This window comes from Raphanus sativus, chromosome 2 (assembly GCF_000801105.2).
Source record: "Raphanus sativus cultivar WK10039 chromosome 2, ASM80110v3, whole genome shotgun sequence".
Classification (NCBI taxonomy): Eukaryota; Viridiplantae; Streptophyta; class Magnoliopsida; order Brassicales; family Brassicaceae; genus Raphanus; species Raphanus sativus.
In genome coordinates this window covers 13,558,537-13,630,342 of record NC_079512.1, presented here as the reverse complement: position 1 = coordinate 13,630,342, position 71,806 = coordinate 13,558,537, and the positions used below count along the sequence as shown (strand labels likewise).

General features: G+C 44.9%; 3 protein-coding genes across 3 annotated transcripts; 1 reads left to right on the top strand and 2 right to left on the bottom strand.

The window, feature by feature from the left end:
• Positions 1 to 17,297: 17,297 nt before the first annotated feature.
• LOC130508553 (uncharacterized) lies at positions 17,298 to 18,794 on the bottom strand. Its single transcript, XM_057004118.1, has 2 exons — positions 18,164 to 18,794; positions 17,298 to 17,683 (listed from the first exon to the last, which is right to left on the bottom strand). Exons 1-2 carry the CDS (start codon positions 18,792 to 18,794, stop codon positions 17,298 to 17,300), a joined length of 1,017 nt encoding a protein of 338 aa, XP_056860098.1.
• Positions 18,795 to 34,238: 15,444 nt separating this feature from the next.
• Positions 34,239 to 35,521, bottom strand: LOC130508552 (uncharacterized). Its single transcript, XM_057004117.1, has 2 exons — positions 35,346 to 35,521; positions 34,239 to 35,118 (listed from the first exon to the last, which is right to left on the bottom strand). The coding sequence occupies exons 1-2, from the start codon at positions 35,519 to 35,521 to the stop codon at positions 34,239 to 34,241; spliced, it is 1,056 nt and encodes a 351-aa protein (XP_056860097.1).
• Positions 35,522 to 37,179: 1,658 nt separating this feature from the next.
• Positions 37,180 to 39,264, top strand: LOC108829340 (uncharacterized). Its single transcript, XM_018603001.1, has one exon. The coding sequence runs from the start codon at positions 37,180 to 37,182 to the stop codon at positions 39,262 to 39,264; it is 2,085 nt and encodes a 694-aa protein (XP_018458503.1).
• The last annotated feature ends 32,542 nt before the right edge of the window (positions 39,265 to 71,806 follow it).

Genomic DNA, 71,806 nt, shown 5'->3' with positions numbered 1-71,806 from the left:
CAGGTTGAGATGTAGAGTAAGGAGCCGATCTTCGAACAGCGACCAGGGTGTTCTCAGTAAGTGTGTGTGGTCCTAATCTACAGCTTGTATGGTTCAGAGATTTGTGGTAAGAGTATGGTTGCTGAGAATAAGCGAGTTCCCACGCTTTCAAATCTTTCTCCTGTTCTTTGTACTTGTCTTGTTCGGGGACAAACAAGGATCTAAGTCTGGGAGAATTGATATATGATGTTTTTCACATCATTGTATATATGTTTTCATTTGTTTCAAGTCACTAATTCGTGTCAGTCTAGTCCTTTTTGACCTTTTACAGGTCTGGAGTTAGTAGAAGAAAGAAGAGAAGGTGCCTGATGAAAAGAAGTCCTTTTGGAGCATTCCTGCGGAGAACACTCAAGAGAACAGTCCCGAGACTGTTCTCTCTCAAGCGGAACAAGCAGACGGAGTGATCCGGAGATTGTTCCAGACGAATATGAAACTCCTATTTTGGGAATTAAAGCCCTGTTTCCCTAATCTCTTTTCTTCTGATTGGCGCCTCCATATAAAAACGCCATCTATCATTTTATTATTTTCTACGCTAGTTTTTACAAGAAAACACTGAGTATTTGCGATCTGCAACTTCTAAGGGAGAAGAAATCCATCCTCTCATAGAGAAGATCATCTGAACCCTATTGTTTCATACTTTGTTCTTATGCAATTTTATTCAGGATTTATGTCTTTGTCTATTTGCATCATGATCGAGTAGTAACCTTGCTCGCCTAGGGTCTTTAGGGTGTTGAGACATTAGCTAAACATAGATAAGCGATCCATAATTGTTCTTCATTCATACTGTTCTTACTGCTTTCATTAACCTGATCACTTGATGTTAGATCACTAGTTCATCGCCTAGCTAACCGCTTAGGATGATAACTTGACATGTATTGAATGAGCTTAGTATCCCTAATCAGCGAAAGTAGATATTAGGGTGGTAAGTGAACTGATCGGACCTGTTCTCTAAAGCTTGCAATCGATCCTCATCCCAACGACAATTATGTGGTGAGATCGATCTGCAAAGCGATCACTGCCACGACAGTGGAGTGTTCCAGCTGAGTGATCCGAGTTTTAGAAAGCACTTCATCGCGCTTGAATAATTGTTTGACTCCAATTCAACACCCAATGAAATACCCTAGGCTAGCTCTTGTTTAATTGAATCAATCTCGTGCTTTATTTTGCTTGTTTACTATCGTCTCTTTCAACCAAAACCATATCTTCATCTTAGCTTGATTTCGGAACTCATAGAACTAGAGTGTAGACTGGTCCTCTGGATTTGAATCTCAAGTACTACAATTGCAACTGTTAACTTGGCAGTAGCAAGGATTCATTTTAGTGTATCAAACCCCAATAGGTCTCATCAAGGACTTTCCTCTGAAGATTGGAGCATGCACCATTCCCATAGACCTCACTGTTTTGGATATGATGACTAAGAGGAGAGTGCCATTGATCTTGGGTACACCCTTCCTTGCTACTGTGGGTGCTTGCATTGATTTTCCTAACAAGAGGGTGATCTTTCAAAATGTCAACAAAGCTGTCTCCTACCCAATTAAGTCTCCAATGAGGAATGTTGAGTATTGTGGAACCATCACTTGTGGAGAACCTTATATTGAGAAGATCAAGGATGAAGTGGTTGTTAGTAGAAAATAAGGTTTTGATGGAGAGTCCTCTAAAGAGATGTGTGTTGAGCACTTGGAACGTGCTAAAATGGAGGAGGTGAGTAGAGCCACAAAGGCTACTCATGACAAGAAGAAGATGATGAAAGAAATTCACCCTCCACCTCTTGATATGATGCCACACACTCTCACTCTTCACCCAATGAAGCTCAAGGATGGAGCTATTGAGTACAAGATCAAATGCAAGGGAAAGTCTACACCATTCTCAAGTGCAAAGGCCATCATCACTCCACAGTTCCAAGATGATCCCATCAAGCTTCAAGAGCTTCTCTCTCAAGTCCTCACCATCACTCTGGAAGGTGGGAATGATCCTCCTTCTCACTAGCCAAGGGAAAAGGTAGTCAAGCTAGTGACTTAAAACAAGCTCACTTGGGGGGAAGTCCCATGTTTATCCATTGTATATACTCTTGCTCTTTATTTATTTTAAGTTGTTTAATAAGTGTGATTGAGGTTTCCAGGTTGAGTATAGCACTAGAGGAGAGAAGAAAGGCGGTGAAGCACACAAGCCTTATGGTAGACATCCCGTAGCAGTCTCCTCTAGTCGCTATGAATCATGCCAGCTCCTTGCAAAAGCCCTAGACACCCACTGCCATACTCCAATCTCCACTTGAGGTATCACTCCAATCCTTCTTTGTACATACCATTTCCTTTATCATATTTTCGGTATCTCCTTCTCTCTTACTCACACAGAGACTGTGTGATTTAGGTGTGGGGGATGTTGGGCCCAAATATGACCCCCTAGCTAGTAATAGACAATAAGAAATGATAACGGGCCGCGAAAGGCTTATCATGAATTCAATCTTCAAAAACAGCTAAGTCAGATCCGGAGGCTGTGAGCTGGAGATGTTCATCAGAGAGGTCAAGGAAAAGAGGCAGCTCGTTGACAAGTAAACAGGCGCAGGACCCGGTCAAAGAGGTAGCTCGTGGACAAATAAATAGGCGCATGACCCGGTCAAAGGGGAGCTGTTACAAATCCCTCAAATCACGGAGGAGATCTCGGGAACCAGTTGGTAGCGACCAAAGGGGGCCTGAGGCTATTTAAAGAAGACATCAAACAATAATCAAGGGATCCGCATTCTCTACGATTCATACACATTAGCTCTTAAACACTATTATCTCTTTGTAATCTCAAAAACATTCCTTGTAAACAATTCTTATCAAGAATCAATAAAATCATTATTTCATCCTATAAAGTTCTTACGGGATTCAGCCCACGCTTTCTTCCCAAATAAACTTTAACCTGACCTAAAAATCAGGAGGTGAGTTTAATCCCTCACAATTGGCGCCGTCGGTGGGGAAGAAACAATGGAATCCCTTACTCCAACTTAAGGATGAATCCAGTCGATCAGACAACAAATTCATCTAACCGATGAACAGTATCCCGATGAGCAGTACTCGGATGAACAGTACTGGAAGAAAAATATCTCGATGAACAGTATCTCGGTGAACAGTATCTCGATGAACAGTATCTCGATGAATAGTATCTCGATGAACAGTATCCCGATGAACAGTATCCCGATGAACAGTATCCCGATGAACAGTACTCGGATGAACAGTATCTCGATGAACTGTATCTTGATGAACAGTATCTCGATGAACAGTATCTCGATGAACAGTGCTGGAGCAGCCAACACGAGAACCTCCAGTGGGATCGATCCAGGGCTCCCAGCCCTCGTTACCCCTCAGCACCAACCTGCTCCGAACCAGACAGAGGCTCAGCTCCCTGAGATCCGTCGCATGATGATGCAGCTGGTAGAAAAAGCTCAAGAAGGTGAGCGTACAATGCAACAGCTAGCCGCTCGGCAGCAACAATTCGAAGAGGTCACTAGATTTCTAACCGCAACAACCCAACCACCGCAACGTCATGGCTCGGGAGTGACCTTCCGAGATCGAATAACTGACCCCTCGTTCCCTCGAGGAGGTCTCGACTTTTCCCTTGATAACACTGGATCGGGAGAACAGGGACCAGCTTTCCAAACGCCTCATGCTAGGACAGCTCCCGTGTTCAGTCCACCCCTCACCAGTGCTATGGGAAGCAACATAGCATCGACTAGCTCTATTCCCGATCAGGTTACTGGTCAGAGCGCTCGCTTACCTCCTCCACCACCTATTCTTAGGTCAGGAGAAGGAGTATCCGACCCGTCCGGGGGCAGAACGTCAGCTCCGGTGTTTCGGGCCAGAAACCTAAACACGAATCCGGGCGAACATCAAAGGACGGATGCTGATCCTACAGCTCGCCCCACTAACCTAACTCGTCAAAATAACCCAATAGCCAGTGAGCAAATCAGCCCACCGAGCACTTGGAAAAATGATCGAACACGATTCCATCAGGGACCTGTTCGCCAGGTACATGTTCGTCAGGTACCTAACGATGACCCGACTGTCCTTCCTCTAGAGGGACCTGAGGCTATTCGTAGATATATGGAGCGGACTCACGCAGCTCTCCAAAAGCTGGATGCTCAAGTCCACAAGGCAACGAGCTCAGCTCCCGAGATCGAGAGCTTGATCGAGGAGACCAGTGGGACTCCATTCACTGACAGAATTACCGGCTCTTACATAAGAGATACCCGAAAAATTAGGATCCCCGAGTACGACGGGACCTCAGACCCGAAGGCCTACTTAAGAGTCTTCCGGTTAGCTATCGTGAAGGCTCACTTTACGAAAGAAGAATGCGAGGCAGGTTATTGCAGGACATTCGCCGAAAACCTGGTCGGAACAGCCCTTGAATGGTTCTCTGGTCTTGAGCCAAATTCGATAGACAGTTTCGACCAGTTAAGTAATGCCTTCATGAAGCAGTCGTCGACTCATATCCTAAAGCAAGCATCCGAGGCTGACCTCTGGAAAGTTAGACAAGGAGTGGGAGACTCGCTACGAGCCTACATCGAAAAATTAAGAGCAGTGAGAACTAAGCTCTCAAACCCCAACGATCAAGTTGCCATCGAGGCCCTTAGAAGAGGTCTCTAATATAAATCAGAATTCTGGTCGAAGCTGACGCTCAACCCTCCTCCAACTATCGATGATGCTCTTCATAAAGCCTCTAGATATGTTACCTTGGAAGAGGAAACAGCTGCACTAGATAAACTCCACAAGAAACCCCAGAATCACCCGAAAGGTGAAGCCTCGGATTGGAAAGGACCTCATAAAAAGGAGAACTTCCGAAACAGTCAGACCCAAGGAGAGCATTCTTATGCAGTCGAAGATGACAAAGAGGAAAAACTTGTCGCCGCGACAACTAAAGCTCCCTGGTTGAAAGGCTACGACGAAAGCAAACATTGCTCCTATCACGATCGGAAAGGACATTCAACTGAGGAGTCTTGGGATCTCCTACGACAATTGGCAGTCAAATTTGCAGCCGGAGAAATAAAAGGCGTGGACCTCAAAAAGCCACAGCCCTATCAAAAAAGAGGTCCCAGAGATACCTCTCCGAAACGCGAAAGGTCACCTGAGAAGGAGACAAATTCGCCACCCCAGCTCCCAAGAAGAGAGTTGATATGATCCTTGGAAAATTCCCACAGGAAAAGAGCCTACAAATCGAGGCCCTCCTGAGTAAACCGTCAACTCAATCGAGCCCCAACTCGAGGGTGGACTGTATCCTTGGAGGATCCGACATATGTCAAGACTCCGTTAATTCTATTAAGAATCACGTACGGAAGGCTGTGTCTAACACTGGACCTAAGCCTCCCAACCCCGAGTCCAATACTAAGATTTCCTTCTATAGAGATACGAGGTGCCTAAACTTATGATAGACAAAGGAAGCTCTGTTGACCTTATTCTCTACAACACCCTGAAAGGGATGGAAATAGACGACTACGAAATTATTGGCCAAAAAGCTAATCTCGTAGGATTTTCCAGAGAAACATCTACATCATTGGGAACTATCAAGCTCCCAATCATAGCTGGCGGAATAATGAAAATGACCAACTTAGTAGTCATCGACAGACCTTCCCCGTTCCATGCGATCCTAGGAAGACCCTGGATTCACAAGATGAAAGCAGTAGCCTCGACTTATCATCAATGTGTGAAATTCCCAACACCTAAATGGGTAACTACCGAACATGGTAGCCAGAAGATCTCCAGAATCTGTTACCTGGGAGGATTCGAAATCCTCAAAAAATCCTCCCAATAGCAATTACAGATCCAGGAGGGTCGCGAGATGCAACAAAATATTTGAGGTCCCCTTAGGAACCTTACCGAAAAAGTTTGCATCGACGATGCAAATCCTGAAAGACAGGTAAGCATCGGATCTGAGCTACCTATCGAGACCAAAAAGGAGCTCATTGACTTCTTAAAAAGCAACGTCAAAACCTTTGCATGGACCACCAGTGACATGAAAGGTATAGATCCGAACGTCACCACCCATAAACTAAGAGTAGACCTCACTTTCAAACCGATCAAACAAAAGTGTCGCAAGCTGGACCTCGAAAAGGCTCAAGCTGTTAATGACGAAATTGATCGACTTACGAAAACTGGGTCCATTCGAGAGGTGCACTACCCCGACTGGTTAGCTAACCCGGTAGTTGTAAAAAAGAAAAACGGGAAATGGAGAATCTGTGTAGATTTCACCGACCTAAACAAGGCTTGTCCTAAAGACAGCTTCCCGTTACCCCACATCGACCGCCTGGTTGAAGCAACAGCTGGCCATCGACTCCTATCCTTCATGGATGCCTTCTCAAGGTACAACCAAATCATGATGGATCCTGAGGATCAAGAAAAAACTGCATTCATAACCGAACGAGGAACCTATTGTTACAAGGTTATGCCATTCGGGTTAAAGAACGCATGAGCTACCTATCAGAGGCTAGTAAATAAGATGTTTGCTAGACAAACTCGGAAAAACCATGGAGGTCTATATTGACGATATGCTAGTCAAATCCTCAGCTGGAGAAGATCATATCTCCCACTTAAGGGAATGCTTCGATATCCTTAACAAGTACGATATGAAGCTCAATCCCACTAAATGTACCTTCGGGGTACCCTCAGGCGAGTTCCTAGGCTACCTCGTAACCGAAAGAGGCATTAAAGCCAACCCGAAACAGATAGCTACCTTTCTGGAAATGCCATCACCTAAGACAACCAGAGAGGTACAGAGATTGACTGGACGAATCGTAGCATTAAATCGATTCATATCCAGGTCCACCGATAAGTGCCTCCCATTCTACAAACTTCTAAAAAATAATAAGAAATTCTTATGGGACAAAAAGTGCGAGGAAGCTTTCAAACAATTGAAAGCTTACTTCTCCGAACCTCCGATCCTGGTTAAACCAGTATGGGAGAACCGCTATATCTTTACCTCGCCGTATCAACCGCTGCAGTTCGTGGTGTGCTGGTACGAGAAGAGCAAAACGAGCAAAGACATGTCTATTATACCAGCAATAGTCTGATAGACGCCGAAACTAGATACCCTACTATGGAAAAACTAGCTCTAGCTGTCGTAACAGCTGCCAGAAAATTGCGACCTTATTTCCAATCGCACTCAATCGTCGTAATGACTTCACAACCATTGCGAACAATTTTGCAAAGCCCTAGCCAATCATGACGATTAGCTAAATGGGCAATAGAGCTCAGTGAATACGATATCGAGTATAGACCTCGAGCAGCAGCAAAAGCTCAGGTCATTGCCGATTTCATAATCGAGCTAGCTTCCGAACAACTAGACTTGGAAACGGAAGCTCCGAAGTGGAGTCTGTACATTGACGAGCCTCGCCAAGACAAGGTTCCGGCATCGGTCTAAGGCTGACCTCCTCAGCTGGAGAAACCATCCAACAATCCTACAGGCTCGGATTCAGCACTTCTAATAACTAGGCTGAATACGAAGTATTAATTGCAGGATTAAAACTTGCCCTAAGCCTCGGAATTCGAGAGCTGAACGCTTATAGTGATTCACAGCTAGTAGCTAGTCAGTTCCACGGCGAGTATGAAACAAGGGACGAAAGAATGGGGGCATACCTAGAAGTTGTCTGGAACCCCATTAAGCAGTTCAACAGTGTTGGGGTCAAAATCTCGAGAGACTAATTGTTAATCGAGAAACCTTAAGAAAAAATTAAGTTCGAGATTCATCGTCTCGAAATCAACTGCTAGAAACATTTTCTACACAAGGAAAAAACCTACGGAAAACTAAAAATGCAAAGAACACGGACGCGCCGAAGGAACCGAGCAGCCAACACCGGACGTGGCCGTGGCCGCCGGGCGGCTAGCCCCGTGCTGGCCGTGGCCGCCGGCGGCTAGCGCCCGTGCCGGCCGTGGCCGCCGGGCGGCTAGCCCCGTGCTGGCCGTGGCCGCCGGCGGCTAGCGCCCGTGCTGGCCGTGGCCGCCGGGTGGCTAGCCCCGTGCTGGCCGTGGCCGCCGGCGGCTAGCGCCCGTGCTGGCCGTGGCCGCCGGGCGGCTAGCCCCGTGCTGGCCGTGGCCGGCGGCGGCTAGCCCCGTGCTGGCCGTGGCCGCCGGCGGCTAGCGCCCGTGCTGGCCGTGGCCGCCGGGCGGCTAGCCCCGTGCTGGCCGTGGCCGCCGGCGGCTAGCGCCCGTGCTGGCCGTGGCCGCCGGGCGGCTAGCCCCGTGCTGGCCGTGGCCACCGGCGGCTAGCGCCCGTGCTGGCCGTGGCCGCCGGGCGTCTAGCCCCGTGCTGGCCGTGGCCGCCGGCGGCTAGCGCCCGTGCTGGCCGTGGTCGCCGGGCGGCTAGCCCCGTGCTTGCTCGGGTCGTCGGACGGCTAGTCTTCGTGCATAAGTTCCAAGCCTCCGGGTCGCCAGAAATCCGTGTTTCGCGACTTTCCGAGTCCTTATAACTAAAACTTCTTTTTCTGTTCCGGGATTTCTGAAAACCCCTAAGACGTCAACGGATAGGAAGACTTCGTATAAAACGGTGATGGTTATCGTACAACACCATTTACCTCAGCAATGGATCGAAGATCTTCCGAAAGACTCGACATCCAAGTAGGAGCATCCTTTCAGAGAAATCGTAGAAAAACAGCGGAAGCCCGGAATGCGGCCCGAAAGGGACCAACTCCGATCGGACGACCAGTTTACGATTTTCTAAAGGGATAGATGCGACGGTTTACAATTATCTTCGCATGACAAGATATATGATAAACTTCCGAAAAGATAAATGTCAACTTTCCGAAAAGATAAATGTCAACTTTCCCGATAAACACGAAAGCCGACGAAAATGGAAAAAGTCCAGCCCACGGCAGACTCAGCCCACCAAGGATAGACCGTCATATGGGAGTATATAAGCAATGCTAGGAGCAGAGGAAGGGGGATCCGAAATCAGAAGAAAGAAACCACTCCAGAGCAACTTAGAACTTAGGCGCTTATTTCCTTTTTTAGCGAGCTGCGACTCAACTAGGTTAGATCTAGGTTTCGCGACTAGCGACGGTCGACAGCTCTTGAGGCTGAGATCTCGACCTATTGTCCAACGCTCTCCGCAGATTCGGAAATAAGAATTCTTTCTTTTTGCTCTCTTTATTTTACGCATTTATTCCCAAACTAGACTTGTATTAACTTTGTCGTGCGTGGCCCAGCAGATAGCCGGGATCCTCGGGGAAAACTAGGTCAACTTAGTTTTCCTACGTTTTAACTTAACTAAAATCGACAGTGCGAATTTCGGTTCCCACAAACAGATTTGAACTAACGAGGATCCCACGAGGAGAGAACTCCTCAGCAGACGCGCTGGCTGCTTTAGCGTCAACATCAGACCCCCTCGTAAAACGGATCATACCCGTAAAGGGAATCGAAAAGCCAAGTATCGACATAGCTACCAAGGCTGAGATCGATAGCAAGCCGAAAGAGCAAACGGAAGGTAGCTACCCCCAGACGGTAGCAACCCAAGTTCTTACAACCTACTGGTTCCCAAAAACCAGAATTCATAGCTTTAAAAAGCATACCTCCGGGGGAAAGATCCAGACCTCCGATTCACCTGTCTGCACAGCCAGGACCAGGAGTCGTTCTGCTTTTGAAAGCGCATCCGAAGAAACGACCCAGACTCTTGAGAACAACACCAGAACTGGAGATATTCCTCAGAATTCAGACTCCTTCGAGCCTAATCCGACCAATATCTCCGGGGGCAATAAAACATCAGGTCACGACACTCAGGGACCTGACAAGACACATCAGGTCACGACACTCTCAGGGACCTGAACAAGACCCGCCCTCATCTCTTCATGACAAAATCATTGGGAGAGAGGATTGGAGAATACCGATCATGCAGTACATCTTGGTAGGTAAGATCCCCCCCCAATAAGTGGGAGGCCCGAGAACTCAAAGCATTAAGCGCAAGATACTGCATAATCGAGCCAGCCCTCCATAAACAAAGCATTTCCGGACCTTACCTAAAATACGTCCATGGCCTCGATGCTATCAATCTTATGAAAGAAATGCACGACGGCTCCTGTGGAAACCACTATGGGGGCAGAGCTCTAGCTATCCGAATCAAAAGACAGGGCTATTTCTAGCCCACCATTATCGCTGACTGCGAGGTTTACTCCTCTTCATGTGATAAATGCCAAAGGCATGCACCGATCATACATCAGCCTGCGGAAAAACTATCCTCAATATCCGCTCCGAACCCGTTCATGAGGTGGTCCATGGACATCGTAGGACCACTCATAACGTCAGGAAGGGGAAGGCAGAAGCTACGCTTCCTCCTGGTCTTGACAGACTACTTCACGAAGTGGATAGAGGCTGAAGCTTTCCAACAGATAACTAGATTCGAAGTCGAAGGATTTGTGTGGAAAGACATTGTCTGCCGCCACGTCGTCCCGTATGAGATCGTAACCGACAACGGAGGACAGTTTATTTCTTGCGACTTCAAAGCATTTTGCGACAAGTGGAATATACGCCTTACCTTCTCAACACCTCGAGACCTCAAGGTACGGTCAGGCGGAGGCTGCTAATAAGTCAATATTAGCAAACCTCAAGAAACGCCTCGGAACCAACAAGAAAACCTGGTCTGAAAAGATACTTGAAGTACTTTGGGCATGTCGAACCATCCCGAGAAAGGCTACAGAGGAAACCTCTTTCTCTTTAGCCTACGGAATGGAAACTGTCGTTCCGGCGGAAACCTCCACTGGGAGCCTCCGTCGAGAGCTATGTACGTCTGATCCCGAAGCTAACGACCAGCTCTTATCAGACAGCCTCGATTTAATCGAGGAACGACGAGACCGAGCTTTGCTTCGGATTCAAAACTATTAGCAGGCAATGGCTCGACATTATAATTCCAAAGTCAGGTCTCGACAATTTGTTGTAGGTGACCTGGTACTTAGGAAGGTTTTCGAAGGAACCAAGGAACCCAATGCTGGGAAGTTAGGAACCAATTGGGAAGGTCCTTACCAGATTACCACGTGGTACGACCTAGCGTCTATAAGCTCCTGAAGGTGCAAACCGGAGTACCTGAAATCAGATCGTGGAATGCCACAAATCTGAAGAAATACTATCATTAGGTACTTAAATTCCTCGAATTACTTTAGGCTTGACCCCTTGACTGGGTACGTAGGCAATTGTGTTATGAGTGCAACCCCAATCTCATTTTAACACTCTTTCCACCATGACGAAAGGGGGCATATGTTTGAGAACATATAGCCCAAACAGCGATTGTATGATTATTGTGATACCATGTATCCTATTATCAATAAAGCAATTATCTTCGATAACTTGACCTTCGAACAAATTCAGGTCTCTACGAACCTGAACCCAAGGTCTTAAAATCCTTCGAATAAATTCAGATCTCAATGAACCTGAACCTAAGGTCTTAAAATCCTTCGAACAAATTCAGGTCTCCGTGAACCTGAACCTAAGGTCTTAAAACCCTTCGAATAAATTCAGGTCTCCGTGAACCTGAACCTAAGGTCTTAAAACCCTTCGAACAAATTCAGGTCTCCGTGAACCTGAACCTAAGGTCTTAAAACCCTTCGAACCAATTCATGTCTCCGTCAACCTAAACCTAAAATCCTCAGTAATCTCGAAGGTCTTAAAATCCTTCCAACAAACTCAGGTCTCCACGAGCCTGGACCTAAGGTCTTAAAATCCTTAGTAACCTCGAAGGTCTTAAAATCCTTCAGGCGAAATCAAACTTCGACAAACCTAAATCTAAGGTCTTAAAAATCCTTAGAAACCACTAAAGGTCTTAAAATCCTTATCAAATCCCAAAAGGTCTTAAAATCCTTATCAAATCTCAAAAGGTCTTAAAATCCTTATCAAATCTCAAAAGGTCTTAAAATCCTAAGCAAACTTCAATGGGTCTTAAAATCCCACAAACGAATTCAGGTTCCCATGAACCCCCTCCTAAGGTCTTCAGGGTAGCTCAGGTCCCTAAAAACCCGGAGCTAATCTCAATATTTCAGGAACTCCTTCTAAGGATCCTCATAATCGAATACACTCGAAATCTTCGAAACCTGATAAGTCATTAGACATTGTATATGATAATCACGATACATGTCCTAACCGAAACTTCCACTTGACAAAAGTCAATCTCATCCAAGAAACGATCAAACCAAGTCAAATGACTTAATACGAAAAACAAAACCGAAATTTGAATAAAAGGGTTTAAAAGCCTCCCCAGGCTAACGAGGGTTCAGAAGACCCTAAGGTTTAAAAGCCTCCTCAGGCTATAAGTCTGAAACGTAAACAAAGCCCATTGGGCAAAAGTCATGAAAAGCAACATTACAATTCAAAAAGAGCCGCAGCTCTTAGACATCATTATCACGGGAGCTCATCCCGACATCCTTGTCTCCCTCGACTGGATCACTTTCTTTGGCTGGATCTCCCTCATCTGCCTCCTTGTCATCGCCCATCTGGGACGTCTCGACTGGAGCTGAATCAGGGCCCACCAAACCTAAGTTTGACCATACTCTTCGGAAAAGGATAGATTAAACATGTTAATCTCGAAAGTACCTGAATTCTCTGAGAATTGAGGAATGGGAAGCTTGCTGGCCGAGAAGTCGGATACTTGCGCCTTTTCATACGCAATCGTAGCCATCAGATTAAGCAAATGAAATCTTCAATAAAGATAACTGTTGCTCGAGATCTCAACAAAAAGATTGATGCTCGGCGGCTGGGTCTAGCTTCCGAGATAAGGAATCTTATCTCGAAAGCTGGGGGCAACTGTTGGGCCCAAATATGACCCCCTAGCTAGTAATAGACAATAAGAAATGATAACGGGCCGCGAAAGGCCCATCATTAATTCAATCTTCAAAAACAGCTAAGTCAGATCCAGAGGCTGTGAGCTGGAGATGTTCATCAGAGAGGTCAAGGAAAAGAGGCAGCTCGTTGACAAGTAAACAGGCGCAGGACCCTGTCAAAGAGGTAGCTCGTGGACAAATAAATAGGCGCAGGACCCGGTCAAAGGGGAGCTGTTACAAATCCCTCAAGTCACGGAGGAGATCTCGGGAACCAGTTGGTAGCGACCAAAGGGGGCCTGAGGCTATTTAAAGAAGACATCAAACAAAAATCAAGGGATCCGCATTCTCTACGATTCATACACATTAGCTCTTAAACACTATTATCTCTTTGTAATCTCAAAAACATTCCTTGTAAACAATTCTTATCAAGAATCAATAAAATCATTCTTTCATCCTATAAAGTTCTTACGGGATTCAGCCCACGCTTTCTTCCCAAATAAACTTTAACCTGACCTAAAAATCAGGAGGTGAGTTTAATCCCTCACAGGAGAGGTACCAAGTATTTGATCATGTTTGCTTTGTTGATTATGCGTCTCGTGCATTGCATTGTACATTCAAAATGCATAGAAAAACCATAAAAAATAAAAATTTTGAAAAGTGCATATAGAATCATGTAGTTGCATCACTTGCATTCTTAGGATTGAGTCTAGATCATATATGTTGCATTCACTTGCATATGGAGCAGCTGTTGATAATGCCTTGTTAAGAACACTTGTTTGCACTGAATTTGACACCCTAGCTAAACATATTAAGTAGCTTAAGCATCTTTTGAAAGCCTTGCATGCTTCGTGCCTTGAAAACTCTTCCTGAAACATGTTTGCTTGCTTGATATTGGCATTGTTCTCGAAACCAGCTCCAACCTGAATCTTGAGTTAAATGAACTTAATCTCTCTTGCATACGGGCATTTGCATACTTGATCATGGATCTCATACACATTTGGGTTATCTTTTCCATTGAACCACTCTTTGTTAACCCAAATGGCACTCCCTTACCCTAAAACCCTTACCATTCTTTGAAGCCTACATTGATTTGCATGAGTGAGGCCTATTTTGATAGTTTGTCATGTGCAAAATCTTGAGAGTATTGGGAGCGACATGGATTTGTTCCCATCTCTTGCTAGCATAGGGTCATCATTTGAGCTAGCTTCTAGGATGGTGAGTGGGTGTATGTTTCTTAAAGGTTTAATGTTTTGGGTTTGGAGTGTGAGAAAGATGAGCAATAGAGTGTTATGAGAAAGAAAAGCCCTAAGAACCTAGAATAGAAAGAAAAGAAAGCTCTTGTTTGTATTGTTTGAGACCTTCTCCCTATATTAAAAAAGAACAAAAAAGAACAAAAAAAGAACAAAAAAAAAAGAAAAGAAAAAGAAGATTCAAAAAGATAGCGGGAAGGGAAAATAAAAAGAGTTTTGAGCTTAGAAAAGAGAATAACAGGTCCTTAGTGATTAAATCATAAGAAAAGAGAGTTGTTCATTAGGTGAGTGATGTGAGTGTTTGTTATTTTGGGGTATGGGATGAATGAAAGGGGTGTAGAATTTGTAATTACTTAGGAATGGGTAGAATGATTTGGATGAATCCATGTATGCATGAATTGCTCCTAGTCTTAGATAAATTTTGCATAATGATCAAGCTCCTTGATTCTTGAGTGATTACCACCTTAAAATGATGCATTGAACCCTCCTTTTTCATCCATATTAGACCATTTGATCACCTAGCCAAATGATTGAGATCATGTGCCCATTTGTGAGAATTCACCTTGTGTGTGTGTGTGAATCAATGTGAGGGCTGGTTAAGAAGACTTGTTGGTTGATGAGTATTGCATCTTGTGTAAGGGTATAAGAGCATTGATAGGCCTAGAGAAGCTAGAGTATAATAAGAGAGTTTGCTCATGCTATTTGCTATGTTTCTTTAGGATGTCAAGTTGAGTGATCTAAGTGTTTCTTTTGCTTATGTGCTCCCACCTTCAAACCTCTCTACATTAGTTTTTTGAAAGTTTACTTGTGGACAAGTAAAGGACTAGTGTGGGGGAGTTGATATCTTGTGTATTTACATGTTTTTAAGCTTCATTCTAGCCCTTATATTGTTCCTTTGCATGCATTTAGAGTGCATTTAGGTTGCATTGCATTACATTTGTCTCTATCAGATATTGGAGATGCTTGTTGGTGACTTTGGAGACATTTGAGGGGTTTTGAGTCAAAAGGGTGAAAGATGAACATGGATGAAGGCCTTAAAGATATCTTTTGAAGCTCAAATTCTGGGAAGACAACGTAAATTGAGTTAGATTTCTAATGGAGGTGGTTTCAAATCATTTGGATCTGTATTGAAGGAGTTATGATCAATCTAATGGAGGCATATCAACCCTGTAGCGACATCAGCATAGCGACCTCGCCTGGTCGTTAAGACGCAACCCGAGCCATCATAGCGACGTGCGTAGCAACTTAACAAGTCGCTATGATGGGAGAAGCCAGAACCCAAGAAATGACTAAGTGTCTGTAGCGACCTCTGCGTAGCGACATGATCACGTCGCTAGGAGGCCACCCGAGTGAGCGTAGCGACCACCATAGCGACTTGCAAAGTCGCTACAGATCCTGAAGAGTTGAAGAGTTCTGTAGCGACCTACCTGTAGCGGGAAGCAAGGTCGTTACGGGCGAAAAAGACTGCTTTTTATTGGGTTGACCAAAGATTGTTGGGTTGACCCATCTCGTTTTTAGACTTCTATAAATACCCTTTAGACCTAATTTTGAGGGATATCTTGTTTTCTCTCTAAACACATTGCTATTTTGGTGAAAGATTAAATCTTTAGCTTCTTTTCATCTCTATCTCTTGTGTTTATTGATCAATCTTGACCACTAAGTATGATTAACCTTCAATCATCCATGGGTTTTGGGTTATTCATGTCTATTAGTGAGTAGTTACCTTTTGGATTCATGGGCTAGGGTGATTAAGTGAAGATCTAGGGTGTTTAGTGTTAGATCTTTTGTTTCCTTGCTTGTCTACTACTCTTAATGCTAGATTTAAGTTGACCTCTTTAATCTAGAGCTCTAGACATTTCCCACGCACAAGGTGTTTGATGAAATGTCTGAACCAAGTAGAGCTTGCTCTAAACTTGCCTTACACAAAGACCATTGTGTTAATGGAGTTTAGATAGTTAATAGACTCATCCCTAATGATTGCTTAGATCTTTTAGGCTCAAAGACCTTTGATGTCTAGTTGATTAAAGCAAATAAGCATTCTTCTTGACCATAGAGCTTGCTTATTTCAGTGTTCTAGATTTAAGGAAGTATTTTGATTGAAAGTTTGCCACTCTTAGATTGGATCTTAATCACTTAAAGTCAAATGCCTAGCCCCATGAGTCCTATTGTCCTTGATTGATTGAAAGCTTGTTTCTTTACTGCATTTTAGCATAGTTCTAGTTCATATCATCATTCAAAACCTGATTGAACTTAGATTAAGCATGGATTTGTATTCTCAGTGCATTGAAATCACTTAGGATTGATTCGACATCTCATATACTACTTCATTTGATAGGGACCCTTGAAAAGTCCTTTTATCACCACTACCTATCTGTTATTCAGAAACCGCACTCTGCTCCCCGGAGGTATAGGCCACTCTCATGAATCTCAATGCTGCACTCTACCTTTCTGCAGAAAAAGTCACGCTCAGACTTACTGTGGTCTGGTGTGGGCCTGCCCCGCGGAGAGACTTCACACTAGACACACTACTTTCCACGTCTGGATAAGTCTTAAGTTTGGGTGCTAACCTGTTTTTTCGCACATTTGCTCCCTGCATATCAGCCGTCAGCATCTGATTACAGTACTTTGTAGTGTACATCATGCCCCCCGCATGTATTTAGCTCGTAGCGTCTTTAATGCAGGGTTTGGGTAGCACTAGTACGGTGGTCCCCACATAAATTTTGGTCTTATAGCCTTTACGCAGGGCCCGAGGTGCAGACAATGTAATAGGGTTGATCAGACCTGTTCTCTATATGTCGTACACCCATGTGAGTAGTCTCACTAGTATATAGGGTTTGCTAAGATCTAAGGTCCCTTAGGGCCTGACCTAGCTAGTATGCCCCTTTAAGTACATTGGAGTTCCTATTACCTCTTTAGCCGTAAATAATAATGTATTTTATAAGCTTAGTCCGGAGACGTTATCGCATACATAGGAGTAGGAAACCAGTGTACTTAAATATATCATAATAATAGTACTAGTATATAAAGCCTGATCCGGGGACCTTACTTTAGAAGTGATAGAATTTGAAGTGCAAGGCGTTCCAGCAGTTGGGTTGGACCTTACCGTCGCTGTCTTCCAGCTTATAGGCTCCTGCCCCTTGCACATCTATTACCTTATAGGGACCCTCCCATCCAGGAGCGAGTTTTCCGGCTGATTTGTCCCTTGTGTGGTCACAGACTCGCCTTAGGACCCAGTCCCCTTTCTAGAAGGTGCTGTATCTGACCTTCTTGTTATAGCTCTTGGCTACTTTCAACTGGTAGGATACGTTTATAAGGCGGGCCGCCTCTCTCTTTTCATCGAGTAGGTCTAGACTCAGGGACATTAGCTCGTTGTTCTCCTCCTCAGAGAGGAATTCAGAGACCGTGGTCCTTATGTGCACCTCCGTGGGTATTACCGCTTCAGCACAATAAACAAGTGAGAAGGAAGTCTCCTGGGTGGCCGTCTTCGGAGTGGTCCGATAGACCCAGAGTACTCTGTGCAGCTCTTCTGCCCATCGCCCATGGGCGTCTTCTAGGCACTTCTTGAGCATATTCACCACCGTCTTGTTAGTGGACTCGGCTTGACCGTTTGATTGGGGATGTCGTGGTGCTGAATAGGAGAGTTTGGTATTCCAGTCCTTAAAGAACTTTCGGAAGTTGTAGCTCGTGAACTGGGGTCCGTTGTCTGTGACGATCTCATGAGGGGTTCCGAAGCGTGTGATCACGTGGGTCCATAGGAATTTCCTAATCTGGAGATCCGTTATCTTGGCTAGTGCTTCAGCTTCCACCCACTTTGTGAAGTAAGCTTCCACCCACTTTGTGAAGTAATCGGTCACGACTAGGAGGAAGATCTTTTGCCCCGGTGCCATGGGAAATTTCCCTACGATGTCCATGCCCCACTTTCAGAAGGGCCAAGGAGAGGTTAGAGATTTGAGGTTCTCTGGTGGAAGATTGGAGACTGGCGCGTGATTCTGGCATTGGCTACAGAGTTTAGCTTGTTTGAGGGAGTCCCTCGCCATGGTTGGCCAGTAGTACCCAACCCTTCTAGCTCTGAGTACCAAGATTCGACCACATGCGCCCCTTATGTTACTAGACCAATCAACGTACAGCGTCCATTCGCCTTTCTCCCCTTCGCTATCACGAAGCTTTACCTCTTGTTCCAGGGCTGGAAGCATAACAGGAGAGAATTCGGCTACGAAATCTGCCAGGACTTGCGATTTGATAGCCGTTGCAGGTCGGAAGATAACATCGTACTCTCCCAGCTCTATGGCCCATTTTGCTAGTCGTCCAGACACTTCTGGCTTGTGAAGGACTGCTTTGATGGGGAAAGAAGTGACCACCACGATTTGATGAGCCTTGAAGTAGTGGCGTAGCTTTCGGGCCGCATTAACTAAGGCGAGGGCTAGCTTTTCAAGGTGATTATAGCGGGTCTCCGCGTCTAGCAGCGATTTGCTAACGTAGTAGATACAATGCTGTTTCCTTCCTTCCTCCCTTACCAGGACAGCACTGACTGCATGCTCTGATACTGCCAGATAGAGCAGTAGGACTTCCCCTTCCAAGGGCTTTGAGAGGAGAGGTGGAGTAGTGAGATAGTCCTTGAGATCGGATAGGGTTTGCTCACATTTATCAGTCCATTGGAAGTCCTTGGGGTCCTTCAAGGTTTCGAAGAAAGCATGCGACTTGTCAGTTAATCTAGAGATGAACCTACTCAGGGCGGCCATCCTTCATGTCAGCCTTTGAACCTCCTTAACGTTACGAGGGGAAGGTATCACTTGGATTGCTCTTACCTTCTCTGGGTTTTCTTTGATGCCCCTGTGGGTTACTATATACCTCAGGAACTTCCCAGAGCTTACTCTGAATGAGCACTTTGAAGAGTTCAGCTTCATGTTGTACCTCCTGAGAGTGGTGAATGCTTGTTGAAGGTGTGAGATATGGTCTTCAGCGTCTAGGGATTTCACCAGCATATCATCACTATAGACCTCCATGGTCTGTTCTATCTGGTCGGCGAACATCATGTTGACAAGCCTTTGATAGGTTGAACCTGCGTTCTTCAATCCGAAAGGCATGACCTTGTAACAGTATATGCCCGTTGAGGTCATAAACGAGGTCTTCTCTTGGTCGTCAGGATGCATTAGGATCTGGTTATATCCGGAGAATGCATCCATGAAACTCATCAGCTGATGAGCAGCAGTTGCGTCGACCAGCTTGTCGATGTGAGGCAAGGGGAAGGGGTCTTTAGGACAGGATTTGTTGAGGTCCGTGAAGTCGATATAGACTCTCCATTTCCCATTCTTCTTCCTAACGACCACCACGTTAGCTATCCACTCAGGATATTGCACCTCTCGATCTCTGAAAAAGCAAACAAAAGACATGTTTATTGCTACTTGAAACGCACCGTTTTGCTAAGGGTGACAAAAAAGGCGATTTGGCGATTGACGGTTATGGCATGGATACGACGTCTCCGCCGGGCCTTCAAAGGTCTCCGACGAGGTCTACGAGCAACAGAAAGACGCAGAATGATTCAGGGATGAGAGCGAACCTATTGGATGGTGAACAGATTCAGAAAGAGGTTTTGGAAGTATCTAGGAAGGAGGATTTGGAAATGGATGATCTATCGAAGCATAAGGCAAATGATTTGGGGGGATCTGGTGACGGAGGAAGTTCATGGGTTAAGATAGCTCAAGAAAGGAAGGTTCTGAAGAAATATGATCTGAAGATAGTCGAATCGGAGGATGGGAAAGCTGTAGAAATCCCAGATGAGGTGATTGAGAAGGTAGATCTTCTTTGGGAAGACTATCTGATTGGGAAATTTCTTGACACTGCTCCACATGTTGCTAGAGTCCATTCTATTGTTAACAGGATATGGAACCAAGGAGAGCCAAAGAAGCAGATTGATGTTCACATAGTGGATGAAACCACCATGAAATTCAAAGTTCAAAACCCAGCTATGAGAGCTCGAATCTTAAAGGGGGGCATGTGGAACATAGGAAATGTACCGTTGGTGGTGACGAAGTGGACACCAGATGAGCTGAAGGAGAAGCCTGAGATAAAATCAATTCCAATGTGGGTCTATCTCAAGAACGTCCCAATGAACATGTTCTCGTGGCAAGGACTAAGTTTCATTGTGAGTGCAGCTGGCTTTCCGGTTAGATTGCATCCAGAGACAGCCTCTTGCTCTAATTTCAAGTTGGAAAAGATTTTTGTGAACGTTGATTTATCAAAGGAGCTGCCAGACAAAATAAACTTCACAAAGCATGGCAAATCATCTCTGGTGGAATTCATATACCCTTGGTTGCCACAACGATGCAAAATTTGTGGAAAATGGGGACACATGGAGAAAGGCTGCGCTATGAATAAGAAAGATTTGGAAGAAGTTGTTAGCCAAAATAAAAATGATGGAAGCTTGAAGAAGATTATTGATCAGAGTATAAATGATGGAAGTTCGAAGAATAACAACGATGAGGAAGGGATTGGAGAAACTCCTAAAGAAAATCACTCAGAAAGATCAGAAAACAAAGAAGATGAAGAGAACGTAGAAGTACCTAGAGAAAATCTCTCAGGAAAGAAAAGGACAGAAACTGAAGAAGGAGAAATGGTAGAGGAATGGCAAGATGTTACACCAGAAAAGGCTAGTAGAAACGCTATTCTAAAATTTGGTCAAGTTCAGATATTAACTCCATCGAGGTTTTCTCCTTTGGAAGTTAATGAAAAAGGGGAGATGGTTACTGATGTTGAGTTTGAGGAAATTCTGAATGTTACTGAAGAGATAATTGAAGAGGAAGTGGGAAAAACAAAAGAAAAAGATAAGGAGGACAAAGAAGAGTTAGAAATAAACGATGGTAACATGGAGATGAATGGAACAAAAGAACAAACAGAAGTAAATATAGCAGCTGAGAATCAGAATCAGGGTGTTGCGGGGATACAGAATACACAAGAGAACTGGCCTGATTTAGCTAGTGCTTCAAAGATTAGACCGTCTTTGCAAAGGAAAGCAAAAATGATGCATCGAGTGATTTCAAAGCCGGATGGAAATAAGGGGAACCGAAACAAAAAATCTTTCCAATGACAGGTTTCTTTTGGAATGTTCGTGGGTTTAATAAACAATCAAAACATCGAGTTGTAAATAAATGGATTCAAGAAAAAGGTTTACAGTTTGGAGGTCTGTTGGAGACAAGAGTTAAAGAGAATAAATCAGTTCAAATAATATCTGCAGTTTTTCAAGGATGGTCAGCAATGAGCAACTATGAATTCAATAGAAAAGGGAGAATCTGGGTGCTTTGGAGTCCTCAAGTTAGAATGACTCCAGTGTTTAAATCAGATCAGATCATTACAGTTTCTGTGTTACTGGAAGGAGAAGAAGAAGAATTTTTTTGCTCATTTGTCTATGCTGATAATTCTGCAGAAAAAGGAAAGAATTATGGAGAGACATCAAGGATCATCATGATTCAAGGATGTTTAGAAACAAGGAATGGATCATAATGGGAGACTTTAATGAGATTTTGGCGGGAGAAGAACATTCAAACTACCAAGATTCTGATTTAATGACTTCGGGTATGAGAGATTTTGAGAATGTAGTTCAGCATTGCAGACTTTTGGACATGGGTTTTCAAGGTCCAAAGTTTACTTGGTGTAATAAGAGAGATGAAGGTAACATAAATAAGAAGCTTGATCGTTTTTTGGTGAATGAAACTTGGTTGCATAAGCGTACTCAAGCATATGGAGTCTTTGAAGCTGGTGGGATTTCTGATCATCTTCGGGGAAGATTTCATTTGGGGGAAGAAATTGAAAGAAAAAGAAAACCATTTAAGTTCACAAATGTGATTGCAGAAACTCCTGAATTCAAGGAGATAATTGAGAATTATTGGAAGGATACTCAGCCTTTATTTCAGTCAACCTCGGCTCTCTTCAGGTTTTCAAAATATTTAAAAGGTCTGAAGCCTCATATTAGATCTCTGAGTAAAAACAAGTTGGGAATTCTTACAACGAAGGTGAAAGAAGCTTTTCATGATCTCTGCGAGAAACAAGAAAGGGTAATGGCAGCTCCTTCTCAAGAAAATGTTCGTGCTGAGCATGAAGCAGCAGTAAGATGGCAAAGAATCTCAGATATTGAAGAAAAGGTTCTAAAGCAAAGATCAAAATTACATTGGCTGCAAGTTGGAGACAAAAACAACAAAGCTTTTCATACTGCTGCAAAAATAAGAGAGACTAGAAATGCCAATCGAGAGATTAAATGCCATGATGGAAGAGTTGCTACTAAGCAAGAAGATATAAAACAAGAAGCTGAAAGATTTTTTACTGAATTTCTTACTCATGAACCAGTGGATATTGAAGGAAAATCTGTTGAGGATCTTCAGAACATTATCTCTTTTCGCTGTAGTGATGATGAAAGAGCAATTTTGATTAGACCGGTCACAGAGGAGGAGATAAGAGAAGTTGTTTTCAGAATGCCAAGTAACAAATCCCCAGGCCCAGATGGATATACAAGTGAATTCTTTAAATCAGCTTAGGGTGTAATCGGAAAGGATTTTACTACTGCAGTCCAATCTTTCTTCTGTAAAGGCTTTCTTCCTAAGGGACTTAATGCAACAATTCTTGCGCTGATACCGAAGAAAGACAAAGCTCAGGAAATGAAAGATTATAGGCCAATCTCTTGTTGCAATGTTCTTTATAAAGTTATCTCAAAGATCATTGCAAATCGGTTGAAGAGTACTCTGCCCAAATGCATATCTTACAATCAGTCTGCATTCATCAAGGATAGACTACTTGTGGAGAACTTGTTACTAGCAACAGAGATAGTTGTGGGAACCGAAATTCGCACTGTCGATTTTTATTAAGTAAATCAGACGAAAGCTAAGTAAACCTAATTTTCCCTGAAGGTCCGGATTCTCTGCGACAACCAACGACAAGTGATCAAATAAATGCGGAAGGTTTTATAAAGATTTGAGACTGGACCTTAAGGAAGGCTGCCTACGTACCCCTTTCGAGGATCAAGTCGGACGTAGTTCAGTTGGAAGGGTTTGAACAAGAGATCGAACTGCCTGGCGGAGTTCGTCTAGTACGAGCGTTAGTCATAGAAACGGGCATGTCGAGAATAATGCCTAGGGTTTCTATGTGCGGAACTCTAAGTAAAAGGATTGTTAGATCCTTCCGAGGGAGACATGAGTCTGCGGACAAGATAAAAATAGAACGAGAGGCGGCCGGATGTTCTAGGTCCTGCCTCTGCTAGTCTACCGCCTAAATTCTAAGTTCTTAAGCTAACAGGAGCTCCCTAGGTCTCCAATCTCGGATTTGCTTTCCCTCTAGGATTTTTGCTCCTCTGCCCCCTTTGCTTCTCTCCTCAAGCTGCTTTATATACTCCTCCTTATGACGGTCTATTCTCCTTTTGGACCGCGAAGCGGGCTTTTTCCATTTTCGTCGGCCTTCATGTTTATCGGGAAACTTGACATTTATCTTCGGGAAACTTGACATTTATCCTTCGGGAAATTTAGCATTTATTTTGTTATGTAAAGATAAACGTAAATCGTCGTATCTATCTCAGATAATCGTAAGCGGACTGTCCGATCGCGTTTGGTCCCTTTCGGGCCGTCTCTAGGACTTCTGTTGTTTTCTACGATTTCTTCGGAAGATCTTCAATCCTTCGTAGAGTTGATATGAGTGGTGTCTTAAGATAACCATCACTGTTTCGCACGAAGAATTTAAGATCTTCCTTCCCGTTGATATCTTACGAGTTTCCGAAGTGTTTCCGACGATCTTTGTTTGGAGTAAGAACGGGAGATTTGTACGCGGAATCTCAACGATTCGTTCCGCGAAAACTTGGGAAAGACGCAAAGTACAGACTTCTGACGGCCGGGGCCTAGAACTTATGCACGGAAGCTTGTCGCCCGACGACCCGAGCCAGCACGGGGCTAGCCGCCCGGCGGCCATGGCCAGCACGGGCGCTAGCCGCCGGCGGCCACGGCCAGCACGGGGGCTTGCCGCCCGGCGGCCACGGCCAGCACGGGCGCTAGCCGCCGGCGGCCACGGCCAGCACGGGGGCTAGCCGCCCGGCGGCCACGGCCAGCACGGGCGCTAGCCGCTTGGCGGCCACGGCCAGCACGGGCGCTAGCCGCCGGCGGCCACGGCCAGCACGGGGGCTAGCCGCCCGGCGGCCAGAACCAGCACGGGGGCAAGCCACCCGGCACCTGCATCTCGGCGAGGGCTTCGATTTGATATCTTGCTTGTTTTCTGGGTCCTCACGGTTTGAGAGAACGGGCTCTTTGAAGTTTCCCAGCGGCCAGGACCAGCACGGGGGCTAGCCGCCTGGCAGCCAGAGCCAGCACTAGGGCTACCGCCCGGGACCTGCGTCTCGGCGAGGGCTTCGATTTGATATCTTGCTCATTTTCTGGGTCCTCACGGTTTGAGAGAACGGACTCTTTGAAGTTTCAAGGCGGATTCCTTGTCGTTCGGCCTGTCCAAACTTAGATTACTTCTCGTTTCTTCCGTATACTTTCGTATGGTCGTGTCATATCAGCTACGGACCTAATGTCTTTCGGTTCTTCTTGATTGTATCATCGAAGTTTTACGACTAAATCTGAGTTGGTCTTCTCGTAAAGTTTATCGTGTAAAACAAGAACGATCGACTTTAACATAGGTTTTTTAAGCTATACGACTTGTTTTGCTTTCGACGCTTGTTTTATAGAAAGTCCGCGCACGATAAATATTTTTAGCCGTTGATTTCGAGATAACCGTTTTTGACCCCAACAGTTAGCCCCCCAACCTGTAAGACGCGGAGACGATCTTGCGGGCGGAAGATTATGAGTTGAAAATCAAAATTTTTGGCTAAGAGTATTCCATTGCGGAAATCCACATCACCTTTGATTGGCGATCGTGACGTCGGGAAGACCGTGAGTTCGTTGCTTAATGTGAAGAAAGAGAAGAACATATGTCCTCGAAAGTCCGTCGTCTTCAACAGAAGATTCAGAGTCTCGAGGAGACGGAGACTCGCAACTTCGACTCGATTCTCGCTGGTCTGAAATCTGTGTGCACCCTTGTCCTGGATTCGGAGGGTTCGGAGGACCAGGACCACGCAGTCAAGGATCGCGAAGCCGGCGCATATGAGACATGCAGCGGTGGTGCGACCAATGGAGGCGACGGTGAGACCGTTCCTTCTTTGGGTGAGTTTTGAGGATGAAGTTGATGCTCCGGGGAGCGTCTAGGTTTATCAATCCCATTAGGGATTTTTATTTTGATTGTGTTTCGGCCGTTTAAGAGGCGATGATGTGTATTTGCGGGACTGGCTGTTGGTGTCTTCGAATCCCGGCCTTTTTCAGGGCATCTGTTGAACTCTACGGCTCAATCTTTATAAAATATTAATGTTGCGTTTTCAGAACTTCTGTCTATCGAAGTTAGAGGGACAGGGTGTGAGTTGTCGTCTCATTCCTGCCTCCCTGATGATCACTGTATCCGTCGTTTGTAGAAAGCGAGATTTTTCTGCGGTTTACGATTTACGCGAAAATTCGTGAAAACGTACAGACTTGAGTGAAGAGACAAGTTTTGGGATCCTGCGTCGTTGACGATTTGCCTATGAGATGTTAAGATACCAGCAAGGCTGGGTTTAGGGCAAGACCTAGGTTTACTCTCAGACTGAGGCTGTGCCATGACAAATCGGCTTTCGTTTTGCCTGTTTGAGATTTTAACCTGATTCGTACCGTTTTAAAATCCGCGAAGTGGTATCGGCTTATATGATTTGTCTGGGCACGAATCGAGCTACTTCCTTTATGAAGTGCTGAACCAAATTGGATTTTTTGTATAGCGCGCTATGGGATCCTTGTCGGATGTAAAAGAGCCTACCCTTAGGTGGCTTGTCTGTTTAGGACGTTAGAGTTCGTTTGTTGTGATCATCAACAACGATATGATGCCGTTTAGAAGGCGTTTGAAGGTTTTAATCGAAAAACGAATGTTCAGGCACGAAGCGACGTCTCGCAGTGCTTTGAAGTTTGTTTTTCTTATGTCATAAAGGACTATGGGCTTTTAGAAATCGCGGAATGTTTCCGGGCGATAGTTTATGATTTATTTGGTGGATACTGGATCCATTGTTGAGGCCGTTTAGCGATTGGCGAGTTTGTTTGCGAAGAGTTTTGAAAATTTGGTTTCTGTGTTTGTAAAGAGTTTCGAAAATCCGGTTTCTTCAAAAAACGTGGGATTATACAAGCATACATATTTCAAATGTGTACGAGTTAATTTTCCCTTGTGCCGCATTTCAAATGTTCGCGGGCTTGGAGATGTTTTGCGAATGTCCGTAGTCAGAAACTGTTGTTTCAGTTTGGACGTGCAAGTTATAAAATTTTGATCGAGGAATTAGGACCAGGGGTCGCGTATATTTGACCCAGGGAGAAGTGTCTACCTTTGCTTTGCTTCGCGAAGTTTTGGCCTTCCGGGATTTTAAGGACGACTCGTATAACTCTTGGAGCTTCGTCACGAGTGTTTCTTTTCATGCTTTGTTTACGGGGCGTATAGAACTTAATCAGTCGATGTTAAGTTCAAATTTTTCCGTTAACCGTATGGCTGTTAGGACTGATTTTATTACGAGAAATTTATCGCATGATTTCCGCTTTTGGGCTATGCGACAGAGTTGCTCGCGTAATGGTCACTTGGCGTTTTTTGACAAATCGTGGATTATCGTTTGGCCCTTAAGTGATTGGAGCGGCGATCGTTCAGCTGTTTTGTCTTGGCGTGAAGGCTGTGTTCAGCCGTTTAACCAAGGAGTTGGTAAACGATCAGACCGCGATCCTTTCGCATTAAGGTCATATTGGTTCACGATTGTCCTTAATGATGATGCCGAATTCAGGTCCGGACTTTATGGAAAGACGTAGTTGGCCGAGGGCCGAATAGAGTTCGTCGAGATAGACATGCCAATCATAGCGGAGTTTTCCAAGTTATGGGTGATGGCTTTTCGAAACGATTTTCCACTTTAGGTTTCAGTTATACGATAGATGTTTTGTATAAAGTTTCCTTTGGTCGCATGAAAATTGTTTCATTTTATCCGAGGAAATAAAGTTTAAGGAATCGACGAAGAACACGTTCGGATTCAGTTTTGGGTTATTTCCCGCTTGGACGTAATTTTCCGTATTGCGATGTCGTTTTGCATGAGACCGATCTTGGTTTCCTTGTGCTGTTTTTGTGTAACATGTTTATACGAAAGTAATGGATGACCGGTTTCATGAAGATAGAAAATCGCAGATAGTCAAAGTAGTCTTGTTTCCGTGGTTTACACGGGAAATGTTTCCGCTTTGATTTCGTTTTTTGGCAAAAGTTGCTTCGGGTTACTCATGAAGTTTTACCGAAGGTTATTTCGTTTATTTTGTAGCTCACCGTCGTACCATTAGTCTCACGGAAGCGGAAAGAGTATGCCAAGGATGCGCGGCGATCATTTCTCGGTTTTTCGAGAGATTAGATCGGTTTGCGCGTTCTGCCTAGACAGTCAAGGAACAATAGAATGAAACGGGAAGAAAATGCCTAAGACTTATCTTGCAAGACTATCCACCTAGGTTCTAAGTTCCCTAAATTTTACGGCAGTTTACAAGACGTTCCCATTCCTTTCCTACGAAAAGAAAAATTAAAACCTTGATAAAATTTTCTAAGTCGGACGTACCTTAGTCTCATTGATTACTCGAGATTGCCTCATGTCCGTTCCTCTTTGTCTTCTACCGTTTCATTGTCAAAGGTCTTCGAAAAGTCTGATACTGAATCGAGAATCATTTTTGATGAAACCTGAAGGAACAGTGCAGAATCGTTGCAGAATCATTGAAGCAAAGGGAGGAGAAGTAGGCGAAACTCGAAGAAGTCTAAGGTGGGTAGACAAGTGAAAACGAATGGCAAGATGTCACTTGAGTGGGGCTTCTTGTTTCGTCAAGCTATGAGCGAACTGGTCAGGTCAAGAAGCTTACGATCTTGTTATACTTCACGAATGATGTTTCGTAAAATATTGTCGAGCTTTTATTTAACGAGAGTTATTCAACAAAATGTTGTCGAGTTAATTTTACGGAAACTGTTTCGTAAAATTGGTTTGGATAGTCGTTGGGTCAATCTTTACGAGGATTGGCCGTGCTTGACGAACGTTGTGTCGCCCGACAACCAGCGCAGTACGGGTGCGCTAGTCGTCCGGCGCCTAGAGGCAGCACGGGGGCTAGCCGCCCGGCGGCCAGAGCCGGCACGGGGGCTAGCCGCCCGGCGGCCAGAGCCGGCACGGGGGCTAGCCGCCCGGCGGCCAGGGCCAGTACGGGGCCTAGCCGCCCGGCGGCCAGGGCCAGCACGGGGCTAGCCGCCGGGACTGTGCTTCCTCGCGGGACTTGCCTGTTTTTCTCGGTTTCTCTTGAGTTTTCTTGATCAACACTTGGTTTTTCCGAGGCCCTTCAGGTATCGATTTCATCTTAATCGATCTTGATCCCAGCAAGAAGTCATTTCCTAGAACGTTGTTGATTTTTTATTTTACGAGAGTTATTTTACAAAATGTTGTCGAGTTAATTTTACGAAAAATGTTTTGTAAAATGTTGTCGAGTTTAATCATGCAAAAGCTGTCTTGTAAAATATTATCGAGAATTTATTTTACGAAAGGTGTTCCGTAAAATGTTATCGAATTTTAACATTAGAAACGCTGTTTCTCAAAAAACATTTAAACTCGAAACCCTACTCGCTGAGATTTCTCAAATTCGGTATTTAGACCGTCATACCAGTCTTGGGCTCGATCCTACTCTAAAATCGTATGTGGGCCGTTTAGCCGCGATCCGGGCCCCTTTTGGGCCGTCTTGGGACTTAGACGTTTTTACGATTTTTCCTTAGAAACAGCCGTTGATGTGACGCTGGTTTTTCCGAAAGGAATTTCAATTCCCCGTATAGTTAAGGCGACTAGTGTTCAAGCTAACCATAGCCGTTTTATACGGCAGGTAGGAATCCGTCTCGATGACCAAGTCTTTTATAAATTTTCCCGAAGTCTTTCTTTGATAATCCCAAGCAAGGGGGTTGTGTCCATGGACCCGAGGATCGTGTTGCAGGAATTTGGACGGGGTGCATTGTTGATAGGACCCGAACTTGGTCGGGATGGTCCATTCTCGGGACGTTTGTCTTATATAACTGTTTGCATAAGCGTTGGTCGTAGGAGCAGTCACTGCTGAAGTTGTTTTACCAGCGTCGATGTGAGCTGCGAGTTTGTCTTTCATATTTCCAGACATTACTTTGATCAAGCGTTTTGCGGCCGTAAGAGTAAGAGTAATCCGTCCTCCCCTCCTTCTAGCGCCAAACTGTGGGAACCGAAATTCGCACTGTTGATTTTTATTAAGTAAATCGGAGGAAAGCTAAGTAAACCTAACTTTCCCTGAAGGTCCGGATTCTCTGCGACAACCAACGACAAGTGATCAAATAAATGCGGAAATGTTTTAAGATTTGAGACTGGACCTTAAGGAAGGCTGCCTACGTACCCCTTTCGAGGATCAAGTCGGACGTAGTTCAGTTGGAAGGGTTTGAACAAGAGATCGAACTGCCTGGCGGAGTTCGTCTAGTACGAGCGTTAGTCATAGAAACGGGCATGTCGAGAATAATGCCTAGGGTTTCTATGTGCGGAACTCTAGGTAAAAGGATTGTTAGATCCTTCCGAGGGAGACATGAGTCTGCGGACAAGATGAAAATAGAGCGAGAGGTGGCCGGACGTTCTAGGTCCTGCCTTGCTAGTCTACCGCCTAAATTCTAAGTTCTTAAGCTAACAGGAGCTCTCTAGGTCTCCAATCTCGGATTTGCTTTCCCTCTAGGATTTTTGCTCCTCTGCCCCCTTTGCTTCTCTCCTCAAGCTGCTTTATATACTCCTCCTTATGACGGTCTATTCTCCTTTTGGGCCACGAAGCGGGCTTTTTCCATTTTCGTCGGCCTTCATGTTTATCGGGAAACTTGACATTTATCTTCGGGAAACTTGACATTTATCCTTCGGGAAATGTAAATCGTCGTATCTATCTCAGATAATCGTAAGCGGACTGTCTGATCGCGTTTGGTCCCTTTCGGGCCGTCTCTAGGACTTCCGTTGTTTTCTACGATTTCTTCGGAAGATCTTCAATCTTTCGTAGAGTTGAGATGAGTGGTGTCTTAAGATAACCATCACTGTTTCGCACGAAGAATTTAAGATCTTCCTTCCCGTTGATATCTTACGAGTTTCCGAAGTATTTCCGACGATCTTTGTTTGGAGTAAGAACGGGAGTTTTGTACGCGGAATCTCAACGATTCGTTCCGCGAAAACTTGGGAAAGACGCAAAGTACAGACTTCTGACGGCCGGGGCCTAGAACTTATGCACGGAAGCTTGTCGCCCGACGACCCGAGCCAGCACAGGGCTAGCCGCCCGGCGGCCATGGCCAGCATAGGCGCTAGCCGCCGCCGGCCACGGCCAGCACGGGGGCTAGCCGCCCGGCGGCCACGGCCAGAACGGGTGCTAGCCGCCGGCGGCCACGGCCAGCACGGGGGCTAGCTGCCCGGCGCCACGGCCAGAACGGGCGCTAGCCGCCGGCGGCCACGGCCAGCACGGGGGCTAGCCACCCGGCGGCCGGCGGCTACGGCCAGCACGGGCGCTAGCCGCCGGCGGCCAGGACCAGCACAGGGGCAAGCCGCCCGGCACCTGCATCTCGGCGAGGGCTTCGATTTGATATCTTGCTCGTTTTCTGGGTCCTCACGGTTTGAGAGAACGGGCTCTTTGAAGTTTCCCGGCGGCCAGGACCAGCACGGGGGCTAGCCGCCCGGCAGCCAGAGCCAGCACTGGGGCTAGCCGCCGGGGACCTGCGTCTTGGCGAGGGCTTCGATTTGATATCTTGCTCATTTTCTGGGTCCTCACGGTTTGAGAGAACGGGCTCTTTGAAGTTTCAAGGCGGATTCCTTGTCGTTCGGCCTGTCCAAACTTAGATTACTTCTCGTTTCTTCCGTATACTTTCGTATGGTCGTGTCATATCAGCTACGGACCTAATGTCTCTCGGTTCTTCTTGATTGTATCATCGAAGTTTTACGACTAAATTTGAGTTGGTTTTCTCGTAAAGTTTATCGTGTAAAACAAGAACGATCGACTTTAACATAGGTTTTTAAGCTATACGACTTGTTTTGCTTTCGACGCTTGTTTTATGGAAAGTCCGCGCACGATAAATATTTTTAGCCGTTGATTTCGAGATAACCGTTTTTGACCCCAACAATAGTCAAAGATTATCACAAAGAAGATGTCTCTCCTCGGTGTGCAATGAAGATTGATCTTGCAAAAGCTTTCGACTCAGTAAGCTGGTCTTTTCTTTTGAATACGTTGAAAGCGCTGCATCTTCCTGACGAGTTTATCCATTGGATAAAACTTTGTGTTTGTACAGCCTATTTTTCGGTTCAGATTAATGGAGAGCTTGCAGGGTTTTTTCAAAGTAAAAGGGTTTTGAGACAAGGCTGTGCACTATCTCCTTATCTTTTCGTCATATGCATAAACGTTCTTTCTGGTATGCTTGATAAGGCAGTTGAAAAGCAACAGATTGGCTATCATCCAAGATGCAAGAATATCCTTCTCTCACACCTTTGTTTTGCAGACGACTTTGTTGGTCTTCACTGATGGAACAAAAAGATCAATTGAGGGGTTCTCAGTGTTTTCAGAGAGTTTGAAAGCTGCTCAGGGTTGAAGATAAGCCTAGAAGTCCACTTTATACACTGCAGGATCAATGAGAACACTAAAGATGATATTCTTACGACTTTTCCTTTTGCTTCAGGCAGTCTTCCAGTTAGATATCTGGGGTTACCACTTCTCACCAAGCGCATGACAGTTAACGATTACTTACCACTGGTTGAAAAAGTCAGAAAGAAAATGAACTCTTGGACAGGAAGACTTCTCTCTCACGCTGGTCGTTTGCAGCTCATCAAATCTGTCATAACAAGCTTAGCAAATTTCTGGATGGCAGCATTTAGACTTCCTAGTGAATGTTTAAAAGAGATTGAAAGACTTTGCTCTGCTTTTCTCTGGTCAGGTCCTGATCTAAAGACAACAAAAGCAAAAGTTAGTTGGCAGGATCTCTGTTTTCCTAAAGAAGAGGGTGGGCTGGGACTTAGAACTCTAAAGGAACTGAATAAGGTTTTTGGTATGAAACTCATCTGGAGATTAATGGCTGAGAATTCTCTATGGGTTCGATGGTCCAATGCTACTTAATTCGAAAAAGCTCCTTTTGGTCAATAAAAGAAAATACTAGCTCAGGCTCATGGGTTTGGAGGAAACTCTTAAAGCTACGAGGTCTAGCAAAACAGTTCATAAAGAAGGAAGTTAGAAATGGAGAATGCACATCTTTCTGGTACGACAGATGGTCCAAATTCGACACTTTAAAGGATCTTCTTGGCGAAAGAGGACCGCTGGAGTTTGGTGTTCCTGATCATTACTCTGTTGCCGAAGCAAAAAGAATTAGACGAAGAAGAAGAAACCACAGAATTGATATTCTGAACCAGATTGAAGAAGAGCTAACTAATTTTGGAAATGATCAAGATGACGATATTGTGCTATGGAAGCATTCGGAAAGCAGATACAGAAATACTTTTTCCACAAGCAAGACTTGGAATCAAATTCGAAGCATAAGATCGACTTGCGTGTGGCACAAGGCAGTCTGGTTTTCTCAACACACTCCTAAACAAGCTTTCATAATGTGGATTGCTCTGAAAGAAAGGCTGCAGACGACTGATAGAATTCAACAGTGGAATAGATCCATAAACACAAATTGCGTTTTGTGTAATGAAGAGTGTGAATCTTGTGGTCATCTCTTCTTTGATTGCCGATACTCTGGAATGATCTGGAAAAAGCTAATGGAGGGTTTGATGCGTGAGGATTTTACAGTGAAGTGGAGTGATCTAATAGCTATAGCCTCGAAGCTATGGCTAACTCCTATTAAGACTTTCATTCTTTGCTATGCTCTTCAACCCACAATGTATACAATCTGGTGGGAACATAACGCTCGTAGACATGGAGAGAAGCCAAGGGATGAAAACTTGTGGAAAAGAATATTAGACTGAAGCTTCTGTCTCTAAAAGGGAGAGGTGACTACTATGAGGAAGGTCTGATAACTTGGTTTAGTGTTTAACCAAATTCGTATTTCTGAGAAGAGTGGAGCTTTGGAGTTTATCTATATTGCGACTACCTGGAAGACTTGAGAAGAATCTGGTTGTTGATTAATTGATTTGAAGTCTGCGTTTCCAAGAGAGAGAAGAAGGGTCCTTCCCATTTCGAAAATCTGTCTTTGATCTTGAGAAGTCTTGAAGATGCTTAGTTTGAGAAGTAGAGTTTCCCTTGCTATGGTGTTTCTTACTCTTTTTCCCTCTCTAGAGTTTTGTCCCAATAGGGTTTTCTCTATTGAGGGTTTTAATGAGGAGAAACTCATAGCATCCCAACCTTGACTTGTTCCATATAGTTAAGGTTGAGGGGAAATTTAGAGTTTTTGATTTTGCTTGTAAAGCAAGTTGGTGTTAGGTTGGTAAAAGAAGAGTTTGTAGTTGTTGTTTCCTTTGCTTTTAAATTTGGTTTGCACTTGTTGTAAAAAAGTTTTTGTTTGAATAAAATTTTACATTCATTCAAAAAAAAAAAGATATTGCACCTCTCGTATGAATCCGGCATCCAGTAGATTCTTGACCTCTTCGTTGATAATTTCATCCCTTTCAGGGGTGAATTTCCTCCTCTTCTGTCTGACAGAGGGATGCATTGGATCCACTTGAAGTTGATGCATGATGACGTCGGGATCAATTCCAGGCATATCCTTGTGAGACCAGGCGAAGCAGTCGGAGTTGGATCTAAAGAAGTCGACCAATCTCCTTCTTAGCCCTTCTGGAAGCTTGGAGCCTATCTTCAAGTTTCGACCCAAGTTCCCTTCTAAGAGTGGAACCTCATCCATCTCTTTCATTTTCGGCTCTTCGGTATGCGGGGCCGGAAGCTTCTTCTATAATTGCTATAAGACTTGCGTCTTTCCCCTTAGGGTGGTCTGATAGCAGGACCTTGTATTTTCCTGATCTCCCTTGACCGCCTTAATGCCCCAGGGAGTTGGAAACTTGACCAGCTGATGCTGAGTTGAAGGTACGGCTCTCATGTCGTGGATCCAAGGCCTTCCTAGTATCACGTTATACGATGAAGGGCAGTCGACGACTAGGAACTTTGTGGCCTGGTTTATCCCTCGGCATACACTGGGAGAAGAACTTCTCCTAAGGTTTGCTTTACTTCTCCACTGAAGCCTACAAGGGGAGTCGCCTTTCTAGTTAGGGCCGTAGGTTCTAACCCTAGGTCGGCGTAGGCCGAGTGGAAGATATTGTTGCTGAAGCTCCCATTGTCGACCAGTATTCGCTTGACAAAGCAGTTTGCTATGGTAAGTGAAATGACAAGGGAATCGTGGTGAGGAGCAAGGACCTTCTCCTGCTCCCTTGCAGTGAAGCTGATCTCATCCGTTCCGAGGAGGAGGCGCTTAGGACCCTCAGCCCCTTGGCCGTTCCTGGCGTTGCGAGCACTTCTCTTGATAGCAGCATTACTGATTCCGCTTACTTCCGATCTGCCTGAGATGACATGGATCACTAGGTCTTGGTGTGGTGGCAATGCGGGAGCTGTTTCGGTAAGGATACCGGGACCTTCTTTATTCAGAGGGTTCTTGGCTTTGTCTGAAAGGAACTCCCTTAGGTGGCCTTTCTTGAGAAGCTTGGCGACTTCTATCTTCAGGGCTATGCAATCTTCCGTAGTGTGACCATGGTCACTATGGAACTCGCACCACCTCTTGGGATTTCGATTAGCCTCTGAGGCCTTCATATTAGGGGGCCATTTGACTTGAAGACCCATTTGTCGCAGGACACCGATTAGCTTCGGCTTTGATATCGCAAGATGAGAGATATCGGGCCATGTAGATACCATCATTCCTTCGGATCTAGGCAAAGGGCGATGTTGATATCTGCCCCTGCTCGGGTTGCTAGTCTCCCTAGCGGACTTAGGATGAGAGGGCTCATCGCGATCGTTCCTAGTTGGCTTTGAGGAATTCTGATCATACTTTTGATAGGTCTTGGCCCTACTTGCAACATCTTATTCCCATCATACTTGAGCCCAAGCACGGGACAATACATCCTCCATAGTCCTGCACTTGTATTTAATTAGCTCCTTGTAGAGATCTCCCTCCGGGAGCAGACCTCGCTTGAAGGCCGAGATGGTCGTATCAGCGTTGCACTCAAGGATAGCCACCTTCTCTTGGTTGAAGCGTGCTATGTAGGAACGAAGGGGTTCGTTCCTATGCTATACCACTGGAGAGCAGGGCCAGTGAAGGTCGATCCGAATCCCTTGCACATGGTGGCTTCTCGTGCATCTCGGGGGATTGCTACGGCTAGCACGCGTTGCTTGTACTGAGAAATGTGATTGTCAGGATCTCCTGTTCCTTCGTACATCTTTATGCTTGGAAAGGTGAACTTGCGAGGCATTTCCACCGAGGCAATCTCCTCTATGAAAGGTGTATCGGAGTAGGACCCTGGATTACTCCTTCGAATAGGGGGAGCTTGTTGCACCTCAGGACGTGGACCAGGACGTGACACAGCCCCAGCATGGAGATTAGGACGACCAGATCAGTTCAGTCGAGGTTCATCCATCCGGCCGCACCAGACAGACTGACCGAGCAGTGTACCGGATCGACCCGCGTACTCCCGGGAAGGACCTTAGGCTGGATCCACGACCAGATGACCAAACTGATCAACCCACACACCTTCTTTCCCGCCCTACTTGCCAATCTAAGACCAACAGTCAAGCCAGAACCCACGTTGATCGAGAGGAACCCGATTCAGGCCACAGCCTATCTCTTTTGGCCCGTTTGGTTTGTACCACTCACCCGGACGGTCATGCTCTTGATCTGATCGACCAGTTTGATTCTTTCTTGGGTTTTGATGACTCCAATCCATCTAAGGCAAGGATTCTTAAGCTCTCTAAAGATTTGGGTAAAGTGAAGTCTTCATCCGTTCATGATGGTTCGATCATCACCCACGCGGACAGTCCGTTGTGTGTCCTTCTCCTTACTGTGATGGAACCGATCATCACGGACGCACCTAGACACTCTGATGTATCTGGACCAGTCAACATCTGAGACCATGCTTTGACCTGTCTTCCTTGCTTTCCACACTTTGACTAGATCTAGTCAAATTTATGTTTTCTATGCATTGTTTTATGCACTTTTCTTTATTTCTCTTTGACTCAAAACTCTATAAATTATAGTTCTATTTCATTGCAATGATATCAACGGAATTTCTTCTTTTATTTCAGTTTTTACTCTCTGTTCTTAGTCAAGAACACTTTAGTTTCTTTGGTGTGGTTAGCTCCAAACGAACGCCTCTTTCTAGTTGGACCGGTGCGTCATATCCGGCACCAGATCGAGTCTGCTTCCTTGTCGGACCTGTGAGTCATATCAGGGGACATTCAAGCACCCATGCAGTATCATTGGGTCCTTCCGCAACCCATTGTGTCGTCAATCTATCCATCAGTTCTCTTCGGAGTACATATCTCTTCATACCGGTTGAGTGATTAGATTTAGGGTGTATCAAGTGGTATCAGAGCCACTCTTCCAGTAACTCTATATCATTCCATCTTCTCATCTTTTCATTTTCTTTAAACATTTCTTCTTCTACTTTTCTTGAACCCGGGCCCCTCATTACCCACCATATTTTAAGAAAAAATAAGATCTAAGTTTATGGTGTTAAAAAAAAAAGTTCAAAAAAAAAAGAAATTTCAAAGTTTGATTTGTTTTGTGGTGTGGTGGTGGAAGAGAAATCCTGCTGGCCGAAGAGAAATCCGGCCTTGGAGGTGGTTAATGCGGGTTCCCTCTAAATCTCTTATCTTTCTATCTTTAAACACCTTCGTTTGTTTGGATCTACCCGTTGGGGATTCCTAGAGTTGTTCTTCTTAGAACTTTGAGTATAAGACTTTGAGTGCACACTTTAAACTGAGAGAAACACGTGTGTTGGTGAGGATCAAACACTCGAGTGTGTGAGGTTTTTATCTAATGTTTTGTGTTTAAGAATTTTCAGGAATCATTACTAGTGAGGTTGAAAGGAGCCGACCATAATACTCTTATGCTGGTTTATCTAACTTGCAGATGCGAGCTTTGAATGCCAATATTGCTAATCGTATGAATTCAGGTTGGGAACAGATCCATCAACAGCTTGATGCAATTGAGGCTAGCCAGCCGACCCAAACCAGAACCGGAGCACAGAGAGATCGTCCAAGGAGGAACAACCGATCAGATGATGATATCCAAGGGGAGGACTTCCAATTGGACGATGATCGGTCCATCAACCGACCTAGGAGAGGTCACAGAAACCGAACTCAAGGTGATATCAATCCTTTTGCTAGGGAAGATAGGGCTGATAACGGTTTACAAGGATTGAAACTGAAAATTCCACCTTTGGAGGGTAAAAATGATCCTGATGCTTTTCTTGAATGGGAAAGAAAAATTGAACTTGTCTTTGATTGTCAAAACTTCTCTGAACTTAAGAAAGTTAGATTGGCTGCAACTGAATTTTCTGGCTATGCTATTAATTGGTATGATCAAGTTGTGACTAACAGGAGAAGGAATGGTGGCCGACCAATAGCCTCATGGGACGAGCTCACTACTTTGATGCGGAGACGGTTCGTTCCAGAACATTACCATCGTGACCTTCACCAAAGGCTGAGACGTTTGCTTCAGGGAACTAAGTCCGTGGAAGACTATTTCCAAGAAATGGAGACGTTGATGATCAAAGCCGATGTGGACGAGACCTTAGAAGCAACCATGGCCCGATTCCTTGCTGGACTCAACCGAGACATCCAAGACCGAATGGAGCTTCAAGACTATGAAAGCCTGAACCAGATGCTCCACAAGGCAATTCTGATCGAACAGCAAACCAAGAGGAAGAGCTACTCCAAGCCGGGCTTTGCTCCCAAACCGGCCTTTGCTCCCAAACTAAGCTATCAAGACAAGGGTAACTCTTCTTCCACAACAAATATTGCTTTTAAGACTGATGTCCCTGCTCGTTTTGACAAAAGAAAAGCAGTTGAGACTCCTAGCCGCGCAAGAGACATCAGGTGCTTCAAGTGTCAAGTTCTAGGACACTATGCCAACAAATGTCCTAACCAAAGGGTGATGATTCTCATGGAGAATGGTGAGGTCGAGTCCGAGGATGAAAAGGAGGATGAAGAGGATTCTGGTCCAGTCTTTGATGATGATGAGGTACCATACGATTACCCACATCATGGACCACTTCTCGTTGCCAGGAAGCCTTTGGATGATCCACTCGGTCCCATCTTCGATAAGGAGGACGACCACTCGGTCGATGAATCTGGTCTGATCTTTGATGCTGATTCCGGTCCTATCTTTGATGAGGAGGACATCTACGACTATCCAGCTCACGGACCACTACTTGTCACTAGGAGATCCTTGAGTGTTCAACCCAAAACCAATGAAAAGGAACAACGGGAGAATCTCTTTCATTCTCGATGTTTAGTTTTTGAAGAAGTATGTTCTTTGATCATTGATGGTGGGAGTTGTACTAATGTTGCTAGTTATATTCTTGTCAGGAAACTAAGACTTGTTACCAGGCCACTCTCTCGTCCTTTCAGGTTGGAATGGCTAAACGAGGCTGGTGAGCAGTTTGTGAAGGAACAGGTCACGATCCCCTTTACCATTGGGCGATATGAAGATGAGGTTGTCTGTAATGTTCTTCCCATGGATGCATGCCACACTCTTTTGGGTCGTCCATGGCATTTTGATAAAAAGGCCGTGCATGATGGCTTCACAAACCGACACTCCTTCGGCCATAATGGCAAGAAGATCACATTGGTCCCTTTGACACCTTTGGAAGTTCATCAAGATCAACTTCAGCTCAAAAGGAGCCGTGAAAAGGAGCCTAAACCTAAGGAGCCTGAGACATCCAAAAGAAACTCCAACTTCTATCTTAAAGAAAGTCAGGTTTGGAAATCTGTTTGCTCTCAAAAGCCATTTCTTTTACTTGTGTATAAAGAATCTCTTATGGCTACTTCTTCTGACCTTGCACCGGATATTCCAAGTGAGTTGAAAGATGTTTTGCAGGACTTTACTGATGTCTTTCCAGATGATAATCAACAGGGATTGCCACCAATACGAGGGATTGAGCATCAGATAGACTTTGTTCCGGGCGCATCTCTGCCAAACCGACCAGCTTAGCGTACCAATCCGGTCGAGACCAAGGAACTTCAGAAACAAATCGGTGAGCTTTCTGAGAAGGGCTACATCCGGGAAAGCCTCAGTCCTTGTGCCGTACCAGTTCTCCTTGTGCCTAAGAAGGATGGTTCATGGCGCATGTATGTGGACTGCCGTGCCATCAACAACATTACGGTAAAAAATAGGCATCCCATTCCTAGGCTTGATGACATGCTAGATGAGTTGCATGGTTCTTCAGTTTTCTCTAATATTGATTTGAAAAGTGGCTATAACCAGATTAGGATGAAAGAAGGTGATGAATGGAAAACTGCAGTTAAGACTAAGCTAGGATTGTATGAATGGCTTGTTATGCCATTTGGTCTCACTAATGCACCTAGCACTTTCATGTGTTTGATGAATTATATTCTGAGAGCATTCATTGGTCATTTCGTGGTTTTTTACTTTGATGACATTCTCATTTACAGCAAGAACCTAGATGATCATAAGAAGCATTTGAAATCTGTTCTTGAAATTCTTAGGAAAGAAAGGCTGTTTGCAAATCTTGGTAAATGCTCTTTTGGAACAGATCACGTGGTGTTCTTAGGTTTTGTTGTAGGTGCTGATGGATGATATCACTCAAATTACCCTAACAAGTGATCTTACTCTCTCAAATAAGAGGTTCGATTGTAGTACTTAGGGATCGAATCCACAGAGAGCTAGGGCACACACTAAACTATAGATATTAAGGTTTAACTAGACAAACAGTTATAAATCAATAAATATGAATGCGATAAATAAATAAAAGCAAAGTGAACAAGGCAGTTGTTCTTAAGTAACCAAGAGTTGTTTGATGGAAGGATGGTAGCTAGATCTAGGGTTTCTATTCAGGGTGGGATTATAATGATATAGATACTAAAATATGGTATTATAAAACTCAACTATAAGAATAACATATCAACTCTCGTTGTATAGGTTATCTATTACTAGATCCAATGATCTCACCTGTCGGGATGATCAATTAGAAAGTGTCGATCGATGACTCTATAGGAGTATCGATCGATACACCTTCCGCTCCGTCGATCGATTCACCTGTCGGGATATCGATCGACGCGCTTCTAGTAGGCTTAATGCGCGGGTTGAATATATGTTCGCTAGGGTTTCTAAATCAGCTCTCGCTGTTATCTAGCAATCCTAGATCAGAGAAGACAAGTCAGATAATAGACCCAAGCTCTCACATGTGCCTAATGATTCTATGATCAAGTTCAGGTTAATTACTCAAGAACAAGCATTAAGAACAGTCTCAATGATTAATACCACAACTTAGCAATTCTATATTTGGGGCTAATCCCTTATAACCTATCTGAACCCTAAACCTAACAGGTGGATCTACTCAGACATGATAGTTGTCACAGAAATCATAGATGAGTAGATGAAATTGCAATAGAATAGATATAAAAACCAAAGGAGTTCCAAGAGGACTATGAAGGAGTTCCTCTCTTCTCAACTATAGTAAGAACAATGAATCAAAAGAAAGCGTAGAAAGCGTAGCCGTCAACAGTGGCTTAGAAATAACATAAATAGGGTTTCTGGTCGTCAAGGGTATTTTGGTAACTTTCTGGTGACTCCTGGGCTTCAGTCGGTCATGAAATATACTCAGCCCACATTATGATGTCCCTGTCGATCGACATGAAATGTGCTGTGTCGATCGACATACAATCATCTTCTCGACAGCCTTCTCTCGCGAGGCAGACTGACCACGCTTCAGTAAAATGGGCATAACTTCCGATATAACCGTTGGATTAACCTCAAACCGGTGGAATTAGAAAGCTAAAGTAAAGGTCTATCTTGTGTCCAAATATAGGCTAAATCCAATGGTGGGAATATCTCCATCGAGAGCTAAACATTTGAAGCGTCTGTGCAGTTCTGCACTGCGAAAGACTCCAAAAGGTACCAAAATCACCATATATCTCCAAATCGTCCATGAACCTGTAAATACTCTAAATAGACTCCAATACATAGTAAATAGTATCTATAACACTTATATACCATGGGTAAAATCCATGGTATATCAACTCCCCCAGACTTATCCTTTTGCTTGTCCTCAAGCAAAACCAACAAACAGTCTCTCTGAAAGAGGTTTGAAAACAGCAGGGACTCGAAGGATTTTAAAAACTCGGTTCATCATCTCTCTAGTAGGGCAAACCAAATCATTAAACATCCTAACCTTAGAAGCACATTATACAATATCCTAGTATAGCAACCAAATTCCACTAGGTCCACAACCTAACAGATCCTGTCTGACAATCTCCTCTACTAACCTCATTTCTTGCATAAAAATAAAAGTGTAGGCTTTACCTTGGGAGTATCGATCAAAGGACACATGGATTCAACTCAAACAAGTTTCTGAACACACAGGTAGTCTTCTCTGATCCCTTTCTCCCCTCATCTCTCTTCTTTGAATCTCTTATTAGTTTCAATTTCAACAGGTTTCGATGCCAACACAGGTCATCTAGTCTATCTCATTGACATTGCATTTGTAACTCATACATTTTGACAAAGTGTAGCGAATAATGGGGTCACAGGTAATTTACCTATCCCTCGTTTCCACAATGTGTGATCATCCTTGAGATTTAGAATAATGGGGTCGCAGGTAATTTACCTATCCCTCTGCCTCTGAAGAAATCATATCAATCTTTTCTTTATAAACTTAGATCTTGAGATGCCGAAGAGAGAGAAGGAAGAGAACCAGAAACACACAGAATTTTTTTTACCTTCCAGACTTGTAAAAGGATTCCGATCGAGTGATTACCAAGCCCCAAGACAAGCAAATCAAGATGTATTAGGTTGGAGGTCAGCTTTGGTTCCTTCAAACAATCTCAGCAAGTGCAAACATAGTTGACAGGTTGATCCACTTTAGTATATATAGTACTTCTGCAGTCAGTAAGTCTAAAACTGGTCTAAAGAGTGGTTAGATGACAAGTAATAAATCGATTAAGATATATCCGCTTCTTGACTCAATAAAAACTTTTTTTGAAAACGTTTTAAATAAGACACATAAAGTAAATAATCATTAGTAATCCCCCCAGACGTAAATTACACTGTCCCAGTGTAAAGCAGCCGGTGGTAGGGTGAAAATCATAAAACATAAGTACATAATTAACAAGTAAGAACGATATACCAGCTTGCTAATGTCGGTGACGATCGACACAATAAAGTGACAATCGATCGTTGTAGATGAAGCGCTGTCGAACGATATCGATATGGTCTCATTAGTCAATGTGCTGAGCAATCGTCTACACTTGGATCTGTTTTTCAATTTTTTTTTTCACTAACTAAAACACAATATCAGTCGAACCTACCCCAGACTTAAATAACACTATAATGGTGTTATCAAGTCGGAGATTGGTGAGAAATAAACCATAAGTACTCAATTTAACAAGTTAGAACGAAATACCTGATCGGAATAGATGTAGATCGATGTAAATGTGTTGTCATCGTTCGTGGCAGATTTGGTTATGTCGATCGATATCGACTTCTTCTCGTCGGTCGATATTATGGCAATCGTTTACTCGGGCCCCTATTCTAAAAAGCTAATCTAAATTATAATATTAGTACGACCTCCCTTAGACTTAAACAACATTGTTACCAGTGTTATACAGTCTAAGATTGGTGGAAGAATAAATCATAAGGACAATGATTAACAAGAAAAAACAGTATACCTAACTATGATGTGAATATTGACCAACACAGTTAAGTGGCGATCGATACTCTTCATGCTCTATCGATCAACATAATTAAGTGGCGATCGATCGATGCTATTAATGCTCTGTCGACCGATGCTGCGCAGTCATAGGTCGATGTTGGTAGATCAAGTGTCTTCCTTGGATCCTTCCTTTTGATTACCTGATATATAAAACACTAAAACAAACAGTAATAGATAAATATAAAACCAAATTATTATATATTTTTCGGATGAACAGTGATTCTGCTACAGTAGTGTTGCTACAGTGATTCTGCTACAGTAGCGTTGCTACAGTGTCGATCGATTTGCTTGCTACAGTATCGCTCGGCACTGTTGCTACAGTGTCGTGCGTACTGTTCATCTTTTTTTTTCTTTTTATTTAACAGTGGGTTGCCTCCCACTCAGCGCTTATTTTTAGTCATTAGCTTGACTTTTGGAGGTCTGATTTAATCTGGATGAGGATGTGAACTTGCTCCAAAACAAGTTTCTGTGTCTCTCTTCCTCATTTGGTTGATGCAGTTGATGAAAGCTCTTGCAGATGCTTCCCCTTTGTCTCTCAGTTTTGGATCAGATAGCACTCTAACCTTAGCAAAAGAAGCTGGACCTCCTCTGCGGCGAACTCTACACTCAAGACTTTCCTCCTAACACTGAGAAGGGACCAGTGATAGAGAATATGCATATATATTCCATTTCATTTTCTTCTTCCTCTTTCTAGGTATTCCCCCAGACTTAGACTTTTCAGTCTCGTTCTGTTCTGAAATTTGGATGCTGTCGACCGAGTCTAAAGGCTCTGTGTCGGTCGATTTGTGAGGCTCATTGTCGACTGATCTTGAAAGTTGAATGTCGATCGATGTTTATTCTGATTTTGCAAGCTCGCGATCTGCATATGTTAGATGTGCTGGATCTTTAAACATCTCTATGTATGAAATCAAATCTTCACTTTTCTTCTTCTCCACAGGATCATAGAAGACATTTTCATCAACATTAGTTAGGCACATCCTATTCTTTTTAAGATCACAAACTGCTCCCACTGTAGCCATGAAGGCTCTTCCAAAAAGAAGGGAAGATGTCCTGCCTGATTTGAGCTCCACGACATGAAATCCACAGGAATAGTGCATTCTCCTATCTCCACTTTAACATTCCTGATCATGCCTGCTGAGTTTGCTTTGGAGTTATCAAAGAAAGCGAAACTATCTTTTGAAGGTTCTGTCTTTAATCCTAATACTTCAGCAGTGTCTATAGCCATGATGCTCACTGCAGATCCAGTATCGCAGAGGGCGTTTGGCAAATCGTGGTTATTTATAGAGCATGGAATCAGAAACTTTCCAGGATCTTGTTCCTTCTTTAGAGTCCTCTTAGGCTTACGACAGACCTTGTTGAATAATATCTCCATGTCCTTTTCTGTCTCTCTGCTCTCTCTGAAGAAATTACCAAGTATATACTTATAATAGGCTTCCTCAAAAGTCATACCCTTAGGAACTCTCTTCACCCTCTTGTGAAATCCATCAAGTTCAGCTTTGTTAGCTTCTCTCCTCAGGTGTTTGGGAACATAGAGTTTCTTAGCTTTCGACCTCATCCCAATCTGAATCACTTCTTTTGTTGCTTGCCGTCCCATGACAGGTTCATGTCCGTCCAATTGGTGTCGATCGATAGCAGGTGGATGTCGTCGATCGACACTCTCAACGAAAGAAGTTTCAACTAGAGTCAATTGTTGTTGGTCTGGTGCATCTGCAGGTTGCTTTCTGGTCTTCTCCATTGTCTTTAAGAAAACTGGCGTCTGAGATGGGTTGCGAGTTGCATTCAAATCGTGGGTATAAGGGTCTGGTAAACACACTAGATTTGTAGTGAGCCGCTGTCGATCGATGCTTTCCCGTGGAGGTCGATTGATGCCGTTTTGTTTGTGTTGCTCGACGTCATATGTTTTAGCATGGTACGGGATGGGAGGATGTGGGTGTTTAGCAGCGAAATCTGAGTGGCTCTGAATTTGAACAAGACTGCATGACCCTAAAAGTGGTGTCGATCGATGTTCAGCTGATGGTGTAGATCGACATAAGTACGAGTTACCAATGGACATTCAACTTTCGACTAAAAAGACTGCTTCTTCCAACTTCTCATGTTTGATTACTTCCCCAAAATAGTTATCCCATCTGGAATCGACATGCTGCTCTTCCCAGTCGGGATGAATAGTATCACGATGAACAATATTGTTGGGGTCAAAAACGGTTATCTCGAAATCAACGGCTAAGTCTATTTGTCATACGAAAAACCCTCCGAAAAACAAACACGAACACCCGTAAACCGAAGGAACCGAGCAGCCGACCCCGGCCTTGGCCGTAGACGCAGGGCGGCTAGCCCCCGTGCTGGCCGTGGCCGCCGGCGGCTAGCGCCCGTGCTGGTCGTGGCCGCCGGGCGGCTAGCCCCCGTGCTGGCCGTAGCCGCCGGCGGCTAGCGCCCGTGCCGGCCGTGGCTGCCGGGCGGCTAGCCTCCGTGCTGGCCGTGGCCGCCGGCGGCTAGCGCCCGTGCCGGCCGTGGCCGCCGGGCGGCTAGCCCCCCTGCTGGCCGTAGCCGGCGGCGGCTAGCGCCCGTGCTGGCCGTGGCCGCCGGGCGGCTAGCCCCGTGCTGGCCGTAGCCGCCGGCGGCTAGCGCCCGTGCTGGCCGTGGCCGCCGGGCGGCTAGCCCCGTGCTGGCTCGGGGCTTCGGACAACAATCTCCGGTACACAAGTCCCAGGCCCCGGCCATCAGAAGTCTGTACTTCTAGTCTTTCCCAAGTCCTCGCAGTGCGAATCATTGAGATTCCGCGTACGAAACTCCGGTTCTTACTCAAAACTAAGACCGTCGGAAACACTTCGGAAACTCGTAAGATGTTAACGGGAAGGAAGATCTTAAATTCTTTGTAGGAGCCCAACTTCCCGAGGTATTTCTTACTCGACTAAAAGGAGAGGTTGTGAACACAAACTCGACTGAAAGCAGGGGGACAAGGGCGGTCTTGCTTGGCGCGAAGGCTGCTGGTTTAGGGATGGTTATCTTAAGACACCACTCATCTCAACTCTACGAACGAATGAAGAACTTTCGAAGAAATCGTAGAAATCAACGGAAGTCCTAGAGACGGCCCGAAAGGGACCAAACGCGATCGGACAGTCCGTTTACGATTATCTGAGATAGATACGATGATTTACGTTTATCTTTACGTAACAAGATAAATGCTAAATTTCCGGAAGGATAAATGTCAAGTTTCCCGAAGATAAATGTCAAGTTTCCCGATAAACATGGAGGCCGACGAAAATGGAAAAAACCCGCCTTGCGGCCCAGAAGGAGAATAGACCGTCATAAGAAGGAGTATTTAAAGGAGCTTTGGGAGAGGAAGAAAGGGGGGGAGGAGGAGAGCAAATCCGAAACCTAGGGACTTAGAGAATTCCTGCTAGCTTAGGACTTAGGAGTTTAGACTAGCGGAGCAAGACTTAGAACATTTTGTCTCCTGTATTTCCGTCGTTTTCCGCTTCAGCGTTTCTCTACTTCCCTTTTTCGGAAGAATATTGTATTCAACTTATCATCTATTTAATAAAACACCTTAGTGCAATTTTTCCGCTACGTTGCTTTATTCTATCAATTTCGTTTGGTTGTCGCAGAGAATCCGAGCCTTCAGGGAAAACTAGGTTTACTTAGTTTTCCTTCGATTTATTTAACTAAAATCGACAGTGCGAATTTCGGTTCTCACAGTTTGGCGCTAGAAGGAGGGGGGATCGGATTCTCTTACTCAAAAACCTACGATTGGTAACAACAGCATGGCCACATCACCTGTCCGCAACATCGTGTCATTCGGGGACAGAGCAACGGCTGGTCAAGCCAAACCTCACGACGAACTCCTCGTTATCAGACTAACGATCCAGGACATCGACGTAGCAAGAATATTGGTCGACACCGGATGCTCGACAAATATTATATATAAAAACACTCTCGAGAGGATGGGAATCGACCTAAGCGCTATCACGGACGATCCCAATCCAATAATCGGACTCTCAGGAAACATCACAATGACCCTCGGCTCAGTCGATCTCTCGGTCAGAGCCGGGAGGGTCACGAAGATGGTGGAATTTTTGGTAGTCGACGGTCCAGCAGCATATAACGCGATCGTCGGGACTCCGTGGTTAAACTCCATGCGAGCAATCCCCTCGACTTTCCATCTGTGCCTCAAATTTCCGACCCTCCTCGGAGTTGAAACAATACAAGGAGATCGTAAAGCGCCGCAAGTCTGCTTGGCCGCTGGGTTAAAACGAAAAAACTCTGAGCCCGAAACTAACCCAAAAAAGCAAGCAACCCACGAACCAGCATCGCAGTACCCTCCAGAAATCTTCTGGCAATCGCAAAGAGCTGAAGCCCTAGAAGGGAAACGTGAGCCCACTTGCGAACCAGTAATTTCGGTCTGCCTCGACGAGACTAACCCAGAGCGGTGCGTGGAGATTGGAGCCAATCTCCGCGATCCGTTGAAAGCAGAACTCATCGCATGTCTCAAGAGGAACCTTAACACGTTCGCTTGGGCTGCGGAAGATATGCCGGGAATAGACATCAACATAACATGTCACAAACTCAACATCGATCCAACTCATAAACCCGTAAAACAAAAGAGGCGAAAGCTAGGCCCCGAACGGGCAACTGCGGTTAATGAGGAAGTCGAAAGACTCCTCAAAGTTGGATCAATAACAGAAGTAAGATATCCCGACTGGCTCGCCAATCCCGTCGTCGTCAAGAAGAAGAACGGGAAATGGCGAGTGTGCGTCGACTTTACTGATCTCAACAAAGCATTCCCGAAGGATTGTTTTCCGCTTCCGCACATCGACCGTCTGGTCGAGGCAACCGCAGGAAACAAACTCCTATCGTTCATGGACGCGTTCTCCGGTTACAATCAAATCATGATGAATCCCGAAGACCGCGAGAAGACAGCATTCATTACCGACCGAGGGACCTATTGCTACAAAGTGATGCCTTTCGGTCTTAAGAACGCCGGCGCCACGTATCAGCGGCTCGTCAATCGGATGTTTGCCGAGCAACTCGGAAAAACCATGGAGGTGTATATCGACGATATGTTGGTAAAATCTCTTGACGAACGCGACCACGTAGTCCACCTAGAGGAATGCTTTGAGAGATTGAACCAGCACAACATGAAACTCAATCCAGCAAAATGCAGATTCGCTGTGGCGTCGGGAGAATTTCTCGGGTACCTCGTAACATTCCGCGGAATAGAGGCCAATCCGAAACAAATCAACGCACTGATAGAAATGGCCTCCCCGAGAACCAAGCGGGAAGTCCAAAGGCTGACCGGACGAGTCGCGGCCTTAAACCGATTCATCTCGCGCTCCACGGATAAGTGTCTCCCATTCTACGAAACCTTGAAGGGGAACAAAAAGTTCGAGTGGTCAGAAGATTGCGAGAAAGCTTTCCAACAGCTGAAGCAGTATCTGGCCACCCCTCCTATCCTCGCAAAACCCGTAGTCGGAGAGCCCTTGTTCCTCTACATCGCAGTATCCGCATCAGCAGTCAGTGGCGTCCTGATTCAAGAAGAATTCGGAGAACAGAAACCGGTCTTCTACATTAGTAAAACATTACTAGATGCCGAAACTCGGTATCCGCTAATGGAAAAATTGGCACTCGCTGTCATAACTTCGGCGAGAAAACTTAGACCGTATTTCCAATCTCATACCATCGTGGTACTTACCACTTTTCCGTTACGGACGATTCTACACAGTCCAAGCCAGTCTGGTAGACTCGCGAAGTGGGCGATTGAACTAAGCGAGTACGATATCGAATATCGTCCAAAAACCTGCACGAAATCGCAGGTACTCGCGGACTTCTTGGTAGAATTACCCGCGACGGACTTAACTAACGAGGATCCTGGTTCAACATGGGATCTCCATGTCGATGGATCCTCGTCCAAGCAAGGATCCGGAATCGGGGTCCGACTCACTTCGCCGACAGGAGAAATCCTCGAGCAATCGTTCCGCTTGGATTTTCATGCATCAAACAACGAAGCAGAATATGAGGCGCTAATTGCGGGCCTACGACTGGCCCATGGGCTGAAGATTCGAAATATTCACGCTTACTGCGACTCTCAGTTAGTCGCAAACCAATTCAGCGGAGAATACGAAGCAAGGGATGAAAGGATGAACGCATATTTGAAGGTCGTCCAAGACTTGGCCCACGACTTTCAGCAATTTGCGCTAACCAGGATTCCCCGCTCGGAAAACGTCCAAGCTGACGCTTTAGCCGCTCTCGCCTCAAGCTCGGATCCAGGGCTTAAAAGAATAATTCCCGTCGAATTCATAGAGCATCCGAGCATCGGACCGCCGGTAATCGCCAACCTGATCAGAACACAGATCGAAGGCGCGGAAGAAAACGAAGACCAACCGGAAGACGACGCAGACCAAACAGACTATGGCTGCGACACTCCCTGGCTAGAACCTATCAGAACCTACATCGTAGATGGTACCCTACCCGCGGAGAAATGGGCAGCCCGGAAAATAAAAATTCAGGCAGCGCGATACGTAACCGTGGAAGGCAAAATCTACAAATGGCGATTCTCCGGACCTCTCATGACTTGCGCGGAAGGAGAAAAGGCGAGAAAAATCATGGAAGAGGTTCATTCCGGATCGTGCGGAAACCACTCCGGCGGAAGGTCTCTCGCAACAAAAATAAAACGCCACGGATTCTACTGGCCAACTATGGTAAAGGATTGCGAGAAGTTCGCTCGGAAATGCGAGAAGTGTCAGCGGCACGCTCCGACAATTCATCAGCCCGCCGAAATCCTCTCTTCTATCTCATCTCCGTACCCTTTCATGCGATGGTCAATGGACATCGTCGGACCGCTACACAAATCGAAACAAAAACGTTTCCTGCTGGTCCTCACAGATTTCTTTTCGAAATGGGTGGAAGCAGAATCCTACGCAAGTATCAAAGACGTGCAAGTCGAGAACTTCGTCTGGAAAAACATCATAACCAGACACGGTGTCCCATACGAAATCGTAACGGACAACGGGTCTCAGTTTATTTCCACACGATTCGAGGCATTCTGCGAAAAATGGAAAATACGACTTAACAAGTCTACTCCCAGATACCCGCAGTGCAACGGACAGGCTGAAACCATAAACAAAACCGTCCTAGACGGATTGAAAAAACGCTTGGAAGCCAAAAAGGGACGATGGGCAGAAGAACTCGAAGGGGTCCTTTGGTCTCATCGAACCACTCCAAGACGAGCAACGGGGGAAACTCCGTTCGCTCTCGTTTACGGAGCAGAATGCATGATTCCGGCGGAGGTAGAATTCCCCGGCGTACGGGGGAGATTTCTTCCCGAACGGGAAGACCTGAACAATGCCATGCTGCTGGATAATCTTGACCTCATCAACGAGCGTCGCGACCAAGCCCTCATCCGGATTCAAAATTACCAGCAGGCCGCCGCAAAATACTACAACGCGAACGTACGTCATCGAAGATTCAAAGAGGGTGATCTGGTCTTGCGAAAAGTCTTCCAAAACACTGCCGAACGAAACGCAGGAAAACTGGGGGCAAACTGGGAAGGACCATACAAAATCATAAAAGTCGTCCGACCAGGTTCGTATCAAATCGCAAACATGCAAGACGTAAAAATCCCGAGAACTTGGAATGCGATGCATCTCAAGAAATACTACCACTAGAACGTAAACGTGGACAACAGAACTACGAGATGGCTTGATCCTCGAAAGAGGTACGTAGGCAACTCGCCAACCGGTGGGTTCAGCTATCCCCCCGATTTAAAAGGGGGGAGTGGGGTGCGTACACTCGCACGCTCCCACAATTTTCGAAAAAAAAAAACTGAACTTTCGAAAACTTTCCACAATCAATTCGCCTAACGGCCTTAACAATGAATCCAGTATCCACCAAACAAACCATAAAACTATCGCCCGGAAACATTCCGCGATTTCTAAAAGCCCATAGTCCTTTATGGCATAAGAAAAACAAACTTCAAAGCACTGCGAGACGTCGCTTCGTGCCCGAACATCCGTTTTTCGATTAAAACCTTCATACGCCTTCTAAACGGCATCATATCGTTGTTGCTGATCACAACAAACGAACTCTAACGTCCTAAACAGACAAGCCACCTAAGGGTAGGCTCTTTTACATCCGACAAGGATCCCATAGCGCGCTATACAAAAAATCCAAATTTGGTTCAGCACTTCGTAAAGGAAGTAGCTCGATTCGTGCCCATACAAATCATATAAGCCGATACCACTTCGCGGATTTTAAAACGGTACGAATCAGGTTAAAATCACAAACAGGCAAAACGAAAGCCGATTTGTCATCGCACAGCCTCAGTCTGAGAGTAAACCTAGGTCTTGCCCTAAACCCAGCCTTGCTGGTATCTTAAACATCTCATAGGCAAAGCGTCAACGACGCGAGATCCCAAAACTTGTCTCTTCACTCAAGTCTATACGTTTCCACGAATTTTCGCGTAAATCGTAAACCGCAGGAAAATCTCGCTTTGTACAAACTACGGATACGGTGATCGTCAGGGAGGCAGGAATGAGACGACAACTCACACCCTGCCCCTCTAACTTCGACAAACAGAAGTTCTAAACGCAAAATATTTTATAAACGCATACCGCGAGTTCAATACAACGCCCTAAAAAGGGCAGGGATTCAAAGCCACCAACGGCCAGTCCCGAAATCATACATAATGGCCAACCAACGGCCGAAATACAATCAAAATAAAAATCCCCTCAGGGATTGATCAACCTAGGCGTCCTCCGGAACACCGCCTTCATTCTCCGACTCACCCGAAGCAGGAACAGCCTCGCCATCGCCCTCGCCGACCTCCTCACCGCCCTTGTCCGCAACGATTCCAGCATCCTGGACCTCTGGAATTTCCGAACTCGGGACCAGGGTACCCGAGGATGACGGGCCGGCAAGCTCCGTCGCAGTGCAAGCTCCCATCTCCTCGAAGCGCTGAATCCGCCTCTTAAGACGTCGAACTTCCGAGGACTTGCTCTTCTTCTCCTCCTTCGCCTTGAGCAGCGAGCTCACAGTCTTTCCCAGATCACGCTCGAGATCGCTGATCCTAGCTTCGAGCGTCGACGTCTGGGCAGCATGAGTGCTCTCAATCGATTGAAGCACAGCCTCGGTGCGCTTCAAAGTTTCCCGCGACGAATCCAGCTCCTTGGACAAACGTGTGACCTCCAGTCCGCAATCGCCAAGCATCCCGTCGATCAACGACACAAACTGATCACACGAGAGAAGGTGAGAATCAAGGAGTCAACAAAAGAAAGGGGGTTTCACGAAATACCTTGGAGCGATGTTGCGATAGTTTCGCCGAAACCTCGCCTTCCTCACTCTTAGTACACCTTTTCCTCTTCGCTGATCCGGCAACCCCAGCTCTTGAACGTCCCTTCGATGGTGGAACAGCGTTGGACGCGGGAAGTCCCAAGACGATCTCCCTCTTCTTTTCTGGAGGAGGAGGCATGACTTCCACCGCATCCTCCGAAACCACTATCGGCGCGAAAGGGGAGCCCTCAGGACGAGCCTGGACATCGGGTGCTTGCTCCGGAACGACAATTTCTCCAGCAGGCAAAGGGACATCGGATCCAGAGGCTGGAATTGTAGAGATCGGGACTGGAGTAACGTCGGGTCCAAGAGCCAGAACCGCGGGATCCGGAGTTAAAGCGACATCGGATCCGAGAGTCGGAGCCACAGAAGTCGGAACGGAAGTAGCACTAGGACCTGCCACGCTAGACTCCATCTCAGCACGGCGTCGCTCCATCTTGTCCTGAAAAGAACTGAACCCCTCGATGAATGTCTGCGTAAGGGCAGGAGCATCCTGCGCCGGCGAGGCTTGGTTAGTTTCACTCATTTCGACATCGGAATCTTTCTTTTCATTTAAGAGGAAGCCATATTTTCTGAAATTTGAGAAGAGGAGAGTGAGTGAAAATGAGAGGGGAATGGGGTGCTACTTATAAGAAATCAAAGGTGGTAGAGTTTTTCGGAATAAAATATTCCTAGCCGAAAATTTCGATTTTCAAATCTTCCGCACACAAAATCGCTCCCGCATCTTGCATGCTGGGGGGCTAACTGTTGGGGTCAAAAACGGTTATCTCGAAATCAACGGCTAAGTCTATTTGTCATACGAAAAACCCTCCGAAAAACAAACACGAACACCCGTAAACCAAAGGAACCGAGCAGCCGACCCCGGCCTTGGCCGTAGCCGCCGGGCGGCTAGCCCCCGTGCTGGCCGTGGCCGCCGGCGGCTAGCGCCCGTGCTGGCCGTGGCCGCTGGGCGGCTAGCCCCCGTGCTGGCTATAGCCGCCGCCGGCTAGCGCCCGTGCCGGCCGTGGCCGCCGGGCGGCTAGCCCCGTGCTGGCCGTGGCCGCCGGCGGCTAGCGCCCGTGCCGGCCGTGGCCGCCGGGCGGCTAGCCCCCGTGCTGGCCGTAGCCGCCGGCGGCTAGCGCCCGTGCTGGTCGTGGCCGCCGGGCGGCTAGCCCCATGCTGGCCGTAGCCGCCGGCGGCTAGCGCCCGTGCTGGCCGTGGCCGCCGGGCGGCTAGCCCCGTGGTGGCTCGGGTCTTCGGACAACAATCTTCGGTACACAAGTCCCAGGCCCCGGCCGTCAGAAGTCTGTACTTCGAGTCTTTCCCAAGTCCTCGCAGTGCGAATCATTGAGATTCCGCGTACGAAACTCCGGTTCTTACTCCAAACTAAGACCGTCGGAAACACTTCGGAAACTCGTAAGATATCAACGGGAAGGAAGATCTTAAATTCTTTGTACGAAACAGCGATGGTTATCTTAAGACACCACTCATCTCAACTCTACGAACGAATGAAGAACTTCCGAAGAAATCGTAGAAAACAACGAAAGTCCTAGAGACGGCCCGAAAGGGACCAAACGCGATCGGACAGTCCGTTTACGATTATCTGAGATAGATACGACTATTTACGTTTATCTTTACGTAACAAGATAAATGCTAAATTTCCGGAAGGATAAATGTCAAGTTTCCCTAAGATAAATGTCAAGTTTCCCGATAAACATGGAGACCGACGAAAATGGAAAAAAGCCCGCCTTGCGGCCCAGAAGGAGAATAGACCGTCATAAGAAGGAGTATATAAAGGAGCTTTGGGAGAGGAAGAAAGGGGGGGGAGGAGGAGAGCAAACCCGAAACCTAGGGACTTAGAGAATTCCTGCTAGCTTAGGACTTAGGAGTTTAGACTAGCAGAGCAAGACTTAGAACATTTTGTCTCCTGTATTTCCGTCGTTTTCCGCTTCAGCGTTTCTCTACTTCCCTTTTTCGGAAGAATATTGTATTCAACTTATCATCTATTTAATAAAACGCCTTAGTGCAATTTTTCCGCTACGTTGCTTTATTCTATCAATTTCGTTTGGTTGTCGCAGAGAATCCGAGCCTTCAGGGAAAACTAGGTTTACTTAGTTTTCCTTCGATTTATTTAACTAAAATCGACAGTGCGAATTTCGGTTCCCACAAATATCCCGATGAACAGTTTCTGGGTGAACAGTGTCATGATGAACAGTGTCTTGATGAACAGTGTCACGATGAACAGTACCGTGATGAACAGTGTCGCGATGAACAGTATTTCGGTGAACAGTATCGTTCCTTTGAAGAAAAATTTCATTTTTTAGAATTTTTCAATCTGAGAAACTTGGGTGCACAACATCTTGAAACGGGTATCGATGATGTCTATCTTTCCATTCACCTCTTTGTAGAGAAAATTCAAATGCAGATTAAGTTCCTCAGTGATCTCCTGCTGTTCTTTCAAGCGCTCCTCTAGCATAAATTCCATCTCTTCTAAATTGTACTGATCCTCATCCTGGTATATAGAATGCTCCACAAATGGGACTTCATGTACAGAACCAGTCTCAGCCTTAATGATCTTGTTGTCATCCTTTACAGCTGATTTTATCCTGTGCATATCTAGATTTTGGCACTGGTGCTGGACGCCAAGCTCTCAATCAGTCTCTTAGCTTCCTCTGGGGGTCCTTGTTCTAAAGTTCCCCTCGCTAGCAGTGTCCAGCATTACATGATATTGCACATCAATACCGTTGCAGAACTTCATCAACAGCTGAACCTCCGTAAAACCATGATGTGGACAGTCCTTTTGGTAGCTCCTGAACCTCTCCCAAGAGCTTCTGAAGCCTTCTGTAGGTCCCTGAGAGAATGTCCAAATTTTCTCTCTTATTTCTTCAGTGCGTGATTCATCAAAGAATTTACACAGGAATGCATTTTGGATGTCGGGCCAGGATGTAAGAGATCCTGGTGGTAGCTGCTTAAGCCAATACGAAGCTTCTCCAACAAGTGAGTATTTGAAGAGCTTGCAAAGCAAGTAGTCCTCAGGGACTTCATCCATACATATAAGAGAAATAAGATCCTCGAACCTTTCTAGATGGTCCATAGGATGCTCGTGAGATAATCCAGAGTAAGGTATCTGTGCCACGAGGGTGTAGTACTTTAGATTCAGCTCGAAATTCTGTGTCTCGATATCTGGTAGACGAATGGCTGATCTGTTGAAATAGTATTCCTCTGGATGGTTGTAGTCAGCCAGTGTCCTTTGTCGAGCATTCTCATCTACAGGTATAGCAACTCCTGTAGCATCAATATCGGAGTTAGGGATTACAGTCCCCTGAGCATCAAGTCTCTGACCTGCTGCATTACGCAGATGACCATCCTGGTCATGCAGGTCCCCATTCTCATCCCTTTGTAGCACAATTATCTCGCTCATGGTTGCTCGCAGATTGGTATCGACCGATGTTGCAGATGATGTGTCGATCGACTCTCTTTCACAAGTGTCGATCGATGATGTATAAGTGGTATCGATCGATGCCGCGAGTTTCTCTTTGCGGATCGAGCGTTCCAAACGTGCTGGGTCTGAGAAGAAAAGCAATTCTCCCTTGCTGCTTCTGGTACTAATTGGCATGTACCTGATAAACAAGAAAAAAAATTTCGTAAATAACTTAAAACAGTAAAAAAAAACCTAGAATAAACCTATTTATCAAGTCTAATGGCGAATCCTTGCTCCCCGGCAACGGCGCCAAATTTGATATCACTCAAATTACCCTAACAAGTGATCTTACTCTCTCAAATAAGAGGTTCGTTTGTAGTACTTAGGGATCGAATCCACAGAGAGCTAGGGCACACACTAAACTATAGATATTAAGGTTTAACTAGGCAAATAGTTATAAATTAATAAATATGAATGCGATAAATAAATAAAAGCAAAGTGAACAAGGCAGTTGTTCTTAAGTAACCAAGAGTTGTTTGATGGAAGGATGGTAGTTAGATCTAGGGTTTCTATTCAGGTTGGGATTATAATGATATAGATACTAAAATATGGTATTATAGAACTCAACTATAAGAATAACATATCAACTCTCGTTGTATAGGTTATCTATTACTAGATCCAATGATCTCACCTGTCGGGATGATCAATTAGAAAGTGTCGATCGATGACTCTATAGGAGTATCGATCGATACACCTTTCGCTCCGTCGATCGATTCACCTGTCGTGATATCGATCGACGCGCTTCTAGTAGGCTTAATGCGCGGGTTGAATATATGTTCGCTAGGGTTTCTAAACCAGCTCTCACTGTTATCTAGCAATCCTAGATCAGAGAAGACAAGTCAGATAAGAGACCAAGCTCTCACTTGTGCCTAATGATTCTATGATCAAGTTCAGGTTAATTACTCAAGAACAAGCATTAAGAACAGTTTCAATGATTAATACCACAACTTAGCAATTCTATATTTGGGGCTAATCCCTTATAACCTATCTGAACCCTAAACCTAACAGGTGGATCTACTCAGACATGATAGTTGTCACAGAAATCATAGATGAGTAGATGAAATTGCAATAGAATAGATATAAAAACCAAAGGAGTTCCAAATAGAAAGCTATTTGAGGTTGGATTAACCTCAAACCGGTGGCATTAGAAAGCTAAAGTAAAGGTCTATCGTGTGTCCAAATATGGGCTAGATCCAATGGTGTGAAGATCTCCATCGAGAGCTAAACATTTAAAGCGTTTGTGCAGTTCTGCATTGCGAAAGACTAAAAAAGGCACCAAAATCACCATATATCTCCAAATCGTCCCATAACCTGTAAATACTCTAAATAGACTCCAATACATAGTAAATAGTATCTATAACACTTATATACCATGGGTAAAAATGGGTAAAATCCATGGTATATCAATGGACTCAGAGTGGACGAGGAGAAGATCAAGGCCATCCGTGATTGGCCAAGTCCAACCACGGTGGGCGAGGTAAGGAGTTTCCATGGCCTTGCCGGTTTCTACCGTCGGTTCGTCCAGGATTTCAGTACCATTGCAGCCCCACTTACTGAAGTGATCAAGAAGAATGTTTGTTTCAAGTGGGAACATGATCAGGAAGAAGCATTCCAAGTCTTAAAAGGGAAGTTGACTCATGCTCCTTTACATGTCCTTCCTGATTTCTCTAAGACTTTTGAGATCGAGTGTGATGCTTCTGGTGTTGTTATTGGTGCTGTTTTGATGCAGGAAAAGAAGCCCATTGCTTACTTCAGTGAGAATTTTGGTGGAGCCACGCTCAACTACCCCACTTACGACAAAGAGCTGTATGCTTGGGTGAGGGCTCTTCAGACGTGGCAGCACTATCTCTGGCCAAAGGAGTTTGTGATTCACACCGATCACCAGTCCCTGAAACACCTTAAAGGCCAGCAGAAGCTGAACAAAAGACATGCCCGTTGGGTCGAGTTCATTGAGACATTTCCTTACATCATCAAATACAAGCAAGGTAAGGAAAATGTAGTTGCTGATGCCTTGTCCCGAAGGTATGCACTTCTCTCAGCTCTTGAAACCAAGTTGCTCGGTTTTGAATTTATCAAAGATTTATATGCAACTGATCCGGATTTCAAAGAGATTTTCAAAAAGTGTTCAAAAGCGGCTTATGGGAATTATTATCAAGAATCTGGATTTTTATTCTTTGATAACCGCTTGTGTGTGCCCCAATGTTCTGTGAGGGAGTTGTTTCTCAGGGAAGCACATGGAGGAGGCCTTATGGGACATTTCGGAGTCAAGAAGACACACAAGGTCGTTTATGAGCACTTCTTTTGGTCGAGCTTGATGAAAGATGTGGAGCGGATCTGTGGCCGATGTGTGTTGTGCAAGAAAGCCAAGTCTAAGGCACTGAACCAAGGTTTGTACTCGGCCCTACCCATTCCATCTCATCCTTTGGTTGATATTTCGATGGACTTTGTGCTTGGATTGCCTAGGTCTAGATCTGGCCGAGATTCTATCTTTGTGGTTGTTGATAGGTTCTCTAAGATGGCTCATTTCATACCTTGTCATAAGACTGATGATGCTGTGCATATTGCTGATTTATTCTTTAGAGAAATTGTTAGGTTGCACTGCATGCCTAAAACCATTGTTTCTGATCGTGATGCTAAGTTTATTAGTTATTTCTGGAAAACTTTGTGGTCTAAGTTAGGAACGAGTTTGATGTTTTTTACCACTTGTCAACCACAGACCGATGGTCAAACTGAGGTTGTGAACCGGACCTTGTCCACTTTGCTTAGATCATTGATTAAGAAAAATCTGAGAACTTGGGAAGAATGTTTGCCTCAAGTAGAATTTGCTTATAATCATTCTTTGCATTTTTCTACTAAGTTTTCTCCATTTGAGGTTGTTTATGGTTACAATCCCTTATCTCCACTTGATCTTTTGTCTTTGCCTTTGAGTGAAAGAGTTTGTACAGATGGCAAGAGGAAGGCTGACACCATTCAGAAACTACATGAGATGGTTCGTTCCAACATCTCAGCCAGAACCGAGGGCTTCACAAGAAGGGCAAACAAGAAAAGAACCAAAGTTATCTTTGAGGTGGGCGATCTTGTTTGGGTTCATCTAAGGAAGGATCGGTTCCCTGACGAAAGAAAGTCCAAACTCATGCCAAGGGTCGATGGTCCCTTTCAGATCCTTAAGAAGATCCATGACAATGCTTATCAGCTTGATCTTCAAGGTAAGTATGACATATCTGCGAGTTTTAATGTTTCTGATCTATCTCCTTTTCATGCAGATGATCCGGATTTGTGGACAAATCCTTTTGAAGAGGGATGGGATGATGCACCTCAGGACCTGGACCAGGACGTGACACAGCCCCAGCATGGAGATCAGGACGACCAGATCAGTTCAGTCCAGGTTCATCCATCCGGCCGCACCAGACAGACAGACCGAGCAGTGTACCGGATCGACCCGCGTACTTCCGTGAAGGACCTTAGGCTGGATCCACGACCAGATGACCAAAATGATCAACCCACACGCCTTCTTTCCCGTCCTACTCGCCAATCTAAGACCAACAGTCAAGCCAGAACCCACGTTGATCGAGAGGAAACCGATTCGGGCCACAACCTATCTCTTTTGGCCCGTTTGGTTCGTACCACTCACCCGGACAGTCATGCTCTTGATCTGATCGACCAGTTTGATTCTTTTTTTGGGATTTGATGACTCCAATCCTTCTAAGGCAAGGATTCTTAAGCTCTCTAAAGATTTGGGTCAAGTGAAGTCTTCATCCGTTCATGATGGTTCGATGATCACCCACGTGGACAGTCCGTCATGTGTCCTTCTCCTTACTGTGATGGAACCGATCATCACGGACGCACCTAGACACTCTGATGTATCTGGACCAGTCAACATCTGAGACCGTGCTTTGACCAGTCTTCTTTGCTTTCCACACTTTGACTAGATCTAGTTAAATTTATGTTTTCTATGCATTGTTTTCTGCACTTTTCTTTATTTCTCTTTGACTCAAAAACTCTATAAATTGTAGTTCCATTTCATTGCAACGATATCAACGAAATTTCTTCTTTTATTTGAGTTTTTACTCTCTGTTCTTAGTCAAGAACACTTTAGTTTCTTTGGTGTGGTTAGCTCCAAACGAACGCCTCTTTCTAGTTGGACCGGTGCGTCATATCCGGCAACAGATTGAGTCTGCTTCCTTGTCGGACCTGTGAGTCATATCAGGCGACATTCAAGCACCCAGGCAGTATCATTGGGTCCTTCCGCAACCCATTGTGTTGTCAATCAGTCAATCAGTTCTCTTCGGAGTTCATATCTCTTCATACCGGTTGAGTGATCAGATTTAAGGTGTATCAGAGCTACCCCTGGGAGCCTTTCTACCATATATTGAATGGTGACGAACCTTTCGGAAACCACTCTTTCTAGATAGGCAGCTAGAGCCGGGTCGAGATAGCGGGATCATCGGGTGAGTACTCTTCGTCTTCCGCATCGGAATTGCTATCCACCTGTATTCGGGTTGCGTCTTGAGCGGCTTCTTGTCCCTCGGGTTCATCGTTAGTGGAGACGGGTCGGTGAGACGCTCTTTCACCGTCGCGTGGAGTGTTGAGCGAAGCCATAGGTCGAACCTTAGTTCGGAACCGCTTTCGCTTGTTACTGGTTTCACCGAGGGTCATGTTTTCTTGTCCGAGGACAAGATTCTCCACTTCTATGGCGTCTAGCTTCTCGTCGCTCTGCTGCAGCTGCTTGGAGTGTTCTCCAAGTTGGTCTTTTAGGGTTTGAACTTCTAGAAGAAGTTCATGACCTCCGGGTGTGGTTTCCCGAGCTTTGTGAATATCGGTAACCTGATTTTGAAGGATCTCGAGCCGGTTGAGGAGTTCGATCTCCCTCGGGTTCATCTCTGCTTGGTTAGTATCGTCCTCTAGTGCCATCGTCACGTAGTTGGATTACTCCCCTCCTTCTAGCGCCAAAATGTTATGGTCTTTTTATGTAGGATCGTTTAAGTACTACGGAACACTAGAAGATTTGTATGAAAGCAAGAGATTAGACTAGAAGAGATGTTTTTATTGAGTTATGCATATGGGGACTACAACGATTTGGTGTATAAACCTTTGTTCTAGCCACCTAAACCCTAATATCTTAGTCTAGAAAGTCGATCCCTTATTCTAGGGTTTGAGCTCCCCTTTTATAGTTGTAGATGTCGGCTTCAAGTAATAGAACTCTTCCATAATCGGAAAATGGAAGTTTCCCCTTAGGCGAAAAACTTCTATTTTGCTTCAAGGGTTAATCCGATCGAGGGGGTCGGACCTATGGCAGGGGTTGGTCACTGGTTTCTTCTTGAGTAAGGGTCCGGAAGTCGAGGGCCTATCCGGAAGCTGGAGAAAACTTATGTCTGGATATTTTTCCCCAACACACATCTTGGGTGTAAGTATATAGGATGTTTCTGTTGTAGTCCTCATCATACTCTTCTTCTTTGCGGAGGAACGAGTATTCTATTTCTCTTTCCCTTATATAGTCCTCATCATACTCCTTTTCATGTGTCTCCACTGCGTATGTAGGCTGGTAGTAGTCTGGTTCCCAACTCCCAACTAAATAGTCATTGGAATACTGATCAAAACGTCGTACATATGTGTACTATTAATCAATGTGGAGTGAAAACTGTCGCCTGAATCGATCGATGTCTCTGTGTGACTGTCTATCGATTCTGAATACTTTGTCTCGTACTCGACTTCACAATAGCATGTTGCTACGAGTTTAGCTTCATCTGGAGGATGGTTGCAGGACGTCTGTGGCTTGACAACTTTAACTGGATCATAGCGAATCTTCGGGTTGATCAGTGTCAAACACATCTGGTTTGTTTGCAAATCACAAACAGCTCCAACAGTGGCTAAGAATGCTGTTCAAGATTTCCAATTTAACTTGATGTCTAGGACATGAAAGTCAACTGGAACTAGGGCATTGCCAATCTGTACCTCAAGGTCTCTGATGATTCCTAATGAACTCTTCCTGGAACAATCTACAAAGCAGAAGAATTCCTTGGTATGTTCTACCTTCAGACCTATGTGGTCTGCCATAATCTTTGGTAGGATGCTGGCTGATGCTCATGTATTACATAGTTCATGGGAGAATTCAATGCCTTGAATGCGGCATGAGATAATGAACTCCCCAAGATCACTCTTCTTCTCCAATGTAATCTTCTTCTTCAGCTTATCTCTGATTTGGTTGAACATCTTCTCAATATCAGCCTCTGTTACTCATGTTTCTCTGAAGAACATCCACAACCTGTGTGTGAGATATGCTTCTTCAAAGGGTCTCTCTGTTGGGATCTTTAGAACTCTCTTCTTGAAGTTCTCCAACTCCTTTCTATTAGCCTCTCTTTTAAGGTGCTTGGGAACCTTCTCTTTCCTTTTTCTTAAGGTCCTCTTTCAACTTTCTTTTTCTATCTCCATAGGGTGTGATGTATCCTCAACCTCTTCTGATGGGTTATCTAAAGGTTTGGGTCGGGATCTGAGTGCATTGAGTAAGGCTACATCGATCTTAGGTAGCTGCACTCGGGGTGTAGTAGGTTCACATCGATGGATGACAGGTTAGTCATGTCGATCGATGGGGATAGCAGTAGGGTAATCGGTTTCTTCTTCTTCGGGTCGATCGGCGAAAGGGTGGAGTGGGTTAGGGTGTTTCTCTGCAAATTCTTCATGTGTCACAATCCGGACTGGTTTGCTCGTAGCCGTAGACCTCGTAGACTCTGTCGAACGATGCAGTATCTCGAACATCGAACGATAATCTTCTTCCCATGTCGATCAATCTTATTCGTCTTGTGTCAATCGATGGCTGTCGACATTCATTGAGTCGTCGGCTTCAACATATTTTCTTTGGGGATTCCCATGTTCATCCACTTGCCAGAAATAATCTAGCACAATAGCATTGATGTGGTGTCTGATGAGATCTTCCTCTCTCCCTTTGATGAAAGCTTCTTGCCTTTTAATAGCTTGTGATGTCTGAACCACCCGCGTGTCCAATTTCTTCACATGAGTGCTCAAGGTGTCAAACTTTGCAGTCAAGCTGTTGTACACAGCATCTATCTTCCCATTGAAATCCACTGTGAGCTTCTGTTGACCCTCTAGAACTGAGTCAAGCATTGCTCCAATCTTTCTCTCCTGAGTAGGTGGTGGTGGATTATGGTAGAAAGAATTGTTGAGATTCTTGTTGCTGTTGTAGTTGTTGTTGCTGAAGGGCTTCTCGTACTGTGAATTCTGGTTGAAGTTACTCCTCTGAATGTTGCCATAGAAATTTCTGTTCTCATTCTAATTCCCATATTTCTGGATTCCTCCTATGTAATTCACATCTTCTTCCTCATCAGTCTCTATAGCTTTTACTTCTTCAGCAAAGCTAACTTGCTTCTTGTTAACACTGTCTAGCTTGGCTTGCATGTCGTCCAACTGCTCCTTTCCTAGGGCATTGGCTGCTTTTCTTATCTCATAGTCAGTGTTCTTGGTACTGTTGCTAGTTTCCAAGTTCTCAATAAGTCTCACAACCTCTTCTGGATTACTGGTGTTGAAGTTTCCTTCACTAGCTGTATCTAGAGTTGTCTGGTAGACCAAATCTAATTTTTCTGAAGAATGTGCTAAGCAGTTGCACTTTGTTGAATCCATGGTGTGGACAGTCTCTCTGATAGGTCTTGAAACGAACCCAACAGCGTCTGAAAGGTTCTGCAGGCTTCTGCATAAAGGTAGCAATCTTGCTCCTCAAGTCTTCTGGTCATGCCTCATCAAAGAAATTAATCAAGAAATCATTCTTGATATCATTCTAGGATGTAAGAGATCCTGGTGGTAGTTGTTTAAGCCATTGCAAAGCTTCTCCAATAAGAGAGTGCTTGAAGAGCTTGCAAAGTAGGTAGTCAGCTGGTACTCCATTGGCTTTGACAACAGATATGAGATCCTCGTACCACTCTAGATGGTCCATAGGATGCTCGTGAGATGCTCCACTGTAGGGTATTTGTCCTACAAGTGTGTAGTACATAGGCTTTACCTCAAATTCAGCCCTCTGAATGCCTGGAGGACGGATTGCAGATCTGTTGGCATAGTATTGATTTGGACGGTTGTAGTCAGCCAGTGATCTGTTTCTGGTGGCCTCTTCTGCAGCTTGAGCAGCAGCTTCAGCTTCTAGATCAGGGATTGCAGACACTTGATCATTAATCTTTTGACCTGCTGCATTACGCAGGTGACCATCTTGATCATGCAGGTTCCGTTCGTTGTCTTCTCTGTGTATCAATGTCGAGACCATGTTCTTGGTATCGATTGATAGGCGAGTAGCGGTATCGGTTGATGTCGGGTGAAAGATGTGATTCGACGGGTACTGAAAAGTATCGGTCGATGTGGATGGAATAGTATCAATCGATGTTAGAGTGAGAATGGTCGACGTCGGTGAACTGGTATCGGTCGGTGGTGTCTGAAACTTAGTAGACGATTGGTGATGAAAATCGGTCGATTCACAGGCAGGTGTATCGATCGATGAGGAACAAATCTGTTTGCGGACTGAACATTCCAAAGCAGCGGGGTCAGCAGACAATAATTCCTTGTTTTCCTTGCTTCTGGTTATGCAGGACATGCACCTGAAAAAAAAAAAAGAAAAATATTTATCAGCGACAAATTAAAAAGTAACAAAACCTAGACTTAAATAAAATATAATGACGATCAAAACTCCCCGGTAACGGCGCCAAATTTGGTACTTGCTCAAATTAACCTATAGCAATATTACTCTTATCAAAAGAGGTCAATTGTATTATTTAGAGATCGAATCCACAGGGAGCTGAGGAATCAATAGATCTTATCTTAACTAAGCTAGGTTGGAGATTTCAAAGCAGTAAATAACAAGTAAATTAGAAACTGGTTAGAGCAGGACAATTACTCAATAATGATTGATTTGTGGTTAACAAGTATGATTAAAGAGCTACACGTAGGATTACTATTCAGGTTATCAAGACTATAGAGGTATGAATGCCAATATGAGATGCTTGCATGATATTAAAGAACCCAACGGTTCAATAGCTGTCTTTATGACTATCTATTACTAGAACCGATGAAACATCCTTTGGCGAGACATATATTAGGGCACGGTCGGTGTGTTGTCGCCGATGTCGATCGACAGTGCCCCGCGTCTATCGATCGATTACTCTATAGGAGTATCGATCGATGCACTACTAGCAAGCTTTAAGCGTGTAGTTGAATACAGTTCGCCAAGGAGTTTGCCAAGTCAGATGTCACTTTTTCCCAGCAAATTCGTAGCTCAGAGAAGATAGATCCAAGGATTGTATCTCTGTATTCATGTGTAGGTTATCTAATCCTACACAAGCATTAAGCATGATCTTCTAAGATGAATATCACATGCTCATGTATTCATTTTTAGGGCTAATCCCTCATACCTATTTGAATCCTAAATCTAACGGATGTGTTTACTCAGACATAGCCGAGCAAAACATAAACATAATCATAAAAAGCTTCATAGAATATAATAGAAAATTTGTTCAAGATTGCTCTCAATTTGATAAAACTCTCTCTCACCAAAAACAAAGAAACTATGTCTTTTAGAAAACTCTAGTAAGAACTGTGTATGTGCCAAAACACATAGGCAAGACATAAATACTATAGAATTAGGTTAAAACTTGTCAGGGGTATTTTGGTAAATAAATGGTGTCTTGGGCTTCAAGTCGGCTGGGACCAAATCCGGGCTTCTGCGGTTAAGTATCGATCGATGACACTGGTTGTGTATCGATCGACACGCGTCTATCCAAAATCATCATCTTTCTTCCATTAGCTCCTGAACCTATAAATATGCAATATAGACTCCAAAATAGATATAATATATCTTAAAACACTAATATAACATGGCTAAAAGTGGGTCAAATTCATGCTATATCATAGAGGATCCATACTCCTCTTGATGTTGTCTTATCTAGGAGGGTATTTTCTTTTTCCAGCTCCAAGAGCATATTAGGAGAGAATTCAGCCACGAAGTCCGCCAGGACTTGGGACTTAATGGCGGTAGCTGGTCATAAGATTACGTCGTACTCTCCCAGCTCCACTGCCCACTTAGCAAGACGCCCAAAGATTTTAGATTTATGGAGTACCAGCTTTATCGGGTACGAGGTAACGACCACCACCGGGTTAGCTTGGAAGTAAGGTCGTAGCTTGCGGGCGGCTACCATTGAGGCCAAAGCCAGTTTCTCAAGGTGGATATAACGGGTCTCGGCGTCTAAAAGGGCCTTGCTTACGTAGTAGATTGGTAGTTGTTTCCTACCTTCCTCTCTCACCAGGACTGCACCCACCGCGTGCTTGGAAACAGCCAGATATAGCAATAACACCTCTCCGAGCAAAGGTTTTGATAGGAGAGGGAGAGTCGTGAGATAGATCTTGAGTTCGTTGAGGAATGCTTCGCACTTCTTGGTCCATAAGAATTCTTTCGGGTTCTTGAGGGTTTTGAAGAAGGCATGAGATTTGTCGGAGAGTCTAGAGATGAACCTACTCAAGGCCGCCATCCTTCTGGTTAATTTCTGGACCTCTTTGACGTTCCTTGGGGAAGGAATTGATTGAATGGCTCTGATCTGGTCTGGATTGGCTTCGATGCCCCAGCGGGTCACAATGTACCCAAGGAATTTCCCGGAACTCACGCCAAATGAGCATTTGGCAGGAATTAGCTTCATGTGATACTTCCAGAGGGTGGAGAAGGCTTGTTGTAGATGTGATATGTGATGCTCACCTTCAGGGAATTGACCAGCATGTTGTCGATATATACTTCCATGGTTTGCCCGATTTGATCTGCGAACATCGTGTTCACCAGCCTCTGGTAGGTAGATCCGGCATTCTTCAGGCCAAAAGGCATAACCTTGCAGCAGTAAATCCCTCTTGATGTCATAAATGAGGTTTTCTCTTGATCTTCGGAAGAAGGCATCCATGAAACTCATGAGCTGATGTCCTGCTGTAGCATCGACGAGTTTGTCGATATGAGGCAGGGGAAAGGGGTCCTTTGGATAGGACTTGTTCAGATCTGTGAAGTCTATGCAGACCTGCCATTTCCGGTTCTTCTTTTTTACCACCACCACATTGGCTAGCCAGTTAGGGTATTGTACCTCGCGGATGAACCCAACGTCGAGTAGGTTCTTAACTTCTTCTTTTATTATCGCATCCCTCTCAGAGGCTAACTTCCTTCTCTTTTTTCTGATAGGCTGGTATGAGGGGTCCACCTGCAGCTTGTGCATGATGACTTCCGGATCGATTCCTGGCATGTCGGTGTGGGACCAGGCGAAACAATCGAGTTGGATCAAAGGAAGTCCACCAATCTCCTCCTTAGTCCTTCGTCCAGCTTAGAACCGATCTTGAGATATTTACCGCACTCCCCTTCAATCAGAGGTACGTCATCCACATATTCGACCTCCGGTTCTTCGGCATGCCGAGTTGGAGTTTCTCCATGTTGTTGTGGTTGATTTCTGGCCTTCAGAGTGATTTCGTAGCATGAGCGGGAATTCACTTCATCTCCTTTGATCATCTTTATGCCCCAGGATGTAGGGAATTTGATTATTTGGTGAAGGGTTGTGGGGACGGCCCTCATGTCATGAATCCAGGTCGCCCTAGGATCATGTTGTACGAAGACACACAATCGATGATGAGGAACCTAGTCGGCATATTGATCCCCTCAGCGTGGACAGGGAGAGTCACTTTTCTGATTGTCTGCTTGACTTCTCCGTGTGAGAGTATGATCATCCAGCCCTAACTCTCGATAGGTAGCTTGGAAGATGATGTTGCCGGAGCTCCCATTATCCACCAGAATCCTTTTTACCAGACAATTCGCAACGGTGAGTGATACGACCAGAGCGTCATGGTAAGGGGCCAACACTTTTTCCTGTTCTTCGAGAGTAAAACTGATTTCATCCACATCCGGGGGTCGATGCTCCGCATGGGTTGCCCCCGAGCCACGCTCGACGTCTCTTGCACTTCTCTCTATGGTTTTATGATTTATACCATCTATGTTCGAGCCGCAAGATATGACATGAATCATTATGTTTTATTCTGAGCAGGTTGATGGGGATCTCGCTGCTGTTTCCACTTCTTCGAATATCGATAGCGGGCTTATGGCCCTGGCCTCAGAGTCGGGTGCTTCTAGATTCTGCGTAGGCCGGATCTCGTCTCCGTAGTGATGCTTCCAGTTGATATCTTGGTCATGTGGGACATCGGGTTGCCTCTGAGGCTCGTCTTGCTCGTCCGCCGCCACCATCACGTAGATGAGTCGATCCCCGCTTTAGGGTTTTGTTTCGCCTTATATAGTCGCTCCTTTGTCAGTTGTAGTAAGAAGAATTCCTCCATATTCGGAAATATGGAAGGTTCTCTTTATCGGAAGTTTTTGATTTTTTGGAGGGAGGAATAGTTCCCGAGGGTAGTTCCTGGAGTAGTTCCGGAGTTCCTTTCATTGAGGACCCGGGGTACTTTGTAAACGGAGACCCGGAGGCCTGGGTCCTGCCTGAAGCCTGGAGGAAAGTGATACCGGAGTATTTTTCCTCAACTGACGGAATACGGTCTCTGCAAACAAAAAACTTCAGATTCCTACGAACTTCAAGTTCCTATGAATTCTGGGCTCAAATGTAAAAAACTCCGAGTTATTACAAAACGAACTTCTGAGTTCTCGAAGGACCTCCGGGTTCCTAAATTTGAACTTCCTGGTTCCTCAAAATGAACATCCGAGTTCCCGAATCTGAACTTCCGAGTTCCTATGACGAACTTCCGAGTTCTCAAAGGACCTTTGGGTTCCTAAATTTGAACTTCCAGGTTCCTCAAAATGAACTTCCGAGTTCCCGAATCTGAACTTCCGAGTTCCTATAATGAACTTCCGAGTCCTCAAAGGACCTCCGGGTTCCTAAATTTGAACTCCAGAGTTCTCAACAAACCTCCGGGTTCTCAAACGAACTTCCAAATTCTCAAAATATCTGGGTTACTATGAAGCCTATGAATTCCTACAACGATGTCCAGATCAAAAGTACTATCCAACATCATGTCTCTCCTCCAACCATTCCTTCATGAGCTCTGTTTGGGAAAAATATCCAGACATAAGTTTTCTCCAGCTTCCGGATAGGCCCTCGACTTTCGGACCCTTGTTCAAGAAGAAAACCAGGGACCAACCCCTGCCATAGGTCCGACCCCCTTGATCGGATCGACCCTTGAAGCAAAATAGAAGTTTTCCGCCTAAGGGGAAACTTCCATTTTTCTGATTATGGAAGAGTGCTATTACATGAAGCCGATATCTACAACTATAAAAGGGGAGCCCAAACCCTAGAATAAGGGATCGACATTTCGAGACTTAGAGTTTAGGCGACAAAGACTAGGGTTTATACACCAACACATTGTAGTCCCGAATCAATACTCAATAACATCTTCTAGTTTACGATTTCTTGTCTCATATACAATCTCTCTAGTGTTCCGTAGTACTTAATCGACCCATCACAAAAATACCATAACAGTTTGGCGCTAGAAGAATGGGAGTAATCCAACTACGTGACAATGGCACTAGAGGACGATACTAACCAAGCAGAGATGACCCCGAGGGAGATCGAACTCCTCAACCGGCTCGAGATCCTTCAAAATCAGGTTACTGATCTTCACAAAGCTCGGGAAACCACACCCGGAGGTCATGAACTTCTTCTAGGAGTTCAAACCCTAAAAGACCAACTTGGAGAACACTCCAAGCAGCTGCAGCAGAGCACCGAGAAGCTAGACGCCATAGAAGCGGAGAATCTTGTCCTCCGACAAGAAAACCAGACCCTCGTGTTGGGGAAAAATATACATGCATAAGTTTTCTCCAGCTTTCGGATAGGCCCTCTACTTCCGGACCCTTGCTCAAGAAGAAACCAGGGACCAACCCCTGCCATAGGTCCGACCCCCTTCATCGGACCGACCCTTGAAGCAAAATAGAAGTTTTCCGCCTAAGGGGAAACTTCCATTTTTCCGATTATGGAAGAGTTCTATTACTTGAAGCCGAGATCTACAACTACAAAAGGGAGCCCAAACCCTAGAATAAGTGATCGACGTTTCTAGTCTAGGAGATTAGAGTTTAGGCGACAGACACTAGGTTTTATACATCAACAGGTTGTAGTCCCGAATCATAAATTTAATAACATCTTCTAGTTTATGATCTCTTGTCTCATATATCAAATCTTCTAGTGTTCCGTAGTACTTAAACGACCCTACACAAAAATACCATAACAGTTTGGCGCTAGAAGGAGGAGAGTAATCCAACTACGTGACGATGGCACTAGAGGACGATACTAACCAAGCAGAGATGACCCCGAGGGAGATCGAACTCCTCAACCGGCTCGAGATCCTTCAAAGTCAGGTTACTGATCTTCACAAAGCTCGGGAGACCACACCCGGAGGTCATGAACTTGTTCTAGAAGTTCAAACCCTAAAATACCAACTTGGAAACACTCCAAGCAACTGCAGCAGAGCGCCGAGAAGCTAGACGCCATAGAAGCGGAGAATCTTGTCCTCCGACAAGAAAACCATACCCTCGGTGAAACCAGCAACAAGCGAAAGCGGTTCCGAACTAGGGTTCGACCCATGGCTTCACTCAACACTCCACGCGACGGTGAAAGAGCGCTTAACCGACCCGTCTGGTGTAGCCTGGGTATGGCTTATGCTCCTGGATCACTTGAAGGTAATGGAAGTGGATGTTCTAGGAGGCTATTAGCACTCTGTTGAACTGTGGTCGGCTCTCTACAGCTATGGTTTGTCTGCAAAGATGGATAGCTACTCAAAGACACAGGATTACCCTGTATTGTCTAAGATGGTTTCAGAAGGAATTCCTTCCCTTAAGTGAGATCAATGTTCCTTTAGCTGAACAGAGAAAGCTTGAGACAAAGGCAAGCAAAGTTGTTGTAAAAGTTCTTAGGTTCAAAGTTGAAGTTTCTCACAGCTGCGTGAAAGTATTAAAAGAAGTCGCCAACTAACCTAATCATAAACCGAGTTGGTTTACTCTCTCTCTAATCCTAATCCCAATTAAAATTGGTTTACTAATCCTAACTGTCTTTGGTTTGAAATAAATGAAAACCAAACAAAACCAAATCTATTACATTGTAATTAAATTAAACCAACATGCTGGTTTATCTTGAACTTTTCCTCCTGAACCAACCCCCACGTTTTTGACCAAGTCTTGGAGACTCTTCTCTTGCATTCTCAGCCTAGCTCTAGTGACTGGTCCATCCCACACATTGGTTGGTTCCTTTGGTTTCTCTTTCTGGCTCAAGTTCACTTCAGTATCACCAGCTTCACATCTCTCTTCTAAAGTAGTCTCTTCAATCAGCTCCTCATCCTCAGACTCACTCAGCTTCTCTTCTATGTCTCTGCTCATGGCTACACCATCCCCTCCTCCTTTAAAAGGATTTAACGTCAAATCCAAATCATCTGCAACAAAAGGGATCAAGTCAGAAACATTGAAAGTAGAACTTATTGTGTACTTACCTTCTAGATCAATCTGGTAGGCATTGTTGTTGATTCTTTTCAACACTTTGAAAGGTCCATCTGTCCTTGGCAGTAGCTTTGATCTCCTCCCAGCAGGAAACCTATCTTTTCTCATGTGGATCCAAACAAGATCACCTGGTTCCAGCACCAACTCTTTTCTGCCCTTGTTCTTTTGCCACTCTGATATACCATGGATTTCACCCATTTTCTACCATAGTATACTAGTATTTTATTATATAACTAATGTGTTTTCTAGCCTGTTAGGTATGTTTTTAGGTTCAGGAGCGTTTCATGATAAAGTGATGTTTTTAGAGCATTTTGGAGTACAAGAGATAATACACCCGAGTTGACCATTCAAGACCAAGTCGGAAGTCAACATTGTGATAAGAATCGATTGATAAGAATCGATTGATACTCATCCAGAGTTGTCGATCGATGTAGCTGAGAAGATCCGCGCACTAGAAGATTATAATCGATCGATACACAACTAGTGTTGTCGATCGATATCGAGGACGAAATGGTTTAGCCGACTACTTCAC

Excerpts from the sequence above, each read along its gene's own strand:
- LOC130508552 (XM_057004117.1), bottom strand. The coding sequence starts at position 35,521 with ATGCCTCGCAAGTTCACCTTTCCAAGCATAAAGATGTACGAAGGAACA. Across the intron at positions 35,119-35,345 it reads ACTGGCCCTGCTCTCCAGTG|GGCCAAGACCTATCAAAAGT; the intron begins GTATAGCATAGG and ends TGTTGCAAGTAG.
- LOC108829340 (XM_018603001.1), top strand. The coding sequence starts at position 37,180 with ATGCGAGCTTTGAATGCCAATATTGCTAATCGTATGAATTCAGGTTGG.
- LOC130508553 (XM_057004118.1), bottom strand. The coding sequence starts at position 18,794 with ATGGCCGCCCTGAGTAGGTTCATCTCTAGATTAACTGACAAGTCGCAT. Across the intron at positions 17,684-18,163 it reads GCTGTACGTTGATTGGTCTA|CACCACGACATCCCCAATCA; the intron begins GTAACATAAGGG and ends TCTCCTATTCAG.